This window comes from Myodes glareolus, chromosome X, assembly GCF_982192425.1.
Source record: "Myodes glareolus chromosome X, mMyoGla1.1, whole genome shotgun sequence".
Lineage (NCBI taxonomy): Eukaryota > Metazoa > Chordata > Mammalia > Rodentia > Cricetidae > Myodes > Myodes glareolus.
Window position 1 is genome coordinate 13,960,988 of NC_142053.1, and position 72,089 is coordinate 14,033,076.

At 38.3% G+C, this 72,089-nt stretch overlaps 1 protein-coding gene across 1 annotated transcript; it reads right to left on the reverse strand.

The window, feature by feature from the left end:
* Window positions 1–36,490: 36,490 nt before the first annotated feature.
* On the reverse strand, window positions 36,491–39,295 carry Ldoc1 (LDOC1 regulator of NFKB signaling). Its single transcript, XM_048457713.3, has one exon. It carries the CDS (start codon window positions 39,117–39,119, stop codon window positions 38,676–38,678), a length of 444 nt encoding a protein of 147 aa, XP_048313670.1. The 5' UTR covers window positions 39,120–39,295; the 3' UTR covers window positions 36,491–38,675.
* Between the last annotated feature and the right edge of the window lie 32,794 nt (window positions 39,296–72,089).

A 72,089-nucleotide genomic window follows, 5' to 3' on the forward strand; every position in this document is an offset into this window, starting at 1 on the left:
CCTTCAATGATGAACAGTGATGTGGATGTGTAAGCCAAATAAACCCTTTCCTCCTTAACTTGCTTTTTGGTCATGATGTTTCATCACAACAATAGAAACCAGAACTAAGACAATTAGTATTTATAAAACATATGAATAAAGCAATTAACGAGAGATTCAAGTGCTTGCAACAGTAACATTCTTTAAGATAGTCCTTAAAAATGTTAGCCAGTGACACTTTACAAATAGCCTTGGGGTCCTCGGCAATGTTATATATCTGAAGGATACTGGGAAAGTTGTTCCACCTCTTGAATGTTCAGTCAACTTTTTAAAAACTTTTGTTGAGAGTTTGATTAACACATTGTTGTTGAAAAATACCTACGTGACTCTGAGAGTTCTTAAAATGATAAAATGACACAAGGCTCATAAAAGCAATGGAAAACTGTTAAGTACTCAGTCTATGACAGCTTTTATTTTTATTACTAGATTTATCAAATTCACTTTCCTGAGACACACTCGACAAGTAAACTATTGAGGTGACAGAATGAACAGAATTAAACAAATGTCAAATGATCAAAATGTGATAATTTGCATTTGACTCCAAGGAATAAGTTCCACTTCTGTAGGACAAGTTTTGGTTTTGTCTTGGTCACCCTGACTAGGTGTCGTCACCACTACTAGATAAGATAGACCCATCACTTATGAGTTAAAGTCATAACATACTTTTATGAGGAAACCTTTGACAGGAAGTATGGGAATTAAGCTTAGTGAAGAGCAGAAGCTGTAAGAAGGCAGGACATTTGAAGGGCAAGCACACCAAATGCAAGCGAGCTGTTTCCAAGAGTTGTTAAGAAAAGGAGAACCACGGGCAGTGGTGGTGCCTCTGCTCAGGAGGCAAAAGCAGATCTGTGTGAGTTCTAGGCCAACCAGGTCTACAGAGTGAGTTCCAGGACAGACTCCAAAGCTATACAGAGAAATCCTGTCTGGAAAAACAAAAAAGAATAGGAGAACCTAGGACTGGTCATGACTGCCTCCTGGAAGGGAAAAATTGGATGACTGCCTCACATAGGAACATTGGGAATCATAAAATGAGATACAACTGCAATGTAACATTACACCTGTAATGTTCGACACACATTAGGGTAGAAGGCTAGAAGAGAGGTCACAGAGTCTTTATAAAACAGTATAAAAATGTAGTATGTGTTTTGAATTTCCAACTGATGTTACAATATGAGCATATTAAACTGAAATAAACGTCTGGCAACTGGCCTGGTTCCTAAGAACTATTTAGTGTTGTGTAAGCATTGACAGGAACATGAGATTGGTATGAACAAACTTTAGGAAACTTGTAAAGGCATATAAATTGAAAGTTTGGTCTCTAGCTCACCATGCTATTGGGAGACAAAATAATTTTTGAGGTAAAGCCTATGAAAGAAAGATACGTTACTTCAGGCTTGCCTTTAAAAGGGATATACAAACTGAACCTCTTAATGTTTCTCTCTCTCTCTCTCTCTGCTTCCTGGCCACAACAGCATGAGCACCTCTCTCAATCATTTACTCTGTACTGGTACTACAGGCCCCAGAACAGCAGGTCTACTAACCACGGATTGAGACTTTGAAATTTGAGTGTCAAGAGAAATCTTTTCTCTTTATAAATTGAGTTAGTCAAGATTTCTGTTACAGTAATTGGAATGTAACAACACAGCACTTAAACTGAGTAGTGCTTGAATGAAAAGAAGCGATTTTTAAGAAAACACAAATGGAATTCAAAAACATATTCTGTTTTTTATTCATTTGGGGCAAGAGAGTGAGATGAAAAGGAAGCATAGTAATTCCTTTGAAAGTAATTTGAATAAGAAATAAATAGCTTAATGATGAAAATTATGATCCATCATAAACAGCAGTTCTTAGTTTTCTATGTATTTACATATATCTCATTAAGCCTACAGAGAACTGATTACACTATAAATATTATTTAACATTAAAAGTAATTGCTGCCCAAATATGCTTTTATTAAACAATTCATAGCAACAATTCAGTTATTCCTTTCACTGCACTATCAGTCCTTCAGTTTTGCACCAAGAAGCCAGACAGGCAAAAGACTTTCTCCAATACATTGCATTACAAAATCGTATTTTATTAGAAAATAATCATTTTTCATATAATATATACTGAACACTATTTCCTTGTGCCAAACATTACAAAATATTATCTGACTATTTCCATCCTTCAGAACAGACGCATCATAAAAGCACCTGTACAGAGTTGACAGATTTGGAAATCTAGATGGAAAATAAAGTCTGAAGGGTAGATGAATAAAGTTTCCTAACCTTGGAAAGCATGTCATAAACTAGTCAAATCAATAATCCTCATTACTGAGGAGAAAAGACAAGTGTCCAGTTATAGTGCAAGAGGAAAGGTTACTTTACAGACAGCCTTTAAAATATTTTTTGCTTCATAAAGATGTTCATGGTATCCAAACAAACACAAAGGAGATAAATGGCACCCATGAAAAGCTAAGAATGGGGCATTATGAAGATTTGATGATAAACAAAAATATCAGGATTAATCACACTCTAGAAGCACGTTTCTGGAAATATGTCTCTTGGCCTTGTTAACTGCCAACTTTTACACTACCCAAATAAGATATATCTACAAATCTCAAGATTCTTATTTGGAATTTTTTATTAGACAGCACTACACCAGTTTTACATAAATGTTTTCATGTAAAATATAAAAATTATCTAAAAATTAATAAACAATATATTTTAATCTTTATATTTGAAAATTTGTTTTCTTTAAATAGGTATTTAAAATTGTAAGGTTCTACAGAATATGTTCTTCTTAGGCAAAAACTAAAATATAAATGAAAATTTTCATTTGAGATGACAAGGTTCCTTCAAAACCTGAATACCGTCTAATAAAATCCCAAACAGCAGGTATGAGAAGTACTATTTTGAATTATCAGTCAGGGTTGTTCAAGAGATTTCCAAAACACTATAGGATATTGCTATTGTCTTTAGTTGCATTACAGATGTGTGAGGTAAGTCTCTATTGCTAAAGACGCTGTGCACTTCAAACACATGGCCCAGAGGACCTGAACTGGCTCTGGCCTCAGCCTGCTACCTCAGCACTGGATTTCATGGTGCCAAAAAGCATCACACAAGCTCACAAATGGGGGAAAAAATCAATCAACCTATCCAATTGTGATGCCTATGAATCACAGCAATGACCACCACAACATGATGACAAGAGTGTGATGATGGCATGCATACTTTGGTGGTAGACAAGAGCTCTCTCATTGGACATAAGAATCACTCAAAAAGAGTGCCATTATACCTGGTACTAGAAACCTTGCCAACTACTCAGGCTAGTGAAATCTTGGAGGAAAACTTATAACCACAACTCTACTAAATCAGAATAATCCCTAACTACATTCTAAGTATTTATCCAGAGTTGTCTCAATGGAGAAAGGTACTTAGTGCCAAGCCAGGAGACTTGGGCTTGGTCCCCTGAACCCACATAGTAAAAGGAGAGAAGTGATTCCTGGAAGTTGTCCTCTACCCACCACATATGTGTGATAGCATGCATTCCCCCATCCACAGTTACACACAAGTAAATCAATATAATATTTTAAATATTTTAAAAGATCAGGTCACAAAACAAAGAAATCCTTTCTCAGATATACAACTGACATATGACACTGAAATTTGGCTTTTTTGATGAAATTAAATGACAGGCTTTCAAAACTTACACCAACTATATAGAAATCTCAAATTTGTAATGTTTAAAACACAAGTGACATTCTTTATACAGATTTTGCAAATATGAACTAGGATTTTTTTCTTTTAATCCTAGAAAATTTATCTAATGTGGAGAAGCATCATAAGAGATGGATGCCTGTCACACTGTACATAAAAAAGGAAGCAGTTCCTCAGATCCGAGGACAGAGATTTCTGGAGAATCTTAGTTACTGCTACTGACAATAACTCAGAAAGAATTTCTTGGCCTTTTAAACCTTATCTGATTTTTTTTCAATTTTCTACAATTTGTTGCACTCATTTGTGCCAAACAACTGGTCATAGTGTTGATCATAATTAGCTCTGAAATCAGAAAAACAAAAGTTCCAGCTCAGCTAAGACATCTACAACTATGACCCATGTGACCAGTATAAAATTGTCTTTATTTCTTAGAATATGTTTTCTCATCTGTGAAATAAAATAAAGAATGGCCATGCTGTCCTAGATTTTATCTTAATTTTGTTTCTGCACTGGACTTGCACGTCCGAAGTAGCCTGTGAGTAATGTCTTTCTTACTTATTGTTTAAGCAAACTTTTCACTTTCAGCATAGGTGTGTTCTATGTTCAAGAGAGGATTAGGCTGTGCGAGGCCTGACTCCCTGGGTTCTTCTGTGGAATTTGTAGTGAGTGTTATTGCTTCTATCCCCAATGTCCTGAGAGTCTGCTACACTCTGTCTAAACAAGGTGTCCAAGGGTCAATATTCCTCTTTATAGCCCTCTCCTTTGCTGCCTTCTGGTGTGTTTTGCCAAGTTTAATTGCTCTGTGCTGAGTAAGATTTGACCAAACCAAGGTTAGGGATAGCAGTGATTTTTGTCTCATTCTCTGGAGCTAGGTTCTTCAGGTGGGTGATGCAACCTGTGAGAACCAGTTCTTTATTCCCATACTTACATATGCATCTCTCAATGTTCATCATAGAAACTTGTTTTTGGAGGAAATTGGAGATTAACACAGAGACACACGATTGATTGGTGTGCAGGGAATAAGAGATTGCAGAAAACCCAGCTTTAAATTGGACATATGTGCCACATCTACTCTTTCTAAAGCTCAGAAAACACGATGGGAGAGAGGCAGAAAGACTGTAATATCCAGAGGCCATGGTTGATTACAGTGAAACAATATTTTTCGGACCACAGGACAGTTGCACATGTGAACTTACAATGGCTGTGACTGCATTCATAATACCGGAATAAAATCAGTCTAAACAAAATCCTAGCACAGAGGGAAGAAGTGGTCAGGAAGTTCCACCTCTAGCAGAGAACTATAAGGAAAGGTAGAGGCAGTGTTCTTCAGGGTTAAGGTCTCTGAGAGGTCACCAATTGTCCAGTAGATGGCCCTATACCCATGCATATAACTCTGTGGGTTAAAATGAAGAAGACAAAACACAAAAATCAGAAGTAATAGTAATATTGGTGATATGGTGGTGAGGAATGGACTTGAGCAAACACATTATGTACATGTATGAAATCTCAACCAATAAAAAAAGATTAGTACTCATCAATGAGTTAATTGAAAGGATTAAACCGGACAATAAAAGTTATGTGCTTTATGTCATGAGTAATTCGTGAAAACACTAAATGAATGAGTAATGCAATTCTGACTAATAAGTGATTTTACACATTTCCAAGGGAAAAAAACAAAATCCAATGAGGTGTAGCATGTTGACGTTGCTTAGAACTAGACCTTGTAATGATATAGAGTCAATAATTCATACATCCAATTAGAGGTCTACTAGAGTCATCACAACCTAGGGCAAAGTCTAGTAGCCTATACCAACTGTTCTGTGTTGTAGTGAGGAGCGGTGGGCCTGCCACCCAGCTAGCTTTACCCAAAATAACCACACGTAAATTGTATTAATTAAAACACTGTCTGGCCCAATAGTTCTAGCCTCTTATTTGCTAACTCTCACATATTGATTCAACCCATTTCTAATAATCTGTATCGCCACTTGACTGTGGCTTACTGGCATGAGTCTAACCAGCATCCATCTTGGAGAGAAGAGCCATGGTGTCTGCCTGACTCTGCTTTCTTTCTCCCAGTATTCTGTTCAGTCTACTCCATCTATTTAAATTCTGTGCTATCAAAGGGCCAAGGCAGTTTCTTTATTTGACCAGTGAAAGCAATACATAGAAAGAAGATCCTCCTACACCAGTTTTGTGCATTGCCTTGACTGCAAAAGACAAAAGAGCAGTTCTATCATGCATCAGATACTGTGTATAGTTTATTACTAGTTTTCACTTTTCTATACCTCTAAATCATTATAATTATCTTCCTTGTCATATTTATATCTACATTTATATAGATAATTAATAGACATATAAATGATAGATAGATAGATAATGCATATGCCCATATATCTAATTCTTTCTGCTGAGACTGTTATAAAACAAAGACACCCTAAGTAGCAAAGCACTACTTCTAATTTATAAGAATTATAAGAATAATTATAAGAATTTTATAAGATCTTAATTTCTTATACTAGTATCTGGTAAGAGGAAGTAGGGTTCCCTGGATAAATGCAAACTTTCAGGACTGAGATTAGAAATATAGAAGATGGGTCTCAATCATAGTATAATGCCTTAAAGTAAGCATGTATGGAATAAAGGAAAACATAATGGTGGGAATAAGCAAGTAGTTGCAGGAACCAACTTAATATATTACTAATTGTACAAAGTAGAATTAAATCTGTATAAAAATACGAAAGTTGGGATTGTAAGGTATTGTAGCTGATATAGATAAGTGCTACCAAGCCTGACGATCTGAGTTCAAATACTAAATCCACATGGCAAATGAGAGAACTAATTCCCACAAATCTTTCTCTAAATCACATGCACACACTCACATAAGTACAAACACACAGAGAGAGACAGATAGACAAGTCGATCAATATAATAAACTTTCAATAAAAATAGTATTAAGTGATAACCCTAACTATAAAATAAAAAATGATGTGTCTATATTTATATAATTAATTGAATACATAGAGAAGAATAAAATTATCCCCTTGAAGATTCTGAGTAATTAATACATATATATTTATATATATATTCCATATATTAAGCACAAATTTCTCCTCTTTAAGGATAGAGAGCTCGATGCTTTCCTTGCAAAAAGCATAAAAAATGTGCAACTTTATCACCTGCGCAGTTTAGATGCATGTTTACAATGTAAGCTAAGTTGTTACAATATGAAGGAATAGCTTGTTTACCTCTCAAGACCTCTTTCTAAAATGCCATTCTTTTGGGGATTCTGATGAAAACATCAGAAAACTATCTATTATATGGGCTTTCTACAAAATTAGATGAGTTTTCAATACTCTTCAGGTCTTTTACAGTGATAACAATAAAGAAAGTCTGAGATACTACCGTAGACAAGAGAGGTCTAAGGGTACACACTATTCAAATGTAATGAGGATCCTGGTTGGAGTTAGGACATGGGGAAGTAAATTATGAAAAAACCCCAGCAATTTGAATAAAAGAATTACTTTAGTTAATAATAACAATAATATATCAACATTAGTTCCTGAGTTATACATATAACATGTCAGATGTTAGTAATAAAAACAATAAAATAGCATGTATGGTAAGCAGGAGAACTCTGTACTATTTTTCAAGTTTCTACAAAATAGGTCTAAAATATATTTTAAGTGTCTAATGTCTAGAATAGATGACTGAATACATTCAAAGTAAACTGAGAACTAGGAGTCTACAATCTAACAACTGGTTCCAGGTAAGTTTGTATATTGAAGTTTTGAGAAACACTGCTCATAATTTATATGTACTTACCAAGGATAGTGGCTAACTGACATAAGTACTGATCTGGGGAGGGGCCTGTGGACACCTTACTCAGGGAAGCACAAAAGGAAGAACCTTGAATAAAATCCCATTCCTGTAGCCCAGGGACCGGCAGTTTAACATGCCAGGATATAAGCTATAAATTGCGTCCCAAACTGATGTGAAAGAATGAGTGGGTTTGGGAATGTGGTTTTAATTATAACATTGAAAAGGTTATACATAATTCTCTATTCATTAAGTATGGGTTATATATGGTGATTTCTTTCCAAAGGACATACTATGGGAATGAGGAAAGGAGTAACTTCACAGTGCAGGAATTTGATAAATACCATTTCAGCCAGGCTATCAAGACTAAGATCAATAGTAAGTTATTCTTTCCAGAGTACAGAAAATGTAGCATTACTACATATGATGTGAACTTGAGCAAGTTTTGTCTACTGCACTTCACTTGTGTGAGTCATACATGTATCAGAGCTGACCACAGTGTAAACCAGATATGCTTAATAGTTGATTTACAAGTTTACTTCAGTAATTATCACTACTTTGAATCAATTTTAAAAGCTAATGCTTAGATACACTTATTTGTACATTTTATCTATGAATCAAGTTCTTATACTCCTTTACTTGAAAGATTCCACATTTTCGCTACAGTTAGCAAATACTGGTCTAGTGGAATCCTGAAATAAAGTAGTGAAATTAAGGCCAAGATGATGCAAAAGTTTTGATATCTTCCTATGACCAACAATATAATGCATATTCTAGCGGTGTGCATTTTAGACAACTTGGCTCGAAACTTAAGGTAATATATGGAACATTGATACCACATCAGGGTACACATGCCATTTTAGACACTTAATATGCACAAACCAAAATTTTAAAATTTATATCGACTAGAAGAAATATGTCAGAATGTTCAATTAACATAACCATTCAATATATTATTTGATTGTGGCAAATCATTTATTAAGTGCATCATTTTATTTGCTAGGTCTTTATGCACATTACCTCCAATATCCCAGAAAGTTATTGTAATAATGTAAATGACTATGAGATTGTGGAACTTGTTTTGCACAGTGAGAGTTAGAAAGTAGAAACTACAGATGCTGGTGGGAATGACAATCTGCAGACCTGTTAAAAAGCAATTTGACAGCACTCATTGAGGGCCTGAAAAATGACTTTCTCAGCTGCAAATCTATCCTAAGGGCTGAGTATGTTTGTTGCAGAATAATTGGTTGCTAAAGAAAAAAGCAAGCAAAAAAAAAGGACTTAAATTTACTTAACTGAGAGAATTTAAGACAAAAACAAAAATAACTACATGAAAGATACATATGCAGTCATTAAAATGCTTATGAAGCAGTTTCAGTGAGTGTTAAATTTAAAAAGGATATACAAAATTGTATATAATACATCATTATACATATACATCATTATAAGAAATGATGTATACATATACATCATTATAAGAAAGAATTACATCTAGCAAAAAGGCTACATGAATATACAACAAGAATGCTTACAATAATTATCTTGATTTTTGTGTACCTTAAAAAATATTCTAAAATTAATATTCATATAGACAATGTCTAAGTGGACTATTTGTCCAATTAACTGCCTTTTCTACGAGCTACCAATGTAATGATGGAGAGCCCTCAAATTTAACAAAGACATCCACTAAGGAAGGGACTAACTGATATTGCTGACGGTATGAAACTTTCAACAAACTACATCCAAGGCCCTTTGAATCATGGGGCACATTTGGTCGGTTAGTTCATGTGATGTTTATACTTTCAGTTTCTGAATCTCAACTGTTGTTAAGAGTTTGTCAAGAGGCTGACAAGTTTTTCTAGTAAGGAGACAATGAACACAGATAGATTTTGGCAGCTTAATACTGAGACAGCAAAAACAAGATCAGTAAGGAGTGACTTGACATTCAGTACCACACAAAACTGCATAGGCCAAATGAAAGATAACACAGGCAGCAGGCTTCTTTATTGCCAAGGAGTGTAATCTTTTTCCATTAAGTAGTTTTATAATTTTCATCTGTTCCTGAAAGACAAGGTAGTGAGATGGAATGTCCCATGCTACCCTGTGCTAAAGAACTCAGGGATAAAGAATGAAATATTGACTTCTAGCAGTCTTTTACAAGGTAGAGGCAGATTAGAAATGCCTTACACAGCTCCTCATAAGGTCTCTGCTTTGCTATCTACTTGGGATGATATTGGAGGTTTCCCCTAAGAGGGTAGGCCAAACTTCATCAGAGCCTTACCTCTTTAGGCTATAAGAGGACATGCAATGTCACCAGAGTGCCAGCATGGAGACACTTTGTTAGGCATTGTTACCACATTCTTTCACTTTTTAAAGTGATCATAAACTATACTGTCACCCAAAGATAACCAGCAATATCAGAAATGGGTAATTGCCAGTTTTCTACCACACACAAAATCCACCACACATGTGTTGTCTTATTTAAAGATGGAAAGTATAAACAGAGAAATACAAACCAATTCTACTGTTATAAATGTAGATTCATACTACTATAACGTAGATTCATACTATTATTAATAAATGTGTATTTCAGAACTTAAAGAATTCAGGGCTTGCACAGAAAAACAGCTTATAAAACTTAGTTAAACAGTCAAAAAGAAAATAGGACTCTTAATTTAATATATGAATTTTAAAGATAAACAAGCATTGTAAAACTGATGAAGAATTATCCTTGATGATTGGAACATAATTCAAAAATCAAAAAACAGGGACATGTTTCTATATAAAAAGGAAAATTGCATCAAAATGACAATGCCTACTTCACAGCCCTGATAATCTCCTTTGTCAACTGAAAGAGCAAAGATTCAGTAAAGATAACTTATAACAACCCTTGTATCATACACCAGTTTAGGGCTAGCACTGTGTCTGCCAGTAGACAGCAAGTCCTAAGTTTGCAAAAGGGCAGTGACCATAGCTTTTCTAGGACTCCTGGAGTATATAAATGTATACTTTCCCTAAAAGTGACTGCAAATAAGCTTAGTTAATGACCACAGGTGAATAAGAGCTTATTTAAAAGTCAGAGGAGCTTTCATACAGTCAAGATAACATCCCACTGAGCATCTAGAGAAAAGGGGCAGCAATTTATAGAGTTTGTTAATGATGCAAATACATGTTGTGACATAAATTCAAACAGAGAGGATGTTTTATGTTTAGTATCTATGCTGTTCATTGATCTCATGTTTGGTTACAGCCGTTAATAACAAGTGGCAAAACTCAAAATGCTCACGTCTTGAACTTGTAGCCTAACTTGGAGGATTTTACAAATAGAAATTGAATATCCAGGAGGATAACTATATGATTTTCTTCAGGTTCACCTTCTTATTTAGCTTCTCTAGGATCACGAATAATAGGCTCAAAGACCTTTAATTATGGTTAGAATCCACTTATGAGTGAATACATACCGTATTCCTCTTTTTGGGTCTGGCTTACCTCACTCAGTAAAGCGTTTTCTATTTCCATCCATTTGCATGCAAAATTCAAGATGTCATTGTTTTTTACCGCTGAGTAAAACTCTAATGTATATATGTTCCACACCTTCTTTAACCATTCTTCTATTGAGGGGCACCTAGGTTGTTTCCAGGTTCTGGCTATTACAAATAGTGCTGCTATGAACATAGTAGAACAAATGCTTTTGTAGTATGATAGGGCATCTCTTGGGTATATTCCCAAGAGTGGAATGGCTGGGTCCTGAGGGAGGTTGACTCCCAGTTTCCTGAGGAACCGCCACACTGATTTCCACAGTCAATGTAAAGGTACATATGGAAATGTGTGATTTACACAGTGCTATTTCAGAAAACAAATATAACGATCTATAATCACAATATCTAAATAATTTATTACAAAACTAGGTTTTATTTTTATCATAACATAATTTTAAGCATTGAGGAGTCAGATGGGCCAAAGTACGCTAAAGCACATGAAAGCGAAAGTTAGTGTTATATCCTGTAGAAACCCAAACATCAATGCAGGCATTTGTGTCATAGTCACTAGAGGGCTGCCATGTTTTTAGAGTATCATCCCTATAAAACTTAATTCAAATGCAGAGCAGTAAGCATGTGACTGTCACATTTTCCACATGACCCACAGTCTTTGATCATTCCACGCTCAGAGATTCTGAAACAGAGACCCTAACTATCATTAATGATAATTACCAGGAAGGAATGTCATTTATTTAGGTTTTGTTTGACTTTAGGGATGACACTATATCACCGTCAATTGAAACTTGTTATACCCATTTCCCTTGAATCAGAAGTTGGTCACAATGCTTATGAGTAGTGGCTATTAGTTCCTGTCTGTTTTACAAATATCTTTTTGTTAGGACACTTATCAGGTTGAATTGAGCATACCTAAAGGGTTTCATGTGCAATTATGCTTCCTGTTTCTAAATAGTCATATTCCAAATTATTGAGGTTAAGTGCTATCTAATCAGTTTGGAGTGAACTAATTTATTACTTAGAGTTTTTGTAAAGGATAGAGAAGAAGTTAAGGCAGCAATTGTAGAACAGTCTTTCAAAATTTTTTTCCTGTCAAGAAGAAAAATAAACAAAGCAAGAGCAAGGGGATGTGAAATCATTAATATTAGTAATTCATTTCACTGGTGGGGGAAGCAGATTATAGTTCTAATAAGTATACAAAAAAAGTAGAAAAATGTATTACGTAGAAGAGGAGTGGTATTACAATAGGGATATCTAAAGCAGATGGTTATGGATAGACTAGAATGCAATGGCTGTAGCACGACTGTGAACGATTACCCATAGTAATGGGAAAGGGCAGTATATGACATAGAAGCTGAATGTTAGGAAGACAGGGTGCTGAGTGCTAGAGGGAATCTCTTTGCATTACTTCAGTTTTCTCACACAAATGGAAAGGGAGTGAATGGATATTGGGGTTTTTGTTTTTACTGGTTTGCTTTTATTATCTTCCTTTTTTAAAATAAAGTATTCTTCTAGATTGGCCTGGCTGAGCTGAAACTCAGTGTTCTGACTAGGCTGGACTTGAACTCACAATAATTGCCCTGCCTGTTTCCTCAGTACTGGGAATGCAAATGTATCCCACTGCAACACTGATATTCGAGTTTTGAAAAGTGAAAGGACATGTTAATATAGAGTTGGAAAATTTAGTATAATTGCCAAGCCACCTTAAGAACTGACTTGATGTTAATGATTTTGAATCTCAAGTGAGAACAGTTACAAGGATATCTGATTTTCTGCAGCTATGTTTGAGTTAACCAGGCTTGGGACTTTGTGAGGTAAATACTATTAACAATAGAGAGGCACGGGACTTGGTGATAATAAGATAAAGTAAATTCAATGATCAGTTATGGACTGCAAGCCCACAGTAGAGGGAAATGAGGCTAGAAGGGGGAGCAAGAGAGATGAGAAACGTTGGAGAACAACATGGGATAAGATCATTGCTATGTATAAGAATAGCAGGAATGAATTGGTGGACATATCCCATGTTTGAATTAGGGATATTCAGGGTTGATAATTATGGTAACATCAGAAATGCCCACAGGAACAAATATCAAGAGCTGATGAAGGAAAAAGAAGCACTAATTTGTATGTCGTGGAACTGAAAAGACAGAATGTTGGAAGGATATTTATATCACCAAGTATTTCAAAATGAATCATAGTATCAAGATTGATAGACAACACACCACAAAATAAGAAAAACTGTCAATGATTAAGAAGGAATATATTAAAGAAGATTCCCTAAACAAACAGGGATAAGGCTCTCTCTCTCTCTCTCTCTCTCTCTCTCTCTCTCTCTCTCTCTCTCTCTTTCTCTCTCTCTCTCTCTCTGAAATTGCTAAACTAGCTCACGTAATTTTGAAAACAGAGGAGATCCGAAATCTTCAGACTTGGGAGAGATGAAGTTGTGTTTCCAGTTCAAGTATGAGTTAAGAAAGATCCAGAAGGACCAATATGTTAGCTGAAGAAGAGCACCATAATCAACACACAGGAAAATAGCATATCAGTTTCAGTACAAAGGCAGGGGAAATGCATGTTTGACTCTAATGGCAGTCACACAAGAGCAATCTCTTCTCAGTATGAGGTCAACCTTTTTGTTCTATTCAGACCTGCATTCGTTTCAGTGATTCCACCCCCATTTTCGACAGTAATCTGCTTTACTACATCTACTGGAGTTAAAAATTAATCTTGTTCTAGGACATCCTTCTAAAAATGCATACGGCATTATTTAATCAAACAGCTGGATACTCCACAGCTCAACCGAATTTTCATGTAAGTGTAACAATCACAAGGGATAACAGTAAGTATAAGTAATCTAATGACATAAAATTCCAAGCTTGAAAGCAGAAGAAAGGTGAGTCAGCTGCAGAGCACCTCCCGATCTCAAGGAACAACTGTAGTTGGAGAGTAGCAGAAAAATAATACTAATTCAAAAGACTGCGATGGGAGTCATAGATTTATGATTGAACTAAACTGCAATTAAACTAACAAAGTTAAGAGAACACTAAAAGAAGTTGTTAAAGATGAATAGGAATTTGCTGAGAACTCATTCTTATTTTCAGAGGGAGTAGAAGTTTACAGGTGGAGTAAAAAGTTAATGATCAGTGCAAGAAATAAAACAACCCTGAAACCTAAGGAAAGCACACAAACAGGAGGAAGATCACAAAGACTTTGGTCCAGTTCAGCATGACCATGAAAATCCAGTACTTGTTAGAATAAAGTGAGTGGAGGCTGAGCAATGTCTGTGCCCTAAGCCTGGGAATCCACGAAGGGTACTTCATTTGCAAATAATGTATATGCAAATGAGATTAAGTATTGGGAGATGAGGCTATCATCCTGGGCTAACCACACAAAACAAAACCTAAATTAAATGGCAAGTGTCTTTATAAGAGTATAGCTGAGAGAGTTTTGATGGGCAGGAAAGGAGGAAGTAGTGTGAGCCCAGAGGCTAAGATTGAAGTGATACTTACATAAACCTCAAGAATCTAGACGAGGCTCTCTTCTAGTGCCTGCAGGGTAGAGTGGAGTTTTTGCAATCAGATAGGCACTGCATTGAACTGTGACTCACATACTCATTAAGAACAAGATTTGGTCAAGCACTTGCATGACACTAAAGCTCATTTTTCTGTTAAATAAGAATAACACAATTTTGCAGTGTTGTAAATAAAAGTTAGATAGAATGTATATATTGTACTTAGTGTAGAGTTTGGCATAATGTAAGCATTCCAAAAGGATAATCATTTAAAAAAAAACACATGATTATATTAATTATGCTCAAGGGACTGCCAGCTGTAGGTTCTTAACCTTAAACCTCCCCTAGTCTCAATATACAATTCCTTTTTCTGCAAACTACATTTTCAGCTCCACTTCACTTCATCAGTATTTCCTTAATAAATGCAAGTACCTGGAGCTTTTAGATTCTAAACTGAACTCAGGGGCAAGCTTATGAAGGTGAGCCTGTGAACTTCCAATATTATTTAATTGCAGCCTCTATAAATTAATATTTCCCCTTAGTTACTAAAGATCATTAAACAGATACGAGGAGAAGCACTTTTACCCTTGATAGGAACTCTGTACTTCTTAAGCTATTAACAGTATTGGCACCAGACTTCTGTTCAAACGGATGCAATTTGCAAAAGAGGACCATTTATCCCAAGGATCTAGTATCTTCACTGGGAACCAAAACATTGTATCAGCAAAACTCAAGGCCACAGATGTTAGGACTGTTTTCCAGAGACCTCTCTAGAAGAGACTCTCTCCTGGCAAAGGTTTTGGTGTCTCGGGAGAATAGACCAAAAGAATTTTTGAAATATTTTAGGCCTTTTAAAGGTTTTTGAAAACGTGATTTTGATTATGTAGACATTTTCAATTCTCCAGTGATACCTTGATGGAAAAGGTTATTGAAATATTAATCCCTGAGGTGGAGACTACGAAGGACAGAAAATTGTTCTGTATTTTTGTCTTCTAGACTAACTGGCCATGGAACTGAAGCTCTCAGACACATGGCTCTAGTTTTGATGCTATTAGACAAAGAACAAAATAAAACTCACGAAATACTCTTTCCTTCTCTGCTTGGCAACTCCTAACACATGTGTATAGACATCATACTGATTTAAACAGCTCTCCAAAGTCTTCTGGAATAACTCTAAATGACATGTCCATTACCTTGCTAAGAATTTTGCTCCAGATAAAGAAACATAATGTGAAACTCATAAGAGAAAAATTCTAGCAATTCAGAAATGAAAGATATTTAGTTATAATGGAGCTCAAGAATGAAAACTACACACATAGAGATGTCCTTAGAGGAATGGAGGGAACTGGAGGGGGACAGCAGGATTTTGTAAAACATTCCAGCTACTAGAACTATGCAAAAGAAAAGGACAGATGAGTTTGCTAGTTTTTCTTCATGGTGAATTTTAATACTTAGTCAACAATAAGTAAATGAAATGCTTCATTTTATATTGATTTATTATATATTTTACTGACAATTAATAAACTGTGAATACTGTGGTATACTATTTTACCCATATCTATCTTTCTTTCTTCTTTCTATCTCTCTTTCTTTCTTTCTTTCTTTCTTTCTTTCTTTCTTTCTTTCTTTCTTTCTTTTTTAGAAACAGGAGGTCTGTTTGGTCATGTCAAAGCAGCCAAACAGCCCAGAGTTTATCTAAGAACTTGTTGTTTACAGATTAAAGGCAGAAGGCAGAACAAAGAGCAGCCCAGTCAACTAACCACCTCCCTGAGCTGTCCTTAAGAGAAAGCTTAAGGAGGTTCATATCGCTCACATGAATTCTGCTAGCAGCAAGCAGTTTCTTTTGTCTGTCTGGATGTGCCCTCAGCTGGCATGTACTAAGTTTGTATCTTAGTAGATACTGTGTTCTTTTCTCATGGCCAAAATGTTCTTTCCCATGGGTTTAATCAGAACTTTCTCACATCCCTCAAGGATGAAGACAGAGCAGGCACACTTGAACTCAAATGACTTTTTGTTTCAAAGTTTATTAAATTATAAGTTTCCATTTCCGCCCCTCCTCCCAACACCCTCCCACCCCCCCCATCCCCCTCTTCCTCCCTCTCCACCCCTAAGAGCAGTCAGGGTTTCCTGCCCTGTGGGAAGTTCAAGTTCCTCCCCCCTCCTTCCAAGTCCAGGAAGGTGAGTCCCCAAACAGACTGGATCCCAAAAATCCAGTATATGCAGAGGAAACAAGTCCCAGCGTCATTGTCAATGGCTTTTCAGAAAGACTCCAGGCCAGCCACATTCAGAGAATCTGGTTGGATCACGTGCTCGTTCAGTACCAGTCCAACTGGCCTTGGTGAACTCTCATTAGATCAGTCCCCTTGTATCAGTGGGTGATCGCACCCCTCGCGGTCCTGATTTCCTTTTTCATGTTCTTCCTCCTTCTGCTCCTCGTTTGGACCTTGGGGGGCTCAGTCCGGTACTCCAATGTGGGTCTCTGTCTGTATCGCCATCCATCATTGGATGAAGTTTCCCTCTGGTCTTGCATTCTTTGCTCACGTTGTCTTTCCTTCTGCTTCTCGTTTGGACCTGGGGGTTAAGTACAGTGTTACAATGTGAGTCTCTGTCTCTCTCTCCATCCATCGCCAGATGATTGTTCTATGGTGATAAGCAAAATCTTCATCAGTATGGTTATAGGCCAAGGCCGGTTCAGGCACCCTCTCCTCTGTCCAGAGAACAATCTGGGAATCTCTCCTTGGACCTGGGATCCCATTTATAATCAAGTCTCTTGTAAACCCTAAAATGACTCCCTTAGTTGAGATATATTCTTCTCTGATCCCATATCCATCCTTCCTCCACCCCATCCCAGTCCCCCAAGCTTTCCCCATTCCTCCCCTACTCCCTTCTCTCTAACCCTCTCCCCTTCCAACAACCCTCCCACCCCCCCATGCACCCGAGGTTACCTGGGACACTTGTCTATTTCCAAACTCCAGGAGGATAACTACATGATTTTCTTCAGGTTCACCTTCTTATTTAGCTTCTCTAGGATCACGAATTATAGGCTCAAAGACCTTTAATTATGGCTAGAAACCACTTATGAGTGAATACATACCATATTCCTCTTTTTGGGTCTGGCTTACCTCACTCAGTAAAGCGTTTTCTATTTCCATCCATTTGCATGCAAAATTCAAGATGTCATTGTTTTTTACCGCTGAGTAAAACTCTAATTTATATATGTTCCACACCTTCTTTAACCATTCTTCTATTGAGGGTCACCTAGGTTGTTTCCAGGTTCTGGCTATTACAAATAGTGCAGCTATGAACATAGTTGAACAAATGCTTTTGTGGTATGATAGGGCATCTCTTGGGTATATTCCCAAGAGTGGAATTGCTGGGTCTTGAGGGAGGTTGACTCCCAGTTTCCTGAGAAACCGCCACACTGATTTCCACAGTGGCTGCACAAGTTTGCATTCCCACCAACAATGGATGAGAGTTCCCCTCTCTCCACATCCTCTCCAGCATAGGCTATCATTGGTGTTTTTGACTTTAGCTAATCTGACCGGTGTAAAATGGTATCTCATAGTTGTTTTGATTTGCATTTCCCTGATTGCTAAGGATGTTGAGCATGACCTTAAGTGTCTTTTTGCCATTCGAAGTTCTTCTGTTGAGAATTCTCTGTTCAGATCAGCACCCCAATTTTTAATTGGGTTAGTTAGAGATTTAGTGTCTAGTTTCTTGAGTTCTTTGTATATTTTGGAGATCAGGCCTTTATCTGATGAGGGGTTGGTGAAGATCTTCTCCCAGTTCGAAGGTAGCCTTTTTGTCTTACTGACAGTGACATTTGCTTTACAGAAGCTTCTCAGTTTCAGGAGGTCCCATTTATTCATTGATTCTCTTATTGTCTGTGCTACTGGGGTTCTACCTAGGAAGTGGCCTCCTGTGCCTATGTCTTGTAGACTACTTCCCACTTTCTCTTCTATCTGGTTCAAAGTGGTCAGATTAATGTTGAGGTCTTTAATCCATTTGGACTTGATTTTTGTGCATGGTGATAGATATGAATCTGCTTTCATTCTTCTACAGGTTGACATCCAGTTAAACCAGTAGCATTTGTTACAGATGCTTTCCTTCTTCCATTGCATATCTTTAGCCCCCTTGTCGAAAATCAGGTATTCATAGGTTTGTGGGTTAATATCTGGGTCTTCTATTTGATTCCATAGGTCGACTTCTCTGTTCTTATGCCAGTACCAAGCTGTTTTCAATACTGTAGCTGTGTAATAGAGTTTGAAGTCAGGGATGGTTATACCTCCAGACGTTCCTTTATTATATAAGATTGTTTTGGCTATCCTGGATTTTTTGTTTTTCCATATAAAATTAATTATTATTCTCTCAAGGTCTGTGAAGAAGTTTGATGGGATTTTGATGGGGATTGCATTGAATCTATAGATTGCTCTTGGTAGAATTGCCATTTTTACTATGTTGGTCCTCCCAATCCAATAGCAAGGGAGATCTTTCCATTTTCTGGTATCCTCCTCAATTTCTTTCTTCAAAGACTTAAAGTTCTTGTCAAATAGGTCTTTCACTTCCTTGGTCAGAGTTATCCAAAGATATTTTATGCTATTTGTGGCTATCGTGAAAGGTGAAGTTTCTCTGATTTCCCTCCCTGCTTCTTTATCCTTTGTGTATAGGATGGCAACTGATTTTTTTGGAGTTGATCTTATATCCTGTCACATTACTAAAGGTGTTTATCAGCTGTAGGAGTTCTTTGGTAGAGTTTTTGGGGTCGCTCATGTATACTATCGTATCATCTGCAAATAACGAGAGTTTCACTTCTTCCTTTCCAATTTGAATCCCTTTGATCCCCTTATGTTGTCCTATTGCTATTGCTAGAACTTCTAGCACTATATTGAAGAGGTATGGGGAGAGTGGACAGCCTTGTCTTGTTCCTGATTTCAATGGAATGGCTTTGAGTTTCTCTCCGTTCAGTTTGGTGTTTGCTGTTGGCTTGCTGTAAATAGCTTTTATTATATTTAGGTATGATTCTTGTATCCCCAATCTCTCAAACACCTTTATCATAAAGGGATGTTGGATTTTGTCAAATGCTTGGCATCTAATGAGATGATCATATGGTTTTTTTCTTTCAGTTTATTTATATGATGGAATACATTGATGGATTTACGTATGTTGAACCAGCCTTGCATCTCTGGAATGAAGTCTACTTGATCATAATGGATAATTTTTCTAATGTGTTCTTGGAATCGGTTTGTCAGGATTTTGTTGAGAATTTTTGCGTCGATGTTCATTTGTGAGTTTGGCCTGTAATTCTCTTTCTTGGTTGTGTCTTTGTGTGGTTTTGGTATCAGGGTAACTGTAGCTTCACAAAAAGAGTTTGGCAATGACTCTTCTGTTTCTATATTATGAAATACCTTAAGGAGTATAGGTATCAGCTCTTCTTGGAAGTTCTGGTAGAATTCTGCATTGAAACCATCTGGCCCTGGGCTTTTTTTGGTCGGAAGGTTTTTGATAACTGCTTCTAATTCTTTGTGACTAACAGGTCTATTTGGATTGTTCACCTGGTCTTGATTTAACTTTGATAAATGGTATTTTTATAAAAACCAATCCATTTCTTGTACATATTTCAACTTTGTGGCATATAAACTTTCATAGTAAGATCTAATGATTCTCTGAATTTCCTCTGTGTCTGTTGCTATGTCCCCCTTTTCATTTCTGATCTTATTAATTTGAGTGTTCTCTCTCTGCCATTTGATTAGTTTGGCTAGGGGTTTGTCAATCTTGTTGATTTTCTCCAAGAACCAACTTTTTGTTTCGTTGACTTTTTGGATTGTTTTCTGTGTTTCTATTTTGTTGATTTCAGCCCTCAGTTTGATTATTTCCAATCTTCTACTCCTCCTGGGAGAGTCTGCTTCTTTTCTTTCCAGAGCTTTCAGGTGTGCTGTTAAGTCTCCAATATGCGCTTTCTCTGTTTTCTTTAATTGGGCACTTAGTGCTATGAACTTTCCTCTTAGCACTGCTTTCATTGTGTCCCATAGGTTTGAGTATGTTGTGTCTTTATTTTCATTAAATTCAAGGAAGATTTTAATTTCTTTCTTTATTTCTTCCTTGACCCAGCGATGATTCAGTAGTTGTCTGTTCAACTTCCCCGCGTTTGTAGGCTTTCTGGTGTTCGAATTGTTATTGAATTCTAACGTTATTCCGTGGTGATCCGACAAGACACAGATGGTTACTAAAATTTTTTTGTATCTGTGGAAGTTTGCTTTGTTCCCGAGTATGTGGTCAATTTTCGAGAAGGTTCCATGAGCTGCAGAGAAGAAGGTATATTCTTTCCTTTTTGGGTGGAATGTTCTATAGATATCTGTTAAGTTCATTTGATTCATTACCTCTAGTAATTCTCTTAGTTCTCTGTTGAGTTTCTGTTTGATTGACCTGTCCTTTGGTGAGAGAGGTTGAAGTCTCCTACTATTAATATGTGTGGTTTGATGACTGCCTTGAGTTCTAAAAGTTTTTCTTTTACATAAGTGGGTGCTTTTATATTAGGGGTTTAGATATTCAGGATTGAGACATCCTCCTGATTAATTGTTCCTGTTATGAGTATGAAATTTCCATCTCCATCTCTTCTGATTGATTTCAGTTTGAAGTCAATTTTGTTAGATATTAGAATGGCCACACCAGCTTGTTTCTTAGGTCCCTTTGCTTGGAAAACCTTTTCCCAACCCTTTACTCTGAGTAGATATCTATCTTTGTGGTTGAGGTGTGTTTCTTGTAAATAGCAGAATGTTGGATCCTGTTTTCGTATCCAATCTCTTAGTCTGTGCCTTTTTATAGGTGAGTTGAGTCAATTAATATTAAGTGATATTAATAACCAGTGGTTGTTGATTCCGGTTTTTATTTTGTGTGTGTGTGTGTGTGTGTAGTAGAGTTTGTGTGTTTCTCTTCTTTGAGTTGTGGTTGTGAATGGTCGCTAGATGTCTGGGTTATTGTAGGCAGTGATGGCAATGTTGGATTCCTTGGGTTGCGATTTTCCTTCTATTACTTTCTGTTAGGCTGGATTTGTGGCTACGAAATATTTAAATTTATTTTTATCCTGGAATATTTTGTCTTCTCCATTGATAGTGAATGATAGCTTGGCTGGCTATAGTAGTCTCGGTTTGCATCCATCGTCTCTTAGTTTCTGCAGTACCTCTATCCAGGATCTTCTGGCTTTCATGGTTTCTATAGAGAAGTCTGGTGTAAGCCTGATAGGTTTACCTTTATAAGTCACTTGACCTTTTTCCTTTGCAGCTCTTAATATTCTTTCTTTAATCTGTATGTTTTGTGTTTTGATTATTATATGGAGAGGGGATTTTTTTTTGATCCAGTCTATTCGGTGTTCTGTATGCTTCTTGAACCTTCACAAGAATATCGTTCTTTAGATTGGGAAAGTTTTCTTCTATAATTTTGTTGAATATATTTTCTGGGCCTTTGATCTGCAGTTCTTCTCCTTCTTCAATCCCTATTATTCTTAGATTTGGTTTTTATATTGTGTCCCAGATTTTCTGAATGTGTTGTGAAGAGAATTTGTTGGATTTGCTGTTTTCTTTGACCAGAGCATTTATTTTCTCTATGGTATCTTCAGAATCTGAGATTCGTTCTTCTATCTCTTGTATTCTATTGGTTATGCTTGATTCTGTAGTCTCCGTTCGTTTACCTAGGTTTTCCATATCCAGCCAGTTCTCGGTTTGTGTTTTCTTCATTGCCTCCATTTCAGTTTTCAATTCTTGAACTGTTTCCTTTACCTGTTTGATTGTTTTTTCTTGGTTCCTCAGGGTATCATTCACGGATTTACTTATTTCTTCAAACTTTTTGTTATATTTCTCATCCCTTTCTATACCCATTTCTTCAAACTTTTTGTTATACTTCTCATCCAATTCTTTAAGGGAGTTATTCATATCCTGTTTAAGGAACTCTATTGCTTTCATAATGGCACGTTTTTCCACTTCTTCTGGGTTAAGGTGTTCAAGTCCTTCTATTGTAGAGTCGTTGGGATCTGGTATTTTCATGTTGTTTTTCAGATTGTTGGATGAGGTCTTGCCTTGGTGTCTGCCCATCTCTTCCTTCAAATGCTCTCTATTGGAACTTCTGGTACCGGGTCAGGTTCCCTTGTTGGGCAGGGACTTCACTGACAGAATACCCACCTTTCCTCAGGCAGGCTATTGAAGCACAGGCACTCCCTCTTTCCGGGATGTTCCTACAGAGCAGGCCCAGTGTGCAAGGCAGCTGAGCTGGGGAAATTTTATGGCCCCAGGGGGAAGGGAGAAATATAGGAATTTGTACCTGGATGGAAGCTGGGATGGCAGGTGGGAGAGCTTAGCAGGGTGTAGCCAGCACTGAAGGGCAGCTTGGGAGTCTATGGGATCGGGGAAAGCCGGAGTTCCTCCTCGCCGGGCCCCTGCCACGGGCCAGAAGCAAACTCACCCCTCTGATGGCCCTCTGCTAGAAGTCAGGGCCCCTTGCTGGTCAGGAATGTCGCTGAGCTGATACCAGTTCCACCTGTCCTCAGGGAGGCCTTTAAGACCCAGGAACTGCCTCCTGCCAGGATGCGCCTACAGAGCAGGCCCAGCGTGCAAGGCAGCTGAGCTGGGGAAATTTTATGGCCCCAGGGGGAAGGGAGAAATATAGGAATTTGTACCTGGATGGAAGCTGGGATGGCAGGCGGGAGAACTTAGCAGGGTCTCAAATGACTTTTAAGTCAGAATTGACTCCAGATGGAAACTGAGTCACATGTGGGCTCCTGTATCTTCAGAGTTGAATAAAATTCTACTGTGTCTACATACTACACCTTCTTATTTATTTTTTTATGATTTTTTATTACTTTATAGATAATAGGAATCAAAATTTCTACTTTCACAGGAATGTCCCCAGCTAGGACCCTGGGCAATGGAGGAGAGGGTGTGCGAACTGGTCTTGCCCTGTAATCGGACTGATGACTTTCTTGAATATCACCATAGAACCTTCGTCAGCGACAGATGGACATAGAGACAGAGACCCACTTCAGAGCACTGGACTTAGCTCCCAAGGTCCAGCTGAAGAGCAGAAGGAGGGAGAATATGACCAAGGAAGTCAGGACCACGAGGGGTTGGTCCACCTACTGAGACAATGTGCCTGAACTAATGGGAGCTCACAAAAGCCAGCTGGACTGAGACAGAATGAGCATGGGATCAAACTGGACCTTCTGAATGTGACTAACAATTGAGGCAGACTTAGAAGTCAACGATAATGGCACTGGAATTTGTCTATACTGCAGATACTGGCTTTTTGGGGTCCTATTCTATCTGGATGCATACCTTCCTAAGCCTGGATGGATGGGGGAGGACCTTAAACTTCCCACAGGGAAGGGTACCCTGCCCTCTCTTAGCCCTGGAGCAGGAGGGAGGAGAATGAGTGGGGGAGCTGGAGGGAAGTGGGAGGAGGGGAGGAAGTGGAAATTACCCGTATCTTTCTATGCCTGTTTATTTGTAACTTATTGAAAATAGTGAGATTTAAGGTACAAGAGCATATGCATTCCATTTGTTCCTAGAAATTCGGTATCTGGTTTCAAAATGTTTGACATATTAAGTCTAATTTAATGTTCCATCATTGGGGGACTAAGCTAAAGATCAGATATGTTCAAAAGTGTTCTTTCAATTTATAGGAAATTTTTATCCCAAACATTGATCTGAACCTTATTAGTCTGAATGCAAGCAAGAAAGATCTGTTTTGAGAAAATGCATGAGTATTGTTTCCTTCTGTTAGAAACAATGCTAACAGTAATGAGAACCTCGTGTTAACAACAGTTCATGAAATCCCTGGAAAAGCAGCAGAGTACAGAACATCAGCTCTGACTCTCTCCCTTATTTGCTGCTCAGTGGGTGCCGTGGGTAAACCCCTTAATCCTTCAGAGCCATGGATTTTCTTTTCCACGAAATATGCATAATAATAGGATCATAAGATTGAAATGATGATCAAACTGTGAAATATAAAAAGTTGTTGTCAAACATTGGATTAAGCTATTATCAAATATTAATTAATACTAATTACTACAAAACATTTAGTAATCTATTCAAATATTAAGCTACTTTCACAAAGAATACATTATGTTTTACTTTATAACCAATAAGTATTTCTTCATAGGCATTTAAAACTGAAACTGCTTCTATTTTGTTGATTTCAGCCCCCCCCCCAAAAAAAATAAAAAAATAAAACTGAAACTGTATATGATATGACCTAATCTGACTGCCAATTAAATTCCTCCAGAATATAGTTTAAGGAACATTATTATTTAGTTAATGTATAAAATATAATTGTGATACATTAAAAATTAGAAAATTGTATAAAAACTACAAATCAGTCTCATTAATATCAGTGAAGTTTTTGAAATTATATTAGAAAGTAGAGTCCATTAAAAATTAAAATTAAAAGTTATAAAGAAAGACAATATGACCAAATGGAACTTTTTCCAATAATGTAAAAATGACTTACTTAATTTTGGAAAAGTTTGATATTTTCTGTTGTAAAACATCTATGAAATTGATGTTGAAAGGTACTGTACAAAAATTAACAGTATAATGCAAAATGACATAGCACAAGTGCGTGTTCTTGTGTATTTGATTATATATGTGTGTTGGCTAATAACAGCATTTTGAACAAGAAGAACGGAAGTATGTTTCTCTCTACAGTTACTAAAATTTAATAAAAGAAAAATCAATGCAAGCAGAAGATGTGGCAAAATAGTTTCTATTTGTATCTTAAAAACCAAATTAAATAGACAAAAAGTTTAATAAAATTCAAATATTATGATTCTGTCTTGGCATAAAGTTTGCATGCAAAAATGTCATAAACAGAGTGAGAGTCGGAGAGACAGTGGGAACAATCAGTAGCTCCACAATACATGATTCAATGTAATATCATTACAAATTCCTAAAAGGCCTAAAAATTAATTTAAACAATTGAAAAGTCATTTATTTTTCTTATATAGGATAATTCAAATTTATAAAGACACAAATTTTCCCTAAATTAATATGCTCACATATGTGAATGACATTTCAGTCAATTACAGAATATGTAATACACAATAATGATCCCATAATATCATTATGATGATGAAAAATTTCACATAGTTAGAGACATCATGTGGCACAACATTATCCACATGTCTGTGATGATGTAGTTATAAATAGACCTTCTGCACTACCGATACTATAAAAATGTGCCACATATAAACTGTGTTCATTGTAATCTAAGCTTGCACAGTGCACACTAACCATGATAACAAATGACTATCTTATTGATTTACACATTTGCTATACTTACATTTGATTGTTAATTTTAAAGTGTACTTCTACTCATAAAAAATGTGTACTGTAAATCTGTATGCTATTACACCAGTAGTAGCCTCATACTTCTTGTGCTTACTACATCATTTTGAATTCTAGATCTAATCTAACATTGTTCTGTTTTCCATGCCTTTAGAGCAAAAGGGTATGTGCTACATTGCCTAGGTTGATGGAAATACTTATTATTTTTATAGTGAATAATAATGTTTTTCTCAGACTGTGTCACCATCTATAAGTGATTCCTGACAGAATAAATGCAGTATTATTTCAACTAAAGCAGCAAATTATTTTTTCTGAAGGTTGAAATATGGACTATAAAATTCATATTCATAAACAAATATAGAAGAACCTTGAGAGAGATTAGAAAATGCATTAGCCAGTAAAATGTTTATTTTGCAAGTATGAGGATAGATGTTTAAAAATTATCCACGTGTAGTTATGCACCCTTTTAATCCCAGCTCTGGGGAGGCAAAGAAATGCAGATCACTAGAACTTGTTAGCCAGCAACCTTTTCTATTTGGCAAGTTCAGGCCACTGAAAGACTCTTTAAAAAAATTAGACTCATAGAACCTAGAGAATAACACCCAAGTTAGCTTCTGACCTCCAACACACATTCACACATAGACTCATATGTACCAGCCTATGTGTAATTGGAGAAATAAGAAAATTCACATATATACACAAATAACACTATACACACTTACTGCCATTTAGAGAATATAATCTTTAAAGAAAAACTTTTTTACATAGTATGAAACAAACACAATAAGGAGGAAGTATACATATCATTCTGAAAGAAAATCTATGTACCATACCACAAACAAAATTCTGATTTTCTTAGTAGATACTGACTGACGGGAAAAAATACCTTTGAAAATGGCCAATAAGCACATGACAAAATGTCATAATCAATAATCTTGAAGACTTGGAAACCAAAATGATAAAGATATATCACCTATACTTACCAAGACAAACATAGGAAACAAAGACAAAAACATACATGGTTGTTTTAGTCTATGATCCCAACTCCTTGAGAGAAGCTGAGACAAGGGGTTCACTGCAAGTGAGAGAGTTAGAGTTCAACTGAGGCACATAGAAAGAACCTCACTCAAAAGAAAACAAAAATGAAATGTAAATAGCTAAAGATTTTGTTAAGAATGTGAAGCAATTGAAAAATCCACACCTCTAATGCCGGGTGGTGGTGGCACACAACCTTGATCACAACACTCAGGAGGCAGAGGCAGGCAGATGTCTATGAGTTCGAGACCAACCTGGTCTACAAGTGCTAGTTCCAGGACAGGCTCCAGAGCTACAGAGAAACCCTGTCTCAAAAAACCAAAAAAGAAAAAGAAAGAAAGAAAGAAAGAAAGAAAGAAAGAAAGAAAGAAAGAAAGAAAGAAAGAAAGAAAGAAAAGAAGGAAGAAAGAAAGACCCACACCTCATTATTAAGAATGTAAATAGTACTGTCTCTTTGACAGACAATATAGAAAAGTTGCATTAATTTACTAGAGGCATTTAGAAAAACCAAAATTAGAGCCAACCTAAATGACCATAAATTGATGAATGTAAAAACAGTACAATCATAATGTAGAATATTGTTCAGTAGTAAAAAAGAATTTAGTGTTAAATGCTATGACATGAGAAAGTCTTGAAAATACTCAATAAGTGAAATAAATGACAAAAGGCCAAGCATTCTACTACGTTATTTATAGGAAATCTACAAAATTAGATTAGACATTCCCAAAAAGGGATGAATGGATAGAGAACAATGAGAAGTAATCACTGAGCTCAGAGGTTTTTTGTTTTGTTTCGTTTATAGAATGAAAATGTTTTCAAATCCGTGGTTACTATCACATAACTTGGTGAAAGCATTAGAAGGCACTGGATTGTGCAAATAAGAGAATAAAGGATAAATGTTGAGGTATGTAATTAATATCTAAATAAAAAATTCAATTTGAAAAAAATGTAATCCAAGAATTTTTCTTCAAATTAATATGGCTCCTATCAGTATAGTCCTGTTGGTATAAATAAGGTTAAAATGACATTTATTCCGAATCAGAGGAATAGCTCCATGCACTTATCTTCAGGCTTCAGTGCTGTTAAATGACAGAAAGACCTTCACTGGTCTGCAAATAGCAACACTTTAGATAACATAAAATGAAAGGAAGGCTAAGAGGAAGTGAGAAACAAAATTATTCCAGGACAAAGATATTCAGAGAACCAGTCTCAAAAAGTAAATTAAAAATAAAAGAAATAGAGGTTAAAATAAAGCCACACAAAGATGAAAAATATAAAGAGAATCTTGATACTGTATGTTATTATGCTCTCTTTGAATTGTTCAAATTCTGAGGAAGGAGCAACAGCTGCTAAAAGACTTTTGTTTATAAATACTGCTGAACTAACCCACTGTAGCTTTGAAGCCTGTCCAGGAACTCGCTCTGTAGACCAGGCTAGCCTCAAACTCACAGAGATCCCTCTGCCTCTGCCTCCCGAGTAATGGGATTAAAAGCATGTGTGACCACTGCCTGGCCATCAAACCACTCTTAATGAACCAAAATATTTTGTAAAGAATAATCTATTGTCAGCCCACATCAAGCCATGCTTTCCATATGAACTTGTGCAGCTCCTTTTTTTTTTCTTGTTTCTAAGACAGAAGAATTGCTGTGCTGTTGAAGTTGACCCAGAGCTTGCATTCCTACTACATCAGTCTCTTTCACCAGTATTGCGAACTCCAGACATGTATCATTATGTCCAACCTTGTCTATCTTTTCTACCATTCATATTCTGATGCTTGTTTAATCCCTCTATGCTTTATTCCAGTAAGTCATAGATTTCTTTGTTCTATACTAATCAGGTCTTGTACATATACAGATTTTCCTCTCCACAGATAAGCAAAAATCTATTCTATTTTTTTTTTGCTACATGGGGGATACAAATTTCTAAAAATAGGAGAGGAAAACTCCTGACTTTGCTTTTGAAAACATATATACACAGTTGTTCATGAGGAAGCAATCTAAGATATTGATATTTTGCTGCTTATTATTTGAGTTATTGCACCCCCAGAGGTGAGCCTTTTTCAATCTATTTCAATACACAATTCTCAGAAACATAGATAACTTTGTTTTTTAGGTATCAAAACTACTAACCAACAGAGGTAAAAACAGAAAGGACAGTTTGTTCCTCTGGAAAATATTGTCAGGTATTATTCAGATGCATCCAGGTCTATCATGGACATGAGAGTGCTATTGAAATAATCTGTTAAATGCTGTAAAATGTCAGGAGCAAACCAGTTATCAGATCTGCTTCATCTCTACAAAGCATGAAGAAAAATGTTCCAGCCAACAGCATTGAGTTATTTCTACCACAGGGAACGCTGCTGGGGACCAGACTGACAAGCATACAAGGTTGATATATAACTCTCCCTACTGAGAAAGTAGTGTCTTAGACACTGTTCTATTGCTGTGAAGAGATACCACGACCACAGCAACTCTTAGCAAAAGAAGCGTTTAGTTGGGACCTCACTTACAGTTTCAAAGGTTTAGTTTGTTCTGATCAGGTTGGGGAACGTGGAGCCAGGCAGGTGTAGTGTTGCATAAGTAGCTGAGAACTGCATTCTGATCCACAAGCAGAGGAGAGAGATCCACACTGGGCCTTGTGAGTGTTTTGAAATCTCTAAACCCACCATTAGTAACATACTTCCTCCAACAAGGCCACACCTACTCCAACAAGGCTGTATCTCCTAATCCCTCTTAAATGGGCCCATTTCCTGGGGACTAGGCATTCAAATATATGAGCCTATAGGGTCATTCTTATTCAAACCACCTCAAATAGCAGATCTAGCCAATAGTACCACACTGAAAATGTTCCAGAAATTTGCCCATACAGGTGAAGGGACAGGAGAGGAAAGGGAAATAAAACCTCCTTGGAAAAAAAAAAATGTTTCCAAGAAAGAAATGTAACTTATTCTGCTGTCATCATATCATATTGTTTAAAAAAAATAAAGAGATCAGTTAAGAGAGAGAAGTGCAAACATACGAGATTCAGAAACAGTCAGGAGTACACAAAGAAGAATCATGAACTAGCATCACTTGGTAAAGTATAAAAAAGAAAAAAAACAGAACTGTCATAAAATGAAATGGCAAAACTTAATTGTGAGAATAGTAGAGAATCATGAAAACATTTTAAAGAATACACAAAGAAGATTGAGATGTACACATGGATTGAAATTGAAATGAAGGAAATATAACAGATATCAAAGAGATTCACATTATAAGGGAATATTTCAAAGCTTATATTTCATATTAAATTGGGAAATATAAAAAGAAGTGGATGAAATTCTAGATTCAGTCAAACTACCAAAATTAAGCATAGAATAACTCATCAACTTAGATCCATAATAAATTATGAGAACAAAATAGCAACATTACAGGTTTAAAAAAACATACAAAAGTTAAAGAGCAAATGAATTCACACAAAATTTTTTTCTAGACTTTCAAAGATCTACAGCCTATCCTTCTTAAACTATCCTACATAATAGACACAGGAGGAACATTCTCAAATTTCTTCTATGAAGCCAGTATCACTTTAATGTCAAAACTAAGAAAAGACACAACAAAAAATAAATTATGGACTAATATTACTGATGAACAAAAATTCAAAAATCATCAATAAAATATTTGAAAACAGAATACAGATATACAGCAAAAAGATTATTCACTATGACCAAATTTGCTCTATGTTAAATACAAATGTGTATTTGTGTGTGTGTGTGTGTATGAGAGAGAGAGAGAGAGAGAGAGAGAGAGAGAGAGAGAGAGAGAGAGAGAGAGAAAGAACCCCTTCTGCTGTCTCTGTCTCTTATTTTCTTCCTATCCTCCTCTTCCAAAATGTTCCTTGAGCATTAAAGCAGAGTCTATTAAGTTCATGGTTAGGACAGGGCACTCAACTGTCATTTGTTCTCAGTTTAGGCTAGGAGTACCATTTCTCTATAGGCATAAGCAAAAATTTAGAGGGTAATTGATGCCATGACACCGCAGCTACAAAGACAGTATTAAAATTCCTTCTATGGTCTAAGACTTTCTCAGCAACAGGTTTTCACCAGATTTGTAATACCAGTCTTTCCTCTGAAATGGGCCTTAAATTGAAACAGAGAATGATTGGTTATCCTCTTAATAATTTTACCACTATTGTGTAACATGAGGGCCGGCTCTCATGTTACACCATTGCACCAGTGAGTACATCTTGCCTGGAAAGTCGGTATTATGGATAATAGGGCTTCCCACAGATGCCTTTTCTGCTCAAGCAGCTTGTTTAGCACATTCCAGTACTATGAAAGCTACCCAGCAGGGAGGAAGGTTCCAGCTCAGTTTCAGGTTGATTTCCCTATACCTTGTAACCAGTGTTTGAACTTTAGAAATGGGATCTTATCAAGTAGTTCTGGTAGTCAGCCAAGAAGAGTGGCAAGGTCTTGTGCGGAGGAGGGTGTCTTCCTGATATATCCCTCAATGTCAGTTCATGAGGAAGTATTTTATACCCGGTACTGGAATTTTTGTTCAGTAATCCTCAGCTTTCCTGAACACAATTATTCAGACATGCAAGTTATCTTCCTTGTAAAGCTTTCTAACTCATAATTTCAACAGACTCTAAAAGCAGCAAGTTTCCATATAATTTTTTCTTATATACTTAGGTCATTTTGGCTCTCTCATCCATCTTCCCCAACCACTCATCCTTACTCATCCTACCCAAAGTTTTCCCCTTCTGCCTTCATATCACATATGTTAATCTATCTCCCTCATTTAAGGAACTCCCCATCACAGTAACCACTTTCTTGTTTTCTTTCACAGCTACTTCAAGTTGAATATACAATGTAAAGAGTTGAAGCTAAGAACTGTGTATGAGAGAGAACACAAAACATTTTTCTTCCTGAGCACAAGTTACCTTGCTCAGTATAATTTTTCCTAATTTTACACATCTACCTGCAAATCTCATAATTTCATGTTTCTTAATAGCTGCATGAATTTCCATAGTGTATATGTACCAGATTCCCTTTACCCATTCATCAGTTAATGATAGAAATTTAGGCTGATTCTATTTCTTGACTTTTGTAAGCAGAACAACAATGGACATGGTTTTGAGCAAGTTTCTTCAAAGTAATAGTTAAAGACCTTTGGAAATATTCCCATGCTTGGTACAGCTGGGTCAAATGTAGCTCAGTTTCGAGCTCTTTGAGGACTATCCAGACTGCTTTCCATAGTGGCTGCACTAGCTTACAATACCGCCAGCAGTGAACACAGGCTATTCTGTCTCCACATCCTTGCCAGCATCTGTCATCATTTGTTTGTTTGTTTGATGAAAGTCATTTTGTGTAGGATGAGATAGAATCACAATGTGTTTTTAGTTTACCTTTCCTTGATGTCTCCTAATATGAACCTTTTAAAAATTTAGCCATTAATATTTCTTCTTTTGAGAATTCTCTGTTGTTTGTTTTCATAATGGTTCATTTTTGTGTAATCCATATATTAATTTTTTCAGAGACATAGCTGAAAAATAGTAAATCCCATTCTGTAGACTTCCTCTCCATGTTGTTTTACTTTAGCATAAAGAAATTTGTACATCTATGAGATCCCATTCATTAATGTTTGATTTTATTGCCTGTGCTATTGAAGCCCTATTCAGAAAGTCCCCACCTATGCCTATGTTTTGAAGTACACTTGCTGGATTTTTTTTTGGCATTATCTAAAATATCTGGTCTTATTTTGAGGACTTTGATTTATTTTCGTGTTGACTTTGTGCAAAATGAAAGGAAATAATCTTGTTTCATTCTACTACATGCTGATCTCCAATTTTCTAGCACCATTTGATGAAGATGCAAGACAACCTTTTCAAAAAATAGAGCAGAGAAAACTGGAGATACACATATTGAGGAAACTAGATCTTTATTTCTCACCATGCAAAAATAGTAAGTCCAAACTTATCAGAAACTTTAACTTCAGATACGGAACTCTGAAGCTGTCAGAGAAAAAAAACATAAGGAAAATACCTTAATGCAAAGCCATATAAAAAGACTTTCTGAATAGGACTTCAGTCCCTCAGGAAATAAGGCCAACCATGATCAGATGAGATGTTAAATTTTCAGAAGTACTTATATATGAAAGAAAACTGTGTATCAGACTAAGAGACAGTCTATGGAATGGGAGAAGCATCTTTGCCAAGTTATTAATAGGCTAATAAAATTACCAGACAATCAACAAAAGAAGAAAAATAAAAGACTGATAAACATGAAAAAAATGTTAAAACTCACTAACTACCAAAAATGTAAATGAAAGCTACATTGAAATATTATCTTACTAAAATCCGAATATCTCTCACTAAGAAAACAGATAATAAGTGGCGGTAGATGTGGACAACAGGAAACCTTATGCACTGTTCCTGAGAATGCATGTTTTTATAAATTACAACTTTTATAAAATGTCTATAGAGATTTCTAAAGGCAAAATACTGAATTTCATATGCCCTGGTGCATGAAAATGTTCAAAAATAAATTTGTAAAATAAAGTGAATTTAATTCACAAAGTTTGTATAATCTTGTCATTCACATTCTGAATATTGGTGAATGCAAGTATGAGGAGTTTTTATAGCTAAGAAATAATGAAAGTATCAAAATCAGAGCAAGGTAACAGAAGAGAAAACTTTAAGAAATGGACATACCAATTATGTTTTAAAACATTTATGTTAAGATGTTTATGTTTTTAAGAATTTATTTGTTATAGAACATACTTAATTAGTCAATGAATTGATTTGGTATCTGGATGTTTCAAAATATTTCATGAAAATCCTAAGACAGAAAATGGATAAATAAAACAAAAGTAAAGATTACTTTTGAATACAGAAAGTGAGGCTGTGGAGGTTTTTCACACTATTAAACTACTGTATAAAAACTAGTGTGTTTGTGTGTGTGATGGATGCATGTGTGTGGTGGTTTGTGGTGTGTGTGTCTGTGTGTGTGTGTGTGTGATGGATGCATGTATGTGTGTGGTGTGCGGAGATGTGTGGTGGATGCATGTATGTGTGTGGTGTGAGTGTGCGGGTGGTGTCTGTGTATGTGTGAGTGTGCGTGTTTGTGTGTGTGTGTGTGTCTGCCTACCTCCATGTGTGGAGGCTATTGTGTCCTGTTCTATCCCTCTGTTTATTCCTTTGAGACAAGATATGGTACTGAACTTTGGAGCTAAGCTGGTGGCCAGCAAACCACAGAGATCTACCTGACTCTGCCACTGACCACATCACTAGAAGTAAAGATAAGTATGCAAACACACACGCTTGTTATGTGAGTGGGTGCTTGAATGTACTTATCTCTGAGCACAAGGACCTCTGTACCTTTCACAACTCAGGTTCTCTCCAGATCACCACCACTTTATTTTTTTTTAATATGTGTTAAAATTTGTGATTTCTAAAAATGCTACATATCGGTACAATCATCAATATTTAGAGAATATTTATTAAATCAATTACTGACATTTATTTCAGTTTTCACTGAAGTATAATTCCCTCTGTTTTCTTTTACCACTATTTTAAAAATAAAGCTTTTAAAGTGAAATTGTTTTGTGTCTTTAGCTGCCTAGATAATTCTGCACTGTTTGTGCCATTCAATTAAACTGTTTACGAGCATGGCTAAAATATAAACATATATTTCCATTGATGAAATCATTAGTCCTGAAAAGAGGGATAATATATGCATGCTGTTGAAGAAGTCATAAAAAATGGATTTGTTATTGATCATTCTGAGTCACCAACCTCTGTGTGAACCAAATGAAACATTCAACTAATGCTTCAGTTGGCTACTTTGTTACACTTTCACACCCTCTCATATCCTGCTCCCTAAGTCATTTCTGGGAGTACTTTTGCTCCACAAAGAAATCGTGCTCTGGTATTCATAATTCTTTGAAGCTCACTATTACCCAGACTGTGATTTGGGGGTGTCTGTGATTTTTGGCGGGAGGATAGGGGTTGTTGGTTTATTTATTTGTTTTATTTCTACAGTTCTAGACAATAGAACATATGAAGACAAAAATTCTAATAAATGATTCAGGCAGGAAGGAAAATGCATCATGAATGATCAGACTGTCACCGAGGACTACAGGGGTTAAAACAACTTCAAAGGACACCAAACAGGTAACTGACCTTTGAGACTAAGAGGATTAAGACTGTTGGGAAAATACTTGACCTACTCAATAATGCAAGATGCTATTTGATATTTTGACACTATTGTAGCAAAATTTTATTTCTAAGTAAGTAACAATAGTCTTAATGTAATCAAATACCACCATTAAAGAAAAGTTACTAAGACCTTGAATGGACACTTCTTCATTAATGTTTCCTTAGTTGATTTAAGAGCCTAGAAAATGTTTTAAACTCCTTTTGCAAACAAATATGCAGCATTAGTTTCAGGACTTCTCCATCTAGCCTGCCTACCTCTAAACTGGTGAGCTTTTCATTGATTCAGGCTCTGAAAATAACCAAATATACAATATATGTGATGAATCTCAACCTTTGCATTCCATACTGCAGAACACAGTAACACAGACTAAGCAGATGACATTGCTTACCTATGCAAATAATGGAGTCTAAGAGCATATTGGTATGTTTGATGATTCATTGATTATTAATATTAGTATGCTTACTTTATTTTACTGGAAGTATAATTTCAGTGGCCATCTCAATACTAGTGTGTCAAGTAAGAATTCAGGAACTTCTGTCTGTTACTTCTAATATTTAATACTTAATGGTGTTCATCTAGGTGGAATTCTTCTTTAGACATGCTTATCCTTTTCTTCATTTGCCTTTTCAGGATTTAACCATCTTTAGGAATTTCCCCCCTAACTGGCAGAGCCCTTGCTGTATCTGCACGTTTTATGGAATCTTGAAAACAAAATGGCACCTTTTCATTCCCTGCAGCTCACAGCATAACCTGTTCTTCCAACATTACATTTACATGTCTGCACACGTACAGCTGTGAAATCCTCATATATGCATCTACATGCACTCAGAAAATGCACATTTCAGAGCTCAGAACTGCTAGGCCTAACTACCTTGCATGTACCTTAAACGTTGCCTTGGCACGGCAGCCTCACTAAGCACAGACCCTTCCTTTCCACTGGAGTGTGAGATTGCTTGGCTTTGGAATAGACAGATGTTAAGTAGCCTCAACTTTTAGCACAAAGGGTTCATCACAGATACAGTCAAGAACAGGTTCTCTCCCTTACCCTAAACTGTCCACAGTCATCCTTATAGTTCTGGCTCAGGACCAGGTACCCTCTCAGCAGCAATATGGATCCATTATGAATCCAAGGGCATTGCATGCAGTAATGTATCATAGTTCTTCTCTGCATACCTGGCTTATCCCTTTGGAATGAAATCTTGATTTTAGTTTCATTAGGTCTTTTACTTAATTCTTACCCCCCCCCCCCCCCCGTATCCCACATCCCCCTATTTCTAGTGATGAAGAAGTGGTGATGTCTCCAAGTGCATGTGTTACTCTTCCAAGGATTTTTGTATTTTCCAATGAAAAGGGAGAAAGTGGCAACTGAATTCCAAATCACCAGCAATCCTCTTTATTCAGCAGCATTTTACACAGCAGCTCTGGAACATTGGACACGGCAGCTCTGGAACAGTCCCATTTCTACCCAGACCTTGGCTTCTTTGCCAAGTCCTCCTTACCCCCACCTGTCCCCACCCTCCAGAAAACAAGTGTCCTAAGTCCCAGAAATGACTCCTGCTCTGAACTTTGTCTATTTACCAGGCAAAATGCTTTTCCTACTGGCTTCTTTTAAGAGCCCCAAAGAGATAATGGGTTCTTTTCAGTTCCCTGCTCAGTTCCTGGTCACCTTGACATGTTCCTACTAAAGCCAATTTCATAGTAAGCAAGCTGCTGGCTGAGCCTTGCTTCCAATGGGTGGGAAGTAACCACCCATGCTTGTGGAGCACTGAAAATGGAGCAAGCATTATTTTTAATGCTTTATGGGCAGGATCTGTTTTAATCCACACCTGTAAGGTTACTCATATGATGACCAGCATCCCAATTCATCCCTGAAATCGTGCTAAATTAATTATTATCTAAATTAATCAAAAGTTCTAAAACTGGATTGACTTTCAGAACAATAAAATGAGGACATTCAGGTAGACACAGGAAACCTTAGATTTCCGTGCTATTTTCTGGTTCCCATGTATAGACCCTCTACCAAGTTCATTTCAGTGGGACAACCTGGTATAATGAACTTACAAAACTGTGTACTTTATTCTTAGTACCCACCCTGCCCACTCCTTCACTGCCTCTGAACCCTCTGTGCCCAGAGATGTCAACCCTAACTCCAATCCAGGGTCTAGTACAGGAAGCATTTAAGCATCTTGCCAACTTCCATGGTCAGGAATCTGAGACAAATGTAAAAATGGAAACTCTAAGAAATGCTGCCCAAGGAGGGCAGAATGTTAAGTGTAGGCTGTACTGATTAGAGGCCCATTCATCAAGATGTAAGATTTAACATTAGCTTAAGCACTTACCATTGTCTAAGTTAGTTAATGGATGTCTGAGCTCAATAGCCACCGGCCGGACAATGGAGAGGACTTCCATGCTGTATTAGGAACCTTTACTATACCCAGAAAGATGCCTGCAGTGTCAGTTGAATTACCAATAATGCCCTTTTCATTCTTCAAAGTGACCTAATATGAGATAATATGCCCCCTACTCAGCCATCCCTTTATATGGCCCCAGACAATATTCCTTCACCAAAGTGCTTAAAACTCTATGCTGTCTGTCTTCTGGAGACTAGATATGAAAGTGAGAATACTGGAATTGAACCAAGTTCCCTGATCTCAATGAAATAATGGAGATAAGAATGGCAAAAGCCAATGACAGCACTTAACCATGAAAAGACAATTTTGTTCTAGTTTTGCAGTGCTTGATATTTATTGAAAAGAATGCCATTGCTTTTTCCAGGTACTAGAGAGGACCTGGGCTGAACCCTGTTCACTAGTTTTTTTTTTTTTTTTTTTTTTTTTTTTAGTACTAAATGTCCACATGTCACACCTGTGGGACTGCTGCAGTTCTGAAAGAAAAGTGACAGCTGTGCAAAACTGATGCACACAAGAAAAGAAACGTCCACATTTCAACTGTCAGGCAGGCACATCAGGCTCCTGCAGCAATTTGGTCGGGCAGAGGAGGAACCTGCGAGTAGGTAGAGAACTAACCAGGCTGTAAGACTGGCCTCTTCAGGGGTTGGTGAGCTGTCCAAATCAGAGTCTGAATAGGTGTAGCCAACTCTGTCATCTTCTTCTTGGTCCTTATCTTGAAAGGTGGATGGCTGCAGATGAGATGCAGTGGGTGGTGGTGGTGAGGTGACAGGCACACGTTTCTGGGCAGATGTAGGGTGGCGATCCAGTGGAAGCCAGCAGCAGGAATGCAGGTGCTCTGATCAGTTCTAACACAGACCTGGATAAAGGCCGGAGCTCAAAACAAAGTTCAGATTAGGACAGGGGTGCCTGGATTGGTTAAAGTCGTACAGTGTGAGCTTCAGAGCAAGGCCCATGCCCATCTCAAGCACTTGCAGCAGGTAACTGGAACAATGACAAGCACTAAAAGGGATGAAGGAGCATAGTGACTGGCAGGGGAGAGGATGGCAATGCAAAGGGAGCTCAGTGGCAGTAGGAGTAGCAGGTTGGGGCAGGGAGGAGGCAGTGTGCAGGGTCCTCCCACTCTAGGCCTAAGGGGGCTCAGGGCCTAGTAATCATCCTCTTCATCGTCATCAAAATCATCCTCCTCGTCGTCATCCCAGCCAAAATACTGCTTCATCTCATCAACAAAGGCCCGATAATCACAGAGGATGGGGCTATCTGTCTGTATGTATGGCACTACCCAATCCTCTGCTTCCCCGGCGAGGAGGCTGATCAGGAATGCCACTTTCATGGCGTCGCTGCTGAAGTAGTTCTCATTCACAAGCATGTAAGACATCGTCTGCACAATAAACTCGGGGAGCCGGCCGCTCTCGCCGTGAAACCTTGAGGGGAAGGGCACCGGACAGCTCGGCGGACGTACCTGGCGCAGCAGAGTGGCCCGCTCACACACCAGTATCCGTAGCTGTGTCATGAGCCGGCTGTTCTCGATGCACAGGGCTCGGTGGCGCACCAGAAGCGCGTGCAGAAGCAACACCAGTTCAGCCACCATGGTGAATCACTTGGAAGGACTCGAGCGCTGGGGCACGGATCGGCTCCGCGGAGCTGCTCACGGAGGCCAAGCAGGAAGTAAGTGTCCTCAGATGAGTGCTGACCCTGACTCGGGGCAAGGTTCTAAGGGGGGTCTAGCTGGTGGTGGAAGCTCCACCCACAAGGTCATTTTGGCAGCCCGCGCCAGCGCAGTGCGGTGAGAAAGGCGTGGCTGGGGGGGGCGCTGGGTGGAGTGGGGGTGTGGCCGGGGTGGGACTGGTGGTCAGAGTGGACCTGGCCAAGGAGGAGGAGGAGGGCGTGACGAAGGGAGCTTCGCTGCGGCCCCTGCCAGTTCCCCCAGCCTGAAGGAGAAAGGCAGAGGTGGGGGCTTTCCAAGCTTGCCACAGCGGAGGGCTGTGTGAGCTTAGGGCATAGAAACTCAGGACACCCAGGGCTGGGCTGCGCCAGCTGAAACTTCTCTCCAGCCAGTCCGTTGATTCAATACAGTGCTCCTTTGTGGGCCTGCCACCATCAGCACTTTTTAGAGTAATTCTTTCTTAGCACATTTCCTTGTTTGTTTAAGTTTCTCACAGAGAAATAACACTGCTCTGAAGGTCACACTTCAGTTGATGTCATTTGGGTTCAGAGTCTTCTAGAAACGCAAGGGGTGCATCTTTCATTAAATAAATAAATAATATTCAACAAGGACTTCTCCTTAGTTGTATAATAATATTTTTATTAGAAAGATTTCCAAAATTGACACGGAATATCCACTTGCAAGCATCCTATTTTTGATTCTTTCCAAATTCCTGTTATCAGTGACTTTGTTCCTGACTAATACACTGCCATGAGCACTATAAAATTGTTCTGCCTGCCTATTCTGAATGTGATTAATTGTTGATAACTAAGTTTGGCCCAGGAACCTTGAGCTGATACCTATTGGATCTGCTATCTAAAATACATCTCCAAATTCAATCACTTCTGGTCATTTCTGCTACCTTCATCCCTGCCTTCTCTTATCCTCTGCCACATCTAACCCCTTAGCTGCCATTCTTCCCTTTTTGTAGCATATTTTCTGGAATAGCCTCAGAACACTTTTAGAATTGGAGTTGGATCTCCCTGATTCTCCAGCAGTTTCCCCTCTGCTGCTCTGAATAATAAACTCTTGGTCATAACATACAGGGCCCCACTTCTCCATGCCCTCTTCACATGATCTCCTGTCCCCACACATATCACACAGTTCTGGCCTCCTCTCAGAGCCTTTGTCCCTTCTACCTATCTTCTTTCCCCCTTTACCTGCCTACCTTATCTTTATGCTACTTTGAGAAAGGGCTTTCCAAACTGTCTTATCCGTATGTGTGCTCTCTATCAGCAAGTCATAGCTCTGACCCTTACTTCACTTATCTACATAGTAGTCATCATATTAAATATCACTGGCCTCAACTTTCAAGGGAGATCAGTGCAGCAAAGGGGCTAGAACTTTGCCAGCTGGTCTGTCCCCAGTGCCTACAAACATGCCCAGTCCAGAGAAGGGGCTCCACAGATGTCTTGCAAAGGAAAGGGTCTTGAGGCACAGATATTGAGAGAAAAAATAAGAGGTGGCTACATAGTGTACTCAGAAATACCCTCCCATTGTCCAGTAAGCTCCAGTTTGGACCCTAAAACAATCTCCTTGGAAAAATGATGGTTTAAGAAATAAAAATGACAAGACAAATCCTTGAAAGCACTCTTATTTAGTTATTCCTTTACAATCAAACTGATCTGTCAGCCATAAAAGGGGGAGGCTGGCAAAGAGGAGAAAACCAGAGCCATAGCTCAAGTCTAGACAAAAGGAAGCCTCGCACTGCTGAAAGAGACAGTATAGGAAGTGTGAGCCTTTGTCTTCTCCTGTGCTGCTAATGATCCTACTAGACAAGAAACTCCTTGAAATCCTGAAGATTAAAGATTGGGGATGGAAAGATTAGGGAGAGGAGAGGGTGTAGGTGGGATAGGTGAGACTAAGGATACATGAAGAAGCCTGATAGAAACTACTAGTTTGTAAGCTAAATTATATATATATATATTTGTAAAAATGCAATTATGGATAGACAGTTCTGTAGTTCTGTTCCCTGAAAACATGAGTTATTAAATGAAAATCTCAATGCCGGGCACTGGATACCTCCTTAACAGTCCCAGAGGCACCGTAAAAAATACAGGCTACTGACAATACTCTTGGTTGCCCATGATAACTAGACAGCAAGAGCCCATACATAGCTGAAGACACCACATGCTTTGGATGCAGGGCATAAAGAAAACAACTGAAGACTGATCAGGAAGCTTTCTTACCGCTGGCAGGCTATCTCTTAACAAAAGTTAAACATTTTGAAGACCTACCTTTGTCCTATCCCTACAACCACAGGGTAAAGGAAAGCAGAAAAGACAAACAGCAAGATTCCCTCTGGGGTGCCCTTTGATCTTGGAGGGCAGGAAATGGCCTGCTCAAAAATACACAGAGCTGAGCAAAGACTTTTTAAAACAGTGTTTCCAAGTTTGCAGGCAGTAAAGGCAGGCAGTTGGGGATGGCTCACTGAGGAAGTGGGGAAGAAAATTCAAAATCAGTATCAGTAGACAGCCTATATAGAAGTTAATGCTCACTTAAGCAGCTTTCAGGTGACATATGGCTCAGGTATCAGTGTCAGGAGCCATCTGACTATCGTCTCCATTTACCCTGTTCCAGGGGTCAGGTAGACTTCCTCTTTCTCTTTCACCCCATCAAGTGATCTTGAATGTTCTTTTAGATCTGGGTGAAGGTGTCACAGCAGTGGCAGCCCCTATGACTCTTCTCAGGCTCATTAACTTCGTTGTGGTTGTTCTGACTACATCTTGTGTCAAGAACACAAGACCCAGGACAATGGAAGCATAACTTCTTGCACATTCCATGCAGCAAATTCTGCCTCAGTACATACCTAACAGGCAGACAGTAAATTTTCTTGAAACAAACATGAAAAAAGACATGTCTTGATATCTTGGTCACCAAAGAGGCACAAATAGCACCTGTGGTATTAATATATGCCTCTAGGAACAAAAAAAGTAGCGTCAGAGAACTTTTTTTTTTTTTTTAAATTTCGTGTACTTTTCGGCACAAGCATATGCATTTCCATGGCAGGGGCAGTGTGTGTGCAGGTCAGAGGACTTCTTGCAGAAGCCCATTTAAAAGGGAGATTTGTAAGATGACATAGATCCTGGCCACTCTTCAGAGCCAAACCGTGTCACCTCCTTAACCAAGCACACTGAAGAACTGCTTTACCTAGGAACTGAGTCTGGAAGGCTTAATGACTTCTGGACAAAAGACAGGAGTAAGAAAGTGTCTTTCATTTTGCCTGACTTATCAAAGCACCCAGAAAAAGTTTGGGATTTTTTACTTCTATTTTATTTTTTCAACTAAAAGTAATAAGCTAATAATCTCAGAGTTGAATGAACTTTGTGTTAACAGGAAACATCCTAAACATTTCATTGTTCCCCTAAATAGTTTGACAGAGTTACTGAAAAGTCAAAATCTCTCTCTCTCTCTCCCTCTCTCTCTCTCATTCTCGTCTTTTCTCAATGCTTCATTCCCTACACCCTTCTCTCTTTTACCAGGCAATATCACTTCTTTCAGAATCTCAGAGACATACCCTTTATACTCTTTCAAAGGATACTGGAAAATTATGGTACAAAAGCCATCAATAAAATTCATAGATTTCTAAAAATTAATGTGTTATAAGTATTTATTTGTACACTAGATTTATATTTCTGCATTACTCTAATTATAAAATTTGCTGTCTCTAGGATTATTGCTCTTATTTTTCTATTTCCCAGATTTATTATTAGTCACATTCATAACACAAAAGATTCCAGACTTTCTTGGTTCCTAGCATTTTAATATATTTCAGGAAATATGTGGCAAAATGTTAAAACTGTTGAAACAGATATTAAAGAGAGTGGTCTGCTACCATCTGTGGTTGTTTAAGTATTAGTCACTATTTGCTTCAACGCAGGCTCAGTTTTCCATCGTCCTGAAAAATATTTTAACTAGTTAGCAAAGACATAGCAACAATTCTTTCTGCCCTGTGATTTTATCTGACAAGTAAAATGTAAGGAAAGAGCATAAAATTGATGAAACACATTCTCGCGGACCTAGATTCTGCCTTTTCCACTTGATGTACTGGGTAAGGAGCCCAAGAAATCCAAATGTATCTCAGAAAAGCATTGTAAAGAAAATTGTTTTTGAAAATTCTGAATTCAAGTTCTAATACTATTACTTATTAACTGTTTGGACTTAGCAAGTCATTTTATTATTTTGTCCTCCATTTACCTCATGAACAAGAATGTCCAGTGACAGAACCTCCATCACTATGATACAGGAAAAGCAAGACATTGTCTGGAAAACTGCAAAGTGTCATGTGCACTAACATATAATTCTTCACTGGAGTATTAGGATTTACTGGACTTGCAGCCACTGTATTACTATCAACATTTAAATTTTATTATGTAGTTATTTCACATCTTTTGTTTAACCTAATATCTATACATTTATCTACAAAGCTTAAAATACAAAAGTTTACTCTTGGATAGGTAGTTGGAAGAATATGCTAAAGTGTCACTTGACTTTTGCTCTCATAATTACTGTGGAATAATCCTTCTGTACACTGTAAATATGTATTACTCTAATTGGTTAATAAAAAGTTGACAGGTCAGTAGCCAGGCAGGAACTATAGAGGTGACAGCCAGACACAGGACTCTCAAAAGAAGAAGGGGACACCAGCCAGCCGCCAAGGAATCAAGACATACAAAAAATGAAGCAAGAAGCCATGAGCCAGTTGTAAGAGTGTAAATAAGGATTATGGGTTAACTTAAAATGTAAGAACTAGTTAGTACTGGTTACTAGTTCTTGAAACATAGAAAATGAGTTCTCTGAAGGAATACTTTGCAAGAATGAGATGAGTTTGTATAAGAGTAATCATCAGACTCATTCTAAACTCCTCCTGGTTCTTCCCAGAGCAACACTGTTTGTGAAAAGCAGAGATGTAATCACACAGTTCATAGTGAAGACAATGACAAATGTCACTAATGAAATAGATGACAAATGAGGACTAGAACATCCAGGGGAGATCAATAAAATGTAGGAAGCAAGTTCAAATGTTTCTTAAAGTGATAAAATCTTGAAGAAGAACACACAAGTGTTGGTGATGACACAGCAGTTCCACATGTGGCACTGGTCCAGGTCTGCATCATTTTTTGTCATGAGGAAGTTTTGAGAATCTCTGGATTTCAACTTCTTGGGTTTTTTTCCTGTATTTTTTTAAAACGTAGCTAAAAGGACCTCCTCATAAGTATGACTCAGATAAGGAAATTAACTGGACGGCAAGTTTTAAAGTGTAAAATTATCATGCATTAACTTTAAAGACCAGTCCTCTTAAACTAGCTTTTAAATAATTTAAACTCTCAAGAAACAAGTAAGAATTTTATAAATTCCTTTATGTTCCTCTATGTGCCATTATTTGTGCATATTGAAGTCTATATAATTTAATTACCTTTTTCTGAACCATTCAAGAATTAGTCATAAAAATCCATTTGTATTTATCATTTTGATGTGCACTTGCTAAAACAAAACAAAGCTAAGCTAAAAAAAAAAACAAAACAAAAAACCCAAAAACTACACTATCCTACAGAACTCAAAATATGTAACAAGTCATAGTGATTGACATTGATGAATGCTATTGTTTAATCCACTCACCCCTTTAGAATTGCCTCCAATTGTACCAAAAATGAAGCTTTAGTTCCAGAATTCAATCTTGGGTCTGGCACTTAGATTTTCATATAATAATCCATGTTGTTCACCAATGTGAGGTACCACCTATTCAGATCACAAGTCCAAAAGTTTATGTTTATTGAAGAAGTCTATACTCTTAATTGTCTGGAACAATTCTTCAGTCTTTGTCATAAAACTATAATCTAGTAACTTAGAAAGTCTCATTTGGGCTAGATGTGGTGGTGCACAGATATAACACCAAAACTCAGGAGGAAGAGGAAAGAGGATTCGGGATTTGAGGTGCTCTTCAGCCAGTCTAGGATTCATGAGTGCAATATTTTCTGACAGGTGTTTGTACTCCTAAGTTAAAATAATAGTTTTGTATCCCTTATTAAATATTTAACATGAATTTACATTCTGTTAAGGAAGGGGTTTCTATCTTTTTCTATCCATTTATTTTTTAGTATGAATCTAGAAATTCTCATTATATTTCAATGAGTTATAATCTGTTACTATCATTATTCATGTCAGTGCACAAATTTCCCAGATGTGCCCAGTTGGAACATTTTAAACTAGAGTTTATTTCACTCTTTGAGAATTTTGTTTCTGGAATAGTAAACAACATAATATGCAAAGCTCATCATTTATTTTTCTGTCACATCTCAGAAATAGACATTAAAGGAGTCCTGTCACCTTTACTGGAGAATAGTTAACAGAAAAAACGATGCTATACTTAGGAATGCAAATTGATATTGATACTATCGAGTTTTTGCGCTGGAGCTACTGTATAGTCATAGGAAAAAATGGACCTCATACTTTATCTCATAAGGTATACAAATATTAATTTCAGATCAATTAAAGACCTAACATAAAATTAAAATTATTTTGCTATTCAAAGAAAGGAGCATTAAGAAAATGAATCGAAAAAACACTGACTATTATGCATCACATATATAATATATGCATACAAACCCAAAAGACTGATACCTGAAGTAAGTAGTGAAAGTTTAAAGCATCAAACAATAATAAACATGACAACAGTGAATACACATTGTCAAGTAAAATATATAGGCATATTGATAAATAGAAGAAGATAATATTAGAAAGTTATGTCTTAAGTGAATGACTTTCAAAAGACCAAACAAGAGACATGGAAAAAATGAACATTGGTAGAAGCTGGAGTCACTGAGGGAAGAATAACTGGGACACAGAGGACTCTTAGGACCTTCAAACTATTCTTTATGACAACGTAATTAGACATTTTTAAAAATTAGAGCTGAAGTTCATATTTTAACTGTATTTCACTTAGAGTCAACTTTAGTAAACAGGAGGAATTCTCTTTGTTCAAATCACACAGGTACAAATTTCAGTTATCATGTGAAACTGAATTCTGTCTCATACCCATGGCATTTATATATTCAAATCCTATCCCATATAAAAAATATGAACTTATTTGGAAATTATGCCATTACTTATTTAAAATACAATCACTATGGCAAGAGTTAAAGCAACTGTGCCTGGCATCCTTTTAAGAGATTGAGAAATAGGTGAAGCACAAAGGGAAGACTATATGAAGACAAAAGAAAACAGAAACCATTTGCAAAGCAAAGAAAGTCCTAGAGCATATCTTTCCTTACAGCCTTCAGAAGGAATAGCCATGATAACATCCTGATCTTTTCTTCTACTCAGAAAAATAGTGAAAAAACTAATTTGTGTTGTATAAATCACCCAATCTATAGTGCTTAATTAAAGAATGTCTAACAAACAAATACTAACTAATATCAACTTCCCCAATTATACTTTAGTTACCAACTTTGTCACATGAAACAGTTACATAAAGATCAGATATTGCCAATAACTTTGTAATCCACATCTAACTATAATAATAGCAGCTATGTACTATGAAAAGTGATCTATCGCATAAATTTAATATTATAAAGAAGTCTCTTATCAGTCATTGACCATTTGATTTCAGTGCACACACAACAAAGATTATTGCATTCCTTTCTTTCCTCCTAATTGCAAAACCATGCATTATTTCACAAAACTGAATGGAATTGGTCAAATAATAAAACAATGGGGGAAAGTGGAACATGAAATTGGAAAGTGATTCGAATAGGAAGGATGAAGATGCCTCAAAGGAAGAGACATTGAGAAAAAATTTCATAAAAACATTTGGGAAATTCTACAACATTGAAAATGCAAAGGATAAAATGTTGAAGGCCAGTTCATACTTAGAAAGATACAGAAAATTGTTCCCACTCCCCAAGAGGATGATTGCCCAGCATCATAAGACACAGGATGAGATGATGAGAACCTGATAGAAATTATCTTGAGTCTTATCTACAGTTCTTGCCTTACAAATCTTCCCCAAGGCAGGCTGTAGAAACCACAATTTTCTTTCTGGAATGAAGAAAGACTTCTTTTCTGCTTTAAACCTGGCCATGAAGGAATTCTCTTATCTAGTTTTTGTGGAACATAATAATCCACTCATTGCCCAGTAGGTTCTGCTTCATATTCAGAAGAAAGGAATGTACAGAGGAGCTGCCAAGAATCTTATCAGAGACCTTGCTGTGTTTCTCCATTCATTCTACTGGGGTTTGATCACACTTCCTAGTCCAATCTATCACTACATTGTTTTCTATGATTCAAGAGTCAAACTTATACAGTGAATTCTCCATAAAATACTTAAAAGAACCTAGTCAAAAAACTGAACAGTTAGACACATGGAGAAGCACATATTTCACTCTATGTAATTTATCTGTTGTCTTTTAAATATCCAGTAAAATAAGTCACCAGTACATTCTGACTTCTATGAACCACTTTAAATAATTAATTGGGGCAAGTAAAGGGTTTTAAGAACCTCAATTTAAAACAGAAGCACAGTTAAAACTATTGGGAGGCTTAAAATCTGAAATGGAAAGAGAGCAGTCATGTGATTGAGCCATCAGTATGTGTTGTACAATGTTGTTATCTCCAAGTATATAGAGTTCAGAATAAATTAGAGGACACTCAGTTAGTACACACTGCAGAATTGCGTGCCTAGTATAGGGGCGGCATTTTCACACACTTGATGATGTTAGTAGTAGCCATTGTGGTAAGTATCTAGTAGTTGAAAATTTGTCTGTTTTTAACCTGTGTTAGAACTGTTTTTCAGTTTAGGGTTTCAGGGGTTGTTTTTGTCTTTTTCTCAGTGACTGGAAATCTGTTGTGATTTTTATCTGACCTTCTACCAGAATGAAGTGAAGGTTGTTCAACTGATTAGCAAGAAACCCCTGTGAATCTGAAACTTAATTCATTGTTTAATAGGCTGCTCTGAACCACTTTCTCAGTTTTAGGTCAATGTCTCTCATTGCCAGACTTTAGTTAGTGAAGAAGATGCTAGAAAACTGTTTCGAGATTTTTCTTCTATGATTTCCAAAGAAAGCTTGAAATTTGTTGGTGTTTGTGGCCAACAGGAAAACATTGACCTAGAGATGCACAGTCTCTAAAACTTCTTAATGGTTAATTTTTTTTCAAAGTTTATTAAATTATGAAAGTTTCCATTTCCGCCCCTCCTCCCAACACCCTCCCACTCCCCCCTCCCCCTCCTCCTCCCTCTCCATCCCTAAGAGCAGTCAGGGCTTCCAGCCCTGTGGGAAGTTCAAGTTCCTCCCCGCTCCCTCCAGGTCCAGGAAGGTGAGTATCCAAACAGACTGGATCCCAAAAATCCATTATATGCAGAGGAAACAAGTCCCAGTATCATTGTCAATGGCTTTTCAGAAAGGCTCCAGGCCAGCCACATTCAGAGAATCCGGCCACATTCAGAAAATCTTGTTGGGTCACGTGTTCGTTCAGTCCCAGTCCAACTGGCCTTGGTGAACTCTCATTAGATCAGTCCCCTTGTATCAGTGGGTGATTGCACCGCTCGAGGTCCTGAGGTTTTTTTTCATGTTCTTCCTCCTTCTGCTCCTCATTTGGACCATGGGGGGCTCAGTCCGGTGCTCCAATGTGGGTCTCCGTCTGTATTGCCATATATCGTCGGATGAAGGATCTATGGTGATAAGCAAAATCTTCATCAGTATGCTTATAGGCCAAGGCCGGTTCAGGCACCCTCTCCTCTGTTCAGAGAACAATCTGGGGATCTCTCTTTGGACCTGGGATCCCATTTATAATCAAGTCTCTTGTAAACCCTAAAGTGACTCCCTTAGGTGAGATATATTCTTCCCTGATCCCATGTCCATCTTTCCTCCCCCCCCCATCTCAGTCCCCCGAGTTTTCCCCATTCCTCCCCTACTCCCTTCTCTCTAACCCTCTCCCCTTCCAACAACCCTCCCAACCATCTCCCCATGCAACCGAGGTTACCTGGGACTCCTGTCTATTTCCAATCTCCAGGAGGATAAGTATATGATTTTCTTCAGGTTCACCTTCTTACTTAGTTTCTCTAGGATCTCAAATAATAGGCTCAAAGACCTTTATTTATAGATAGAATCCACTTATGAGTGAAGACATACCATATTCCTCTTTTTGGGTCTGGCTTACCTCACTCAGTAAAGTGTTTTCTATGTCCATCCATTTGCATGCAAAATTCAAGATGTCATTGTTTTTTACCGCTGAGTAAAACTCTAGTGTGTATATGTTCCACACCTTCTTTAACCATTCTTCTATTGAGGGGCACCTAGGTTGTTTTCAGGTTCTGGCTATTACAAATAGTGCAGCTATGAACATAGTTGAACAAATGCTTTTGTGATATGATAGGGCATCTCTTGGGTATATTCCCAAGAGTGGAATTGCTGGGTCTTGAGGGAGGTTGACTCCCAGTTTCCTGAGAAACCACCACACTGATTTCCACAGTGGCTGCACAAGTTTGCATTCCCACCAACAATGGATGAGAGTTCCCTACTCTCCACATCCTCTCCAGCATAGGCTATCATTGGTGTTTTTGACTTTAGCTAATCTGACCGGTGTAAAATGGTATCTCATAGTTGTTTTGATTTGCATTTCCCTGATTGCTAAGGATGTTGAGCATGACCTTAAGTGTCTTTTTGCCATTCGAAGTTCTTCTGTTGAGAATTCTCTGTTCAAATCAGCACCCCATTTTTTAATTGGGTTAATTAAAGTTTTATTGTCTAGTTTCTTGAGTTCTTTGTATATTTTGGAGATCAGGCCTTTATCTGATGAGGGGTTGGTGAAGATCTTCTCCCAGTCCGAAGGTAGCCTTTTTGTCTTACTGACGGTGTCCTTTGCTTTACAGAAGCTTCTCAGTTTCAGGAGGTCCCATTTATTCATTGATTCTCTTATTGTCTGTGCTACTGGGGTTCTACCTAGGAAGTGGCCTCCTGTGCCTATGTCTTGTAGACTACTTCCCACTTTCTCTTCTATCTGGTTCAAAGTGGTCGGATTAATGTTGAGGTCTTTAATCCATTTGGACTTGATTTTTGTGATAGATATGGAACTACTTTCATTCTTCTACAGGTTGACATCCAGTTATGCCAGCACCATTTGTTACAGATGCTTTCCTTCTTCCATTGCATACCTTTATCCCCCTTGTCGAAATTCAAGTGTTCATAGGTTTTTGGGTTAATATCTGGGTCTTCTATTTGATTCCATAGGTCGACTTCTCTGTTCTTATGCCAGTACCAAGCTGTTTTCAATACTGTAGCTGTGTAATAGAGTTTGAAGTCAGGGATGGTTATACCTCCAGACGTTCCGTTATTATATAAGATTGTTTTGGCTATCCTGGGTTTTTTGATTTTCCATATAAAATTAATTATTGTTCTCTCAGGGTCTGTGAAGAAGTTTGATGGGATTTTGATGGGGATTGCATTGAATCTATAGATTGCTCTTGGTAGAATTGCCATTTTTACTATGTTGATCCTCCCAATCCAAGAGCAAGGGAGATCTTTCCATTTTCTGGTATCCTCCTCAATTTCTTTCTTCAAAGACTGAAAGTTCTTGTCAAATAGGTCTTCCACTTTCTTGGTCAGAGTTATCCCAAGATATCTTATGCTATTTGTGGCTATCATGAAAGGTGAAGTTTCTCTGATTTCCCTCCCTGCTTCTTTATCCTTTGTGTATAGGAGGGCAACTGATTTTTTGGAGTTGATCTTGCATCCTGCCACATTACTAAAGGTGTTTATCAGCTGTAGGATTTCTTTGGTAGAGTTTTTGGGGTCGCTCATGTATACTATCATATCGTCTCCAAATAACGAGAGCTTAACTTCTTCTTTTCCAATTTGAATCCCTTTGATCCCAACAACCAGTGGTTGTTCATTCCGGTTATTACTTTTTTTTGGTGTGTGTATGTAGTAGAGTTTGTGTGTTTCTCTTCTTTGAGTTGTGGTTGTGAAGGGTCACTAGATGTCTGGGTTATTGTAGGCAGTGATGGCAATGTTGGATTCCTTGGGTTGCGATTTTCCTTCTATTACTTTCTGTAAAGCTGGATTTGTGGCTATGAATTGTTTAAATTTATTTTTATCCTGGAATATTTTGTCTTCTCCGTTGATAGTGAACGATAGCTTGGCTGGGTATAGTAGTCTGGGCTCGCCTCCATGGTCTCTTAGTTTCTGCAGTACCTCTATCCAGGATCTTCTGGCTTTCATGGTTTCCATAGAGAAGTCCGGTGTAAGCCTGATAGGTTTACCTTTATAAGTTACTTGACCTTTTTCCTTTGCAGCTCTTAATATTCTTTCTTTAATCTGTATGTTTTGTGTTTTGACTATTATATGGCGAGGGGATGTTTTTTTTTTCTGATCCAGTCTATTCGGTGTTCTGTATGCTCCTTGCACCTTCATAGGAATATCGTTCTTTAGATTGGGAAAATTTTCTTCTATAATTTTGTTGAATATATTTTCTGGGCCTTTGTTCTGCCGTTCTTCTCCTACTTCAATCCCTATTATTCTTAGATTTGGTTTTTTTATTGTGTCCCACAATTCCTGAATGTTTTGTTATAAGAATTTGTTGGATTTGCTGTTTTCTTTGGTCAGAGCATTTAATTTCTCTATGGTGTCCTCAGAGTCTGAGATTCTTTCTTCTATCTCTTGTATTCTGTTGGTTATGCTTGTTTCTGAAGTCTCTGTGCGTTTACCTAGATTTTCCATAGCCAGCTGACCCTCAGTTTGTGATTTCTTCATTGACTCCATTTCAGTTTTCAAATCTTGAACTGTTTCCATTACCTGTTTGATTGTTTTTTCTTGGTTTCCCAGAATTTCATTTACGGATTTACTCATTTCTTCAAACTTTTTGTTATATTTCTCTTCCATTTCTTTACTCATTTCCTCAATCTTTTTGTTACACTTATCTTCCATTTCTTTACAGCAGATTTTCACCTCTTGTTTAAGTTCCTCTATTATTTTCATATAGATCCGCTTAGAGTCGATTTCTTCTATTTCTTCTGGAGTAGGGTGTTCAATTCTTCTCATTTCGTGCTCCCTGGATTCTGGAGATGTCATGTTGCCTTTCAGGTTGTTAGAGGAATTCTTGCATTGGCGCCTGCCCATGTCGACCTCTCTGAATGAAACTCCTCAGCACTCTCTGGATAGAGCTCCCCAGCACTGCAGCTGGGATAGCTGGCCTTCCCAGGGCCCAGGAGACAAGAGTGCAGGGCAGTGGGGGCAGGGAGGGGTCCGGTGAAACACGGGAGACCCTGCCACAGAAGCTGAGGGGGGAGGGGCTGTGCTCTCTTCCCGGGCTGGCCGCCCAGGCTAGCACCCACTCACCTCTCCGGGTAGAACTCCTCAGCACTGCTACAGAGGTAGCTGGTCTTCCCAGGGCCCAGGAGACAAGAGTGCAGGGCAGTGGGGGTAGGGATGGGTCCGGTGAAATACCCTTAATGGTTAATTTTATATTAAATGTAACTTAACAAAATAAAGGTTACTACAAACTCTGGATAATATTCTATGTTATTTGCAGTATAATCAAGACTGCTTATTCAAAATGGTAAAAAAAAAAGAGTTGTGTAGTCACAGTTAAATGCTAGGAAAGACAGAACCATCAGTATTGTTTTTGGAGATACAGCAAAAAAAAGACAAGCAGAGTCAATCCCTACAACTGAAGATAGCCTTGAAATTTGTCAGATTTTTGTTCCTAGAGAACCATAGGTTGATAAATGTGCTGAGTAAGCCAAATAAATTGTGATAATTTTATACGGCAGCAGTAGAAGATTAGTGGAAATCTGACAGAAAAAAATGTTTTTAAATGGAAGATTAAACTAAAATTAATGAATAGACTATCATACATATTGAAAACACATAATTTCTATATCACTTGGAATGTAGAAATAAGATAATTAAGGAAGACAAGGCCTAAATAGTAACATGGCTAACATTCATCATGATATTGAGTTTTTCGTTCAGAATTTAGTTTTATTCATATTGAATAAATACTATATATCCATATATTTAAAATAAGTATATATAATTGACAAAAAACAACCAATTAAAATATGTTAGTTACAGAGGTTACTGTTAGGAAATAAATTGCTTCAAGTCTTAGAAGAGACCTTAGACTTTGGAGTCTAAACAGTGTTGAGATTGTGAAAGGTGATGGAGACTTTTGAAGTTGGACTAAATGAATACTGCATTGTGATATGGCAACAGGACTATGAGGGCCAATGAGAGAAATGTGGTGGTTTGAATGAAAATGGCCCCTGTAGACTCATAGATTTGAATGTTTGGTTCCCAGGGGTGGAACTATTTGTGAGAAAGATTAGGAGGTATGGCCTTGTTGGAGGTGTGCCACTGTGGAGGTGGTCTTTGAGGTTTCAAAAGTCCACACCATTTCCAGTTAGTTCTCTGCCTTATTCTTGAGTGTCAAGTTTTAATCGTTCAACCTCTGTTCAAGCAGCATGCATATCTGCTTGCTGCCATGCTTCCTGCCATTAGGCCAAGGACTCAACCTCTGAAATTGATACTCCCAATAAACCACTTCTTCTATAACTTGCCTTGGTCACATTATCGTATCATAGCAATAGAAAAGTAACTAAAATAAGCTGAATGATTGAGGGAGAAAAAAGTTTATGGATTGGGTGTTATTTATAAATGTAAATTTCTCTAAAGCAAAACTTACCCATAATTTTTCATTTGAAATACTAATTTTATATTAATTGTCTTTTATTAAGACACCAGATGATATCCTGCGGGTCCACATTTACAGATATTCACACCTACAGCAAATCACACTACAGAAAGTCTGGGGGTTTTCCCGCTACTTTGGATAGATTTACTTTATCTGACAGTGATGCTCAGACATGATCACCACAAGCCTCAACCATGGGAGACAGTGGAGATAACAGCCCAGGGATTAAGTTCATCTCCTGTGAGATACGCTTTCTCTTTTCCTTTAAGAGCTGCTATTTTGCTTGGCCTCAGAGATGAGAAAAAATCATAGTCTAGAGGAACAAAGAAACAAAATAAAGCCCACAGCACCCAGTTTCTGTCTTTCAAAGGCACAGTCTTCCTATATTTCCCCAAAGACCAGTAAACAGTTAGTTTGCCTCATTTCATGCACAAAGTAAAACAAAATTTCAGTGTTGACAATTTAGCTCTAATTGTTCATGTAACAAATTAAACTGGATTTGCACATTGTCACAATTAAAAAAAAAACTTAAGTGTTTCCGCACATAAAAGCTCCACTGCAAGTATTTTAGTTACCTTTCTCAATGTTAGGATGCCTGGACCAGGGCATATAAGGGAGAAATTTATTTTGGTTCCCAAGTTTCCCTCGTGGGATGAGTAATGAACTCAGTCACCTAAGTCTCTGAAACATTACATTCTACCAAAGCACACTTGATGGAGAGATTAAGGAAAAAAATTATGTTGTTTCGTTGTGAAATCTATTATCTCCATTAGAGCAGTGCAATGAAAACAGAACCTTTATAACTTTACTAGAGTATTAGAAAAACAGAGAAAAAGGTTCTTTAATTTAGCAATGCCTTTCAGTAGAGTTCTCATGGAGGACTGTTCGCACTTACTCAAATGATTTGGAAATTCAGTGTCTCGTTTCTTCTATGGGGGCATATATTTCCACGTCTACTAAGGATCTTACAGGAAATCTGAAGATCTCAAAACGAAGATCTAAAACAGGAGATTAGAGCAGATCTAAAGCCTGAAGACAGTAGACTTAAAATATTTATAAGAGCAGATGGCAGAACTACTAACAGAGAGATATGAATGAAATCAATGAGATGAATAGGAAATACCTCAACACCTCCATTCCAAAATGATAAACAATAAAAAATCTAGACTACATAAATTCTGAGAAAAATATGACCTGTCAAATTTAATCAATATGATAAAATAAATCAAGTGGGTTTATAATGAACAGCAATATTGAAACAGAAATCATCTCCCACCAAAGAAAGTCCCAGACCAGGACTGACTCTTCACAAATTAAACATGATTTATTTAGATTTACCTTTGATTTGCAAGTTTTTGTATGCGTGTGTGTGCATGCACATACATTCATATGTGTGTGTGGACATGTGCATGCAAATGCCTGTGGGGACCTTGAGCATATCAGATGCCCTGAAGTTGGAGTTACAGGTGGTACTGAGCATCAAACCTGAGTTTCTGCAAGAGCAGAGAGTATTCTTAACTGCTGAGTCAAACCTCCAGACCTGTGTCTTTTTTTTGGGGGGGGGGGGGTGGAGCAGTTGTAACAGGGTTTCTTCATGTTATAGGTCTGGCTGTCTTGAAACTCAATTTGTGACCAGGCTGACCTTGAACTCACAGAGATCCACCTGACTCTGCCTGTCAAGTGCTGGGATTAAAGGTGGTAGCCACCACTGCTCGGCTGACTCTGTGTATGTTCTTTCTAATGTGTTGTTGAATCAGCTTTGCATGTATTGTATTGAGTATTTTTTTACCTATGTTAATTGGAGAAACTGACCTATAATTTCTTTATTGATGTTCTTCCACCTCTATCGTATCACTGGCTTCACAAAATGAGTTTTTCAGAGTTTTTTCCCTTTTTATTCTATGTGATATTTTGAAGAGCACTGATGTTAATTTTCTATTAAAAAACTGGTTTTAAGGGATGAGGAAATTTCAAAAATAATAAAATACCTATAAACCAAACCAAGGTGGCAAAATATCTATACACCGATAAACATATAACATAAATAAAGAAAATTGAAGATCATAAACATAAATGGGAAGCTATGTTTTCTCATAAATTAGAAGACAATATTGTAAAAATTCACACTGCTGAAAGCAATGCAGAGACTCAGTCCAATCCCTGACAAAATATGACTCAGCTACCTGGTTTTTGTCAATGATGCCAAAAACCTACACTGAAGAAGGCATCCTCTTCTGTTACATTCTGGAGAAACTGAATATCCACACATAGAAAAAAAATGAACCTAGATCATGAACTCAACATGGAAAAATACTTGAATTAGAAACTTTAAATTTTGAAAAGTCTAGAGGGAAACACAGTTAAAACACTTTCCATACCCTGTTCTAGAAAGAATTTCTGTACTCCAAGGCCAATATCTGCACTGGCAAATGACAATAAATGAAAATGTGAAAACTTCTGGACAGTGATGGAAACAGTCTGCAGATTGAGAGATGGCCTAGAGAATGTGAGGAAACTCCTTCCAGCTATATATCTAAAAGAGACTTAATAGCTACAATATAGAAAGAACCTCTCAGAATAAACAGCCAAACTACAGATCACTCAGTCAGTAAATGGGCAACGAACTCAAAGAGAAGTTTCAAAAGAAAACAAAACAAAAAAATCACCAATAAATACATAAAGGAAGTCAAACTTTTTATTCATTACAGAGAGCTAAATAAAAGCTACACCAAGATTTCACCACATGTAGTGGCATTTCAATTGTAATTTGATAGATAAAGCTTGCCTGAAGATCTGAAAGTGAAACAGCCACAAGGCCTTACAGACAAGGCCACAATAACAAGTACCTTTAATCCCAGTACCCACACTAGTTTGCAATAGAGACCGGGCGGTGCATGCTTTTAATGACAGGAGTACACACCTTTAATCTCAGCCCCAGAGAGGATTATAAAACAGGAGGAAACACCTCTAAAACACAGTCTCATTCTGAGATTCCTGGAGGCAGGATTGTCATTTCAGACTGAGGTCTTTTGGGATCTTCAGGTTGAACTCCAATATCTCTCTCTGAGTTTTTATTAATTGTGCTTACATCCACTTAAATCAGAATGGTTAACATCAGTGAAACAAAACACAAGTGTTGAGCAACACTTTAGGGAAAGGGACCTTCAGGTAGTGGAAGGAGTGTAGGCTGGTATATCCATCAATATAGAGATTCATCTGATGTTACAGACTATCTTACAAAAGATACAGCTTTAATAAAAACAGAAGGGAAAACTTACACAGAATTTCACCCTGCTGGAATGCTGGATCTAAGCCAGGTTGAAAGGGAGAGAGAACGCGGGGGCTTTCACCCACCAAGTTTATAGGTAAACTTTTGCCTTAGGGCCACATGCCCCACGAACAGAATGTGATTGGCTGAACTCCCCTATCATTCATACACAAACTAAAATGGGAACTACCATATGATCCAGGTCTATGCCTGAAGGACTATGTCTGTCTGCCTTAGAAATACTTGCACATCCAAATTTATTAAAACATAATTCACAATAACCAAGACATGAAACTATGCCAAAGGCCTATTAAAATAAATACACAAAAACTGGTGCGTATACACAACAGAGTTTTATTAAGTTATAAAGAATAAAATTAAAGGGGAAACAACAAAAGTCTAGTCTATCTGGAATATGAAAAATAACAGTATAAGGAAGAGTGGGCCAGTATCAGGTAAAATCAGACAAAAGAGTTTGGCCAAAATGCATTTGATCTATTTTATGACAAAGCCATTTTTAACATACTATTAGTAAGCTCTTGATCATCAGATGATTTTTATCTTTATTTTTCCAGACAAATCTACTGCCCTTCCCAAGCATTTGTTCCCAGTCTTTGTGCTGAAAAATTCTGCACTTGGATTTCTTTTATTTATCATGAGATGATCATATATGCTTATGTACCTCATTAGTAGGATTATTATGTAATTGGCAATGATACTGTTCATTATAATCAGTAATAACACTAACCTTAATCTTTTCCTAGACACCGCTGCATATCTGTAGAATAGTAAAATGTTAATTAAAGTACCCACACTACTCAAAAAAGAAGAATAAAATTATATTGTAAGAAAATAGTGGGAATGCAGATCAGCATATTAAGTGAAATTTTCCAGAAATTTTTCCTCTTATACTCGGAGTGTAAAGTGTGTGTGTGTGTGTGTGTGTGTGTGTGTGTGTGTGTGTGTGTGTATGAGAGAGAGAGAGAGAGAGGCAGGCAGGTAAAACAGGGACTAGGGGAAAGAAAGAAGTATCTACAGAGCAGGACAAGGCCATAATAAATAATATAAAAAAAGAAATAAAAAGTCATATTTGTTCTCCCTTCTCTCTCATTCTCTCTGTGTGTGTGTAGAGAGAGAGAAATTCATTTCATTATGAATATATTTCTATATATCTTTGAAAATAGATGAAACATGAACCAACAGAAGGCAAAGTAAATTAATAGTGTAAAGTAAATAGTGTAAAGTAAAAAAAATATAATGAATATATATATATATATATATATATCACATAGTTTAAAAATCTTTTCAAAAAAATGACATCTCCTCACTCCTTGCAAAAAAAACCACATCGAACCTTGGTATTTTTTCTTTTATTTTCTTCTTTTGTGTGATTGCAGACATTGTTTCACAAGTATCTCTTTGCTTTAAGTTGAAGAATTTACAAAAGAAGGCAACTGCAGAGAACTGTTGGGAGCATTTGGAATAATAATGAGTACATTTAAGTAATCAGACTACTGTACTATAACTTTTTTCTAAAAAATAGCAATAATATTCCTTAAAATAGCAATATTGTTGAAACTGAAAGGCTATTTTATTAAAATATTTTGAATAAGGTAATGATAATAAAAGAAATTCACTTGTAACAGTCATTCAGTAAATGTTTATGGTTGTAGTTATCTAAGTGTGAATCAAATAGACTGCTTTCTCTGTACTTGTTATGTTAATTTCCTGGGACATCATTCAACTGATAAATGGTTTGGGTATTTTGGGAGCCTCATATAGGTTTGCAATGAGCAGTTTTTTGTTTCTTGTTTTTGTTTCCTTCCAATATGATTTTTGTTGGGCCCATCTGATGAAAGACATTTATCAGAAATTTCAACTTTACTTTCTGTTCAGTACAATTTTTAGCTACTCTAAAAATGTTCACATTTTGTTTTCATGTTTATGTAAAAGGGTGTCTGTTGCCTGTATGTGTGCCTGTGTATCATGTGCATGCAATCAATGCCTGAGGGGATCAGAAGGGTGTATCAAATCTCTTGGAACTTTAGTTACAGATCGTTGAAAACTACCATGTGAGTGTTCGAAATCAAAGCCAGGTCCTCTGAGAGGTCAACCTGTGCTCTCAACTGATGAAACTGATGAGCCTCATCCCCAGGTCCAAATAATCCTATTTTGAACAATATGACTGTTACCTACCAGAAGTAAACTTGCAATTACCCAATTGAATGAGAACTAAATCAACTTTTTAAAAAATGAACTGTAACCTTTATTCATACATTTTTGCCACTGTTTATTGTGCTTGTAACTGTTGCTGATACATTTACTCAAACATTTCCATTTAACCAGATATTCTATAAACCACTAACATGATTGACTATAAGAGAATCACTATAAGAGGTTCCTACACAGCTATTACTGTAATGTTGAGTATAGATGGAAATTTAAATGCCAGGGATGTTCTAGAGCCTGAAGCACAATCTTCTGTGTAAGCCATAATAAAAATGCCCTAACAGGAAGGAGGATACTTGTCTTTCACTTTTTATAAATTAATAGGCTTTATTTTTGAGTTGTTTTATGTTTATAAGTAAAAAATTCAAAAGAAATACTTATTCATTTTCAAAACTGCTATCTCCTCAACCATATCGGTATGTTTTTTGCCACCTTTCTCTCCTAAGTATCATGATTTCAATATGAACACTGCTCTAAAGAGAAATGGCATTCAATCATCACATATTGCATGTTATTATCAGCTCCTCCTAAGCACAACACTCCCTATTTATAAGCACTCACAGAGAAGAAAAGGTATGAAAAAAAAAACCTGTACAATTTACAGTTCAGAAAGAGAAAAATGTGCAAGATTTTTATGAAATCTTCCAGCATCAAAAAATACTAACCACAGGTTAGGGAATAAAACTAGATTTGTAAACAATATGTGTAGGGAGCCGCCTGGCTGTGGCCTTGGCCAGATAGTGCCAGCACTCCTACAGCCTGGAGGTATACATATCCTTTGATGTTGCCGCCTTAGGCCGGTGTGCTGGAGCCTTGTTTTGCATTTCAAGAGACTCGGTCTCCTGACCTGTCCCGTGGCCTTGGATCCTAGTAGAATGGCATCAACCAATCAGCATTCGAGCCTCTCACCCTAGAAAAGCGGCTGTCTTTGGATTTTTCGCTCTCTCTCGTCATCCCTGTTCCCCATTCCCCCTTTCAAGCAAGGAGCTCTAATAAATTGTGATTGAGAAGGATTCTTGATTTTGTGACCGTCCATTCCTGCTGGTCAGGGAGCGCGTCACATTTTGGTGCTGAAAACCGGGACGCCGGATTTGAACAAGCCAAGGAGGGAGCAGAATTCAGAACTCAACGCAAAGAGCTGTGACTGACGTCAGGAAATCCTCCAGATGTAAGCTGATTGCTAAGGCTGGTCCAGAGTGGTAATGTGTGCATTTGTTCTTCTCTGTTGCTTTGGGTTGCGCTGTGATTAACCAGGTGGTGAGTGCCTTTGCTGCTGCGACTACAGCTCTAGTCAAAAGTAAAACTAAGTCCGCAGTAGATCGAGCGGCATTTTTCTAAAAGGACTTCCTTGTAAGTAAAAAGGAGGTTTTTTTCTTTAGCCCAGGGGGTAAGTGCGCACCATGGGCAATTCTTATGGAGCCAGTTCGAACCCCAGGGAGATTTATCGCTCAATCCAGGCACTTTTGCGACAGCGTGATTTAAAGATCTCTTCTAGCACTGTCGCTAACATTGTAAAAGACATTATTGATGTCTCACCTTGGTTTGCAGCTTCAGGTGACCTAACTTTACCATCTTGGAATAAGCTAGGCAGGGATTTGGAACAAGCAGAAGGAAATATTGGGAGAGGCACACTTCCTTTTTGGAGGATGGTGCGGGACTGCTTGAAGGAAGAACGTAATATAGAGATATTAAAACAGGGTCGCAAGGCATTACAGAAACATCAGGACAGCTTTTCAGAATCAGATCAGAAGGAGGAACAAGAGTGTAGGCCTAGAAAGAAAAAGGAAAAATTAAAAGATAAGGATCCGGAAATAAAAAAAGGAGAAAAGGGGAAGAGAAGCCCCATAGCTTTAGTAGTGAAAGAATTTGTAGATTTAGATTTATCAGAGGAGGAAGAACAACTAGAGGGAACGGCTGCTAAATCCGAGAAAGAGCAGCAAGGTAGCCGGAGGCGGGGCGATGTTGATGTGTTTACTACAAAGGGCAGAAGAGACGAGGCGCCAGTTCCTGCTGCCCTCCCCCCATCCGCCCCTCCACCCATGTACCAGCAGGTAGCTACAGAAGGTCACAGCTTCATAGGAAGGCAAACTTGGTCGCAACTGGCTGCTGCCTTTCCTGTTTTTGAGGAGCCACAGAATTACAATAGGTGGTATGAACCAATCCCATACAGACAGCTGAAGGATTTGGTTGAAGCTGCGAGAAATTATGGAGCAAATGCCAGTTATACAATCGCATTATTGAGAAGGATTGTTACAGTAGCACTGACTCCTACAGACTGGCAGGAGATTGCAAGAGCAGCTCTTCCAGCAGGGCAGTTCCTGGATTTTAAATCTATAGTCCAGGACAAGGCTCAGACCCAAGAGCGCATTAACATACAAAGTGGCCACCCAGAGTGGACGGCTGATATGCTTCTTGGACAGGGGGCATTTGCTGGAAATCAGAATCATTATCCTTGGGAGGTTTATAGGCAGGTTAGTGAGATTCATTATAGAGCATGGAAATCACTCCCTAATAAAGGTGAAACAGCTGGTAACCTAACCAAGATTATTCAAGGTGCTGCAGAGCCATTCTCTGATTATGTGGCTAGGATGACAGAGGCAGCTGAAAGAATGTTCGGGAATTTAGATATTTCATTGCCTTTTGTCCAGCAAATAATATTTGAGCAGAGCACCAAGGAATGTCAAAGAGCAATAGGTCCAGTAAAGGGAAAGGGATTAGAAGCCTGGATCAAAGCCTGCCGTGAAGTTGGGGGGGCCTCTAACCAATGCAGGGCTGGCGGCTGCTGTGCTTGCTGCTGCCAGAGGTGTCAGAGGAGATAAGGGAAAGGCATGCTTTAAATGTGGACAGTTGGGGCATTTCAAAAAACAATGTCCCAATAGTCATAATGCCTCAGATTCTTCAGGGCTCTCAGCTGCAACATCGCAGAGGCAGCCAGACATTTGTCCCAGATGCAAGAAAGGGAAACATTGGGCTAATGAGTGCAGATCGGTTAGAGATATAAATGGACAACTTATTCCTATGCCTATTCAGTCATTGTCAAAAAACGGATTGAGGGGCCCATGCACCCAGGGCCCAAAAATATTTGGGGCAATTCAGAACACGATGGCAGTCCCCGAGATGACTCCATCGTCCCAACAAGACGGGCAGCCAAAGGCTCCGGAGGGCTGGACCTCTGTGCCACCTCCAAACTGCTATTAACTCAGGATATGGGAGTTCAGGTCATAGAAACTGACATGTTTGGGCCATTAGAAAAAGATACTGTTGGCATAGTCTTAGGACATTCATCCTCAATTATGAAAGGCCTGATAGTCCATCCTGGAGTCATAGACCCTGCTTATGAAGGCTGCATTAAAATTCTTTGCCATTCTCCATACGGGGTAGTTTCCATCGCCCCAGGAGACAGAATAGCTCAACTCTTAGTTCTGCCTTCAGGGCGTAATAAGCTTCCAGCAGAGGGGCTTGTCTTAAAGGACAAAAGCCTTGCTCCCATGGGAGTAGATTTGGCTTGTTTATCCTTGGAGCTTGATCAGCGACCAATCTTAAATTTAGAAATAGAAGGAAAGATTTTTTCAGGCCTAGTGGATACTGGAGCAGATAAAAGTATCATCAGATCCCAAGCATGGCCAAAACGCTGGCCCTTACAACAGGCCTCCCAGTCCCTTCAAGGGCTGGGGTATGCACAAACACCGCATATAAGTGCTAAGGAGTTAGTCTGGAGAACAGAAGATCAGAGAGGGACTTTTCAGCCTTTTGTGGTTGATTTGCCCATCAACCTATGGGGCAGGGATGTGCAGTCTCAAATGAGATTGAGACTTACAAATGATTATTCTGATACCAGTAAGCAAATGATGGCACGTCAGGGCTATGTTCCCAATAAGGGACTTGGTAAATGTCTCCAAGGTAGACAGAATCCTATTGAGACTGTCTCCAAGTTAGATAGAAAAGGCTTGGGTTTTTCATAGGGGCCACTGAAGCTGTAGCTTCCACACAAAAGACAATGCCCATCCCTTGGCTAGTAGATAAGCCGGTATGGGTCCCTCAGTGGCCCCTTTCCTTGGAAAAGCTGGAAGCTGCAAGACAATTAGTACAAGAACAGTTAGAACTAGGACATTTAGAACATTCTGTATCGCGTTGGAATACGCCTATTTTTGTGATTAAAAAGGCTTCTGGAGGTTGGAGGTTACTGCATGACCTTAGGGCAGTCAATGCTCAGATGCAGGTCATGGGCCCAGCCCAGCAGGGTCTTCCATTGCTTTCAGCAATACCAAAGAATTGGCCTGTAATTTCCTTGGACATCAAGGACTGTTTCTTTTCAATTCCCGTGTGTCCCCAGGACCGGGAAAGGTTTGCATTTACTCTTCCATCTGTTAACAATGAGCAACCCAATGCTCGGTTTCAATGGAAAACTTTGCCTCAGGGAATGGCCAATAGCGCCCTCATATGTCAGTTATATGTAGATGCAGCATTGAGTCCTGTTAGGAGACAATTTCCTACGGTAAAAATTGTTCACTACATGGATGATTTATTATTATCTGCCCCACATCAGGAAACCCTGAAGGAAGTTTTCCAAAAGGTTACATCCCTTTTGGAGGAGCAAGGACTCCACATAGCCTCAAATAAAGTACAAACATCTTCGATGGTGAAATTTTTGGGGACTATAATCACCCCTGAAAGCATCAGGCCTCAGAAAGTGCTTATTCGCACCCATCACCTTAAAACTCTTAATGATTTCCAGCAGTTGCTGGGAGATATAAATTGGATTAGAGGATATCTAAATATACCTCGATCTGAGCTCTTGCCTTTATTTTCCATCTTAGAAGGCAATCCTGATATCTGTTCACCTAGAGCCATGACCCCGGCTGCAATGCAGACCCTTAAGAGGGTAGAATCTGCTATTACTACAGCTCAATTACAGCGAGTGAATCCATCCTTACCAATTTTGCTATGCATTCTCAAAACAAAAAATTATCCCACTGGAGTGTTATGGCAAGATGGACCCCTCTGGTGGATGCATGGAAATTCCATAGGAGCAAGATCTGTTCAATATTATCCAGAATTGGTGGCTGGCCAAGCATTAATGGGAATAAAGCTTTGCTTAGCCCACTTTGCGAGAATGCCTGACAAGTTGATAATTCCCTATACGAGGGAACAGGTAGAAGTTTTGACAGCCACAGTAGATGGCTGGGCTATCCTGCTTTGTGCATTCCCTAATGTTATTGACAATCATGTGCCAAGGCACCCCTTAATAAATTTTGTGGAGAAAAATTTGGTGTATTTTCCCAGGATTACCTCGCCCCACCCATTAGAAGGAGCCTTAACTATCTATACAGATGGCTCAAAGACCGGAAAAGGGGCTCTGGTGGCAGGAAATGCTAAACCTGTGGTCTTTCAATTTCGGCCTGATTCCCCCCAAGTCACTGAGTGCTTGGTGGTTTTGGAGGTGTTTCAGAGATTTCTTGAGCCATTTAATTTAATTTCAGATTCACAATATGTGGTCAATGCTGTGGCCTCTCTTGAGGTTGCAGCCTCAATTCGCAGCTCAAGTACAGTGTCTAATATTCTTTTACAAATACAAAAACATATTTTAAAAAGAGAAAATCCCTTTTATGTTGCTCATATTCGAGCCCATTCTCTCTTGCCAGGACCTATGGCAGAGGCTAATGCTCAAGCTGATGGTGCTACTCGAGCACTCGCCCTTGTGGCTACAGATTCACTCCAGCTAGCTAGAGATTTCCATCAGCTTTATCATGTTCCAGCAAATACACTTCGCTTAAAGTTTAAGATCTCTAGGGAAGATGCCAGGAGGATAGTAAAAGCCTGTCCCTCCTGCGTGACCATGTTACATCCCCCACATATTGGGGTAAATCCCAGGGGGTTAAAGCCAAACTCACTCTGGCAAATGGATGTGACTCACATCTCGGAGTTTGGCAGACAAAAGTATGTTCATGTGTCGGTGGACACATGCTCTGGAATAATTCATGCCACCCCACTGGCAGGGGAAAAGGTAACTCATGTAAAAATGCATTGCTTAGAGGCCTGGGCAGCTTGGGGAAAGCCAAGTCGTTTAAAAACCGACAATGGCCCAGCATGTGCCTCACAGGGCTTTAAAGCCTTTTGCAAGCAATTACAAGTTGAACATACCACTGGCCTACCATACAATCCTCAAAGCCAGGGTATCGTAGAAAGAGCAAATAGAAATTTAAAGGAAATTTTGCGAAAGCAAAAAGGGGGAATAGCTATAGCAGCTTCCCCCAGAGAAAGGATTTCTCTTGCACTCTTTACACTTAATTTTTTAATTCAAAATATTGCTGGAAAAACAGCAGCAGACAGGCATGCCCTGTTTGAAAGCTCTACAGAGCGAGATTTGGTCATGTGGAAGGATGTATTGATTAATAAATGGTGTGGACCGGATCAGGTAATTACCAGATCCAGGGGAGCAATTTGCATTTTCCCTCAGAATCGTGAAGATCCAATCTGGGTGCCAACGAGACTGACAAGAGAAATAAAGAAGAAAGATGATCCAGTGGATGCTGAGTGTCCTGCTGTGGAAGATTCGTGCGGAGGCAGCAGTGATGACCCTCTGGGCGGTGTCAAGAGCAACTGTTTCACGTTATCACCTTGAGCAGCACCCTGTGCAACCTCTTATCTCTTAACAATTTTCTGACTGACTCTATTCTGCCTTTCTCCCTCCTTGGGGATGGGTGGGAGCAGAGATATCCTTGGCATGCTGTGTCTAGGTGGAAGTGCTGTATGTCTTTGATTGGTGTGCTACCTGCTAGCCCAAGTGAGGAGGGACAAGGTCTTTGTGGCACAGGCCTTGGCAGTCTTGGAATGTGTATCCTCACCCCAGGTTTGGCTCTCAGCCTCAAAAGAGCTCACAGGCAATTAGCCATGCATAGCCTTTGCACCCTCTAGGGACCAGATAGTCCCACGGCACAGAGGAAGGTATGCATAGGCGGAGGGTGTGCAGACACAGCCCTAGCACTCCCAGGGAAGTAATTGTCCCATTGCACGGGAAGGGTGTGTCTTGCTTTTCTTTTCTTTAATCAGTCCACACATCATGAGGTGGGGACCAGATTGGAAAATAGTTTTGCCTTATTGCTCTAAAAGACAATAAAAGGAGGAGCTGTAGGGAGCCGCCTGGATGTGGCCTTGGCCAGATAGTGCCAGCACTCCTACAGCCTGGAGGTATACATATCCTTTGATGTTGCCGCCTTAGGCCGGTGTGCTGGAGCCTTGTTTTGCATTTCAAGAGACTCGGTCTCCTGACCTGTCCCGTGGCCTTGGATCCTAGTAGAATGGCATCAACCAATCAGCATTCGAGCCTCTCACCCTAGAAAAGCGGCTGTCTTTGGATTTTTCGCTCTCTCTCGTCATCCCTGTTCCCCATTCCCCCTTTCAAGCAAGGAGCTCTAATAAATTGTGATTGAGAAGGATTCTTGATTTTGTGACCGTCCATTCCTGCTGGTCAGGGAGCGCGTCACAAATATGAATTCCTTTCACTGACTAATTCCCACACCTGTGGGCTCATTGGCTCCTGGGAGGCAGTGGCAGCTGAACAGGTTTTGAACCACAGCTGCTGCATATTGAGGATTTCTTAGCTGTTTCCCAGTTACACAGAGGCTGAGTCCCAAGAACATTTTGTATAATGAAAATATTATGTCTTCCTTAAACGTTTGATAACATATGACTATAAAATTACCTGGATACATACAAATACTCTTGTATGTAATAGTATACTTTTCACAGATGTATTTTTATTTATGTATTAAATTATGCTCTATGATTACAGGTATATTTATTTTTTAGGATTTCTTTTGTATGATGTTTTGAGAAGTACTGTTTATATGGAAAGTTTCTGTTTTATGCATCTTTAAATTTATAGTAACCTATGGTTGTCCAGAGCATGTCTTCGAACTTTTTTCTTTAAATTTGGTGTTCTAAATGCATTTATGATTACATTTCCTTCATAATATTTTATTGTGTCCCTTTACCTCCTTTTTTCATTTATATTTCCAGATTGTTAAAATTTATTTATTTATCATCCCAGTCACAGTTTCCCTCCCTCCTCTCTTCCAGGTCCCTCTCCATCCAACCCCCTGTTCACACCTCTCAATCCTCTCCTCTGTTTCTGTTTAGGAAAGGACATGTCTCCCATGAGTTAGCAACAAAACATGTCATATCAAGTTACAGTAAGACCAAACACCTTCCCATATATTAAGGCTAGGCAAGGCAACCCAGTATAAGGAGTAGGTTCCCAAAAGCCAGGAAAAGAGTCAGAGGAAGCCTCCAATCCTACTGTTAGGAGTCCCACAAGAAGGTCAAGCTACATAACTGTAATATATGTAGAAGTCCTAGGTCATTCCCATGCAGGCTCCCTGGTTGTTGATTCAGTCTCGGTGAGCCCCAATGAGCCTAGGTTAGCTGATTCTGTGAGTTTTCTTATAGAGCGCTTGATGTCTCTGGAAAAAGTAGAAAAGTTAGAACAATACTTTATCCTGGGAATCAATATTGGGCCCATCATGGAAATACCTAAAACCAGACAGAAGTTAAAGTCCCTTATACATAGGCAGACCTCCTGATCAGCCCCTGTAGATGATGGCTGAATTTGAGTTTGAATCATTGCCAGGCACACAGTAAGCATGGGACACAATTTCTATTTTTTCTTTTCTTTTAATTTTTTTATTATTTTATTACTTAAAAAAATACCAATCCAAATTCCGACTCCCTCTCCTCCTCCCACTCCCTCCACAAACCCTCCCACCCCTTCCCTCCAATCCTAAGAGAGGGCAAGGCACTCTGCCCTGTGGAAAGTCCAATATCCTCACTACTACATCTAGGTAGAGCAAGGTATACATCCAAAGATAATAGGATCTCAAAAAGCCAGTATGTGCAGTAGAGACAAATCCCAGTGTCACTATCAGTGGCCCCTCAGTCTGCCCCAACTGTCAACCACATTCAGAGGGACTATTTTGATCCTATGCTTGTTCACTCCCAGTCCAGTTAGAGTTAGTGAGCCCCCATTAGCTCAGGAAAACTGTCTCAGTGGATGAAACCCTCATGGTCTTGACCTCCTTGCTCATATTCTCATTCCTTCCATTCTTCAACTGGATCTTAGAATTTCAGTCCAGTGCTCCAATGTGGGTCTCTGTTTCTATCTCCATCTGTTGTTGGATGAAGGTTCTATGGTGATATTTAAGATAATCATCAGTCTGAAAACAGGACAAGACCAGTTCTGGAACCTCTCCTCTATTGCTTATGGTCTTAACTGTGGTCATCCTTAGCTGTGGATTCGTGAGAATTTTTCTAGAGCCAGGTTTCTTGCTAACACTGTAATGGCTTCCTCAATCAAGATATCTCTTTCCTTGCTCTCATATCTGTCCTTCTTCCATCTCGACTATCCCATTCCCTCAAGTTCTCCTCAACCCTCCACTTCTCCCCTCATCTTCCTCTTCTACTCTTCCTTCTACCTCCCACCCCCATGCTCCCAAATTTGTCGGGTGATCTTGTCTGTTTCCAATTCCCAGGTGGGTCTATATATGTTTTCTTTGGGTTCACCTTATTACTTAGCTTCTCTAGGATCATCAACTATAGGCTCAATGGGAAACAATTTTCAACCATGATTATCATTAAGCCCTTAATGCTATGAGACTCAGGCTCAGGATAATTTAGCATCATTCTTGGGAGTTAGTTGCAGGGTTGCTTTCATCAACAAACCACAAAGTTTCAGCAGCATAGCATGAGGCAAAAGTTTGATTAAGAAATAAAAGTAGCCATGGGTTTTTACCTTGGCAATCACTACTGTACAGATAAAACCTAAAAATGGGAAGATCCTGAAAGCCACCAAACAACTTGACAGTCACCAAACATCTTGAGGATTGTTTATAGAGTGAGTCTTAGAAAATGCATGGAGAAACAGGAAGATAATAGCTCATATATCATAAATTTATCCCAGCCAGCCTTGTTAACCACAATCAAACTCAGGATAGAGGGTCCAGAACACTGTAGGTTGTCATGCTATCCCAGGCTGGACTGGTCTTATCCTGCTGGGAGTTATAGGTGTGTGGCACTTTTTCTCCCCTTTTGTCCAAAAGTAAGATAACAGGATACTGGGGAAAGTCCCTCCAAGTTGATTGTTTATCAGAATCCCATAGTAGTTGACCATAAGCTAATAACTGGGAACATGTTTACAGGCTCCACCCAAGCCCACGGACAGGCTTGCAAGAATGGATTACCATTTTTAGGTACTTCACTAAAGCTTATGATAATTTAGGGGCAGCATTAAAATATTAACATTATTGGAATTCAAGAAGACTTGAGAATACTAAAGGGACGGATAACTTTTCAAAGAGAGAGTAACAGAACGCTTCTCCGAGCTAAAGAAGGCTACAAATCCATGTAAAATTATCCAGGAAAACAGCAGTCACATTTCATTTGATAATATCTGCTCTGCATACTATAATCAAAGTTTTTAAAGGTAAGTAAAAGAAGAGAATCTTTTTAAGGAATTGTACAGTCTATGATCCTAGCCACCAACAGTTGATGGACCTTCCTACCTCAACTAACATAATCAAGACAGCCCCCAAATTCTGCTGAGTTGATAATATTTACTATCACTCTTTCACTATTCTCTATTCTCCCTCCCTCTCTCTCTCTCTCTCTCTCTCTCTCTCTCTTTCTCTCTCTCTCTCTCTCTCTCTCTCTCTCTCTCTCTCTCTCTCTGTGTGTGTGTGTGTGTGTAGATCATAAAAGAAAGAAGGAAAAACAGAATACTGTACTTCAAGTTAGAGGCTACTATAATTTATGTTACATGAAAGATGTAGAATATAATTTTAAGATGTGATACATTTGCTTATGCTGTGGAACATGTGTTTTAATGATGCAAATATGTAGTGCATTCTTTTGTGTCCCGTTTGTTTAACTCTGTGAATCTGTGCTACTGTGCCTGTCTAAAACATCTGATGGTCGGATAAAGAGATGAAGAGTCAATTGTGAGGCAGGAGAAAAGATTCACAGGACTGGCAGACAAGAGAAAGGGAGAAGTAAAGAAAGCAAGAGAGAGAGATCAAGGACTGAGAAAAGAAGGGGCCAGTCACACAGCCAAACAGCCAACCACAGAGTAAGGGTGAAAGTAAGATTACAGAAAAAAAGGAAAAAGCTGAGAGGGAAAGGTAGATGGGATAATTTAAGTTAAGAAAAGCTGCCAAGAAACAAGTCAAGCCAAGGCTGAGCATTTATAAATAAGAATAAGCCTCCATTAATTTGATTATTTGGGAGCTGGGTGGTGCCCCCCACAAAGCCAAAATAATATTAAGAGTAAGAGAATAAAAATGAACAGCAAGCAGAATGGAGGATTATTCGGGGATAGAAAGAAGACTAACAAGATGGGAAAAAAAGGGTATGCATGGAGGAGGGCACCAGAATGGAGGAGAAAAATAACAAAGTGTAATTATGTAAACACATAAAATGTCATGATGAAATCCATCATTTTGTATGCTAACAACAAAGGAGAAAATCTTTACTTATTTGAGGTAGCCATCAATTTTGAAACAATAAAAACACAATAAGAATAAATGATAGAATTTGTAAATTAGACAGCATAAACCAAGAGCTTCTGACCCTTGAAAGGCACTGATATGGGTGTAAAACAACAGAAGAGATGTAAATAAATAATAAGTATAAGAAAAAGTGTTCAGCATCACCAAGCACCATGTAAATGTATGTCGAGTCCTTGATATGTATCACGTGTGGCGCCTTGAATAAGACTATGTCAGATATTTGAACACTTAGTCCCCAGTTAGTGGTGTTATTAGAGAGTGATTAAGCAGGTTCGTTCTTATTAGAAAAAAGTATGTCAATGGAGACAGGATTTGATAGCTTAAAACCTTGAGACATTTCTTGTTTACTTTCTCTGCTTTCTGCTTGAAGTTTCAGATGTGAACTTTTATGTATTTGAGATCCCATGCCTGCCTGCTGCTATTGCTTCCCTACCAGATGATGGATTCTTATCCCTCTGAAACTGTAAACTCAAATAAGCCACTAATTCTACAAGTTGCCTTGATCATGGTGTTTTGTCACAGTAACACAAAAACAACATATGCATCACTCTTCCCCCAACAAGAATGATTATTATCATTAAGAATAAACAAGTTCTTGTTGAGGTATAAAATAAAATGGAACAGCCTCACAACAAACTCTTTTGTCATTTTACATAACAATCCCAGTTCGCACTCCCTCCCTTACTCCCATTCCTTCCACCTAATCCCCCTACTCCACTCCCCATCCACTCCTCAGAGAGGGTAAGGCACATTGCTTTGGGGAAGGTCCAAGGCCCTCATACTATATCTAGGCTGAGCAAGGTATCCATCCAAAGAGAATGGGTTTCAAAAAAGCCAGTACAAGCAGTAGGGATAAATCTTGGTGTCACTGCCAGTGGTCCCACAGTCTTCCCCAGCCATACAACTGTCACCCACATTCAGAGGGACTAGTTTGTACCTATGCTGTTTCTTTTCCTGTCCAGCTGGAGTTGGTGAGCTCACATTAGCTCAGGTAAACTATTTATTTCAGTGGGTGTACCCAACATGGCCTTGACCTCTTTGCTCATATTCTCACTCATCCCACTCTTCACCTGTACTTTGGGAGCTCAATCTAGTCCTCCTCCAATGTAGTTC

Excerpts from the sequence above, each read along its gene's own strand:
- Ldoc1 (XM_048457713.3), bottom strand. The coding sequence starts at position 39,119 with ATGGTGGCTGAACTGGTGTTGCTTCTGCACGCGCTTCTGGTGCGCCAC.